This window comes from Xiphophorus maculatus, chromosome 14 (assembly GCF_002775205.1).
Source record: "Xiphophorus maculatus strain JP 163 A chromosome 14, X_maculatus-5.0-male, whole genome shotgun sequence".
NCBI classification, from domain to species: Eukaryota; Metazoa; Chordata; class Actinopteri; order Cyprinodontiformes; family Poeciliidae; genus Xiphophorus; species Xiphophorus maculatus.
Genome location: NC_036456.1, coordinates 6,161,333 through 6,225,055, shown reverse-complemented (window position 1 = coordinate 6,225,055; position 63,723 = coordinate 6,161,333). Strand labels below are relative to the sequence as shown.

The window sequence follows — 63,723 nt, the reverse complement described above, 5'->3', positions numbered from 1 at the left end:
TCTTCAGCCTAAAGAAGAAGGTAAAGGAGCCTCCTGTGTTATTTCCATGGAATCACTTCTGTATTCAGCCTGAAAGAGTTTATGGGAAGGAGAGAGCAGATCAGAGCCAGACAGCCGAGCTACTGATCCGCCTGTACACACCGTTGTAAACACCGTCCTGCTTCACAAGAAGCATGCAAAACTAATAAAGCGAAATAACACGGAGACTTTAAGGAACACGGCCATATTTTTCTAAAAGCAACAACTTTGAACCTGAACAGTCAGCTGAACTAGAACTCCGACACCAGAGCTGCTCTACTGTTAAGCTATGGGCTTGTTGTTCCTCAGGCTTCAGAAGCAAAAAGCCTGAACCGTAAAATCCCCGTTACTTGGTCTCTGACACCAACGACAATAAACCACGTAATATACTTGAAAACAAGGTAAAAAACATTGTCCGTTAGAATGGATGAAAAATGTTTAGACACTTAAATAGCAAATTTTTACAAGAAAAATGTCTAGCACAAGCTAAAGCTAATGTTAGCCACAAAGTTTAAAGAAAGTAAAACTCACCTTCCTATCTGTATAACGAGGCGAACATCTTAAAACCTTTCTCCGGCTTACTTGTTGGGGCTTCAGATCGATGTACATCATTGTTACCTTGGACAAGCCCTGCAAACACCCAGTGTAAAGAGCCATTTTCAATAAATCGGAAACAATCGAGCCGCTTTTCCCCGAACGCGGAAGCTGAGGTGCAAAGAGCCCTGCTGTCATGATGATGCTTGCGTCGTGACGTCTGTGTCTCTGTCTGCCTCCTTCTGCTGCCGCTACAGACTGTCCTGAGGACTGAGGCTCCTGTTGTGGCGGTGGTGACCCCTGGTGGCGGAGTCTTGTTTTGTTTATTTTGCTGGAGCACCTTTTTCTTTGTTTGCTGTGTTTTTGTGGCGTCTACGGTAATTCTTTTGTCTTCACTGGATGTTGCCCCCTTCCCCCATTGGTAAGCCTCAGTCTCCTTTGAGATTTACATATTTTACTTCAACCAATAGTTTTGTTAAACCGCACTCACTGTCTCAACCTGTGTCTCTGTTTTTAGGATATTGCCAATATGATTTTAGGATATGCCAATTGGAAAGTGTTTTTTTATTTCTTTTTAAATACTGAATGTCAATACAATTTGTAGAACTTCTCGAATCTTGTCTCCTTATTCCAGCAAAACTCACCTGTGTCCTCATTATAAAAGAAAAAAAGAGCTGACCCTAGTTTTAATACAAGGTTGAAAAATGATTTGTTCTTCAGATAGGATGGTAAGGCTTGAAGAGACGTAAGCTGTAGTCATCAAGCTGAAGTACAAACTGAACACTTTAAGAAAACTAGAAAACGGCTACCGAGGCTCAGTCCTGTTAAAAGTTGGGCAAAACGATAAAACACTAGTGAGCACAAATCACTTTAATGCAAGAAAGAAGCAAAACCCAATCAACAAATCATAAACTAAACGTTTCATTGGGAGACGTTGGGCTGATCCTACAGGTGCACCTGATAAGGTAGAAGTTGAGTTCACTGCTTTCTGATTTTATTTTGCCCTTTTAAGCCTTTCTTGTTCTGTTGATGATACATTTCTCTTTACAGACCCGAAAGAAAATCACAATGAAAAGATTTTAAATGGTAGGGAATGAACATGCCAAATATTCATCAATGGAGTAAGATGCTTTCTGTTCTTAACTTCTAAACCACCTGACACAATTTTATATTCTTGTTACTATAGACATATATTCATATACTGATAGCAAGAGGAAATGTTGGTCACAAGTTTGTCAAATCCTACGGTAGCATTTTCGTTAGCGTGCTTTGATGGGACCATGTGATTTGTTTTAATTCATTTTATCTCCACACTCTCTATAGTCGTCGCTAACTTATCTTTGGAAGGTGTTTTTAGATCACAGGTGTGATGCTGAAACTGTATTCCCATCTTGCGTGCGCGTTCATATGTGATTGCTTCAGTGTTGGCACATGACATTAAGCTGCACTGATAAAGTTTACATCTAACAGGAAACTTTGGTTTTCACTGCGCTTGTGATACTGCAGCTCCACATGAGCTGGTGGGATTTGGCCTGCACTTTATCTCTGACCAGAAGAAAAAATAAATAAATAAAACCTGCTTAAAAACAGCTTGATGGAAATTTTTTGTGATTTTGAAATTGTAAGTTTTGTTTTTCTTCATATCAGCCTCATGTCAGTGGTCCAGAACCACTGGGCTCTGTGGTTATTCAGAGCCCAGTGAGTTTTCTGCTGCTCCTCTAGAGATGCTTTCAGGTACAGAGTGTCATTGTGGTATTCTAAAATGATGTTGGTTTTGAGGCCACGTTTTTCAAGCCTTGATTTTTACCTCAGCCTAGGCTATATTATTGTTTGGTATTGTCTTGATTTTTTTTCTTCTAAAGACCACAGAAGCAACATCCTTTTTCAATGCAGCTTTGTGAGAAAAGATTGAGAGTTTTTAACTGAAACTACTGAGAGGTTATAGAAACTGGTAGGTTTTTATCTTGTAGCTTCTTCAATCTGAGGCATTTGTGGGATTCTTACCACTACAGCTGAATAGCTGATGCATAATAAGTGACTGAAGCCGAAAATGAAGTCGTGACTCCAGCAAAGCAGCATGTATTATGCTTTGTATTTATTCTCTCTACAACAGATAGTGATCCTGATTAAGGAAAAGATTAACTGGGAGAATGCCTTATTTTACTAACCTGCACAATAACCTGCTAACCGTCACCAACCAGGATGAACAGAGGTGGATCCAGGAGAGAACGAAGGCTCACAATCCCTTCATCTGGTTGGTGCTGCACTAAAAACTTCCAGCCAGTAATCAGAATTGTGTCTCAGAAGAGGTGATGGATGACATGAAGGCAGACGGAGAGCGTCCATGGCTTCATTGAATGGAAAGTAATGCTGCAGATTCAATTTAATGTTTTCTAAGAATTCAAAATAAATGAGTAAAAGCAATAATACTAAACATAGAAATTGTTTCAGATTTAAACGGCTGTTGGTCATGTACCTAAAACATTTTACCGTTTGCTGATTTGTTATTCTTGCTATTTGAAATATTGTGCAAAAACACAGATCACCTGATTTCACTGATCTGTGTTAATGTACAGAACCTTTAATGTCTTGTACTTTTGAAACGTGTCGGATGTGAACGTTTTGAAAATAACCCACAGAGCTTTATGAAAAAAAAAACATTTTAACTTTATTATACATTAGGATAATACTATTTTTTTGTTACAATGAATAGTTAAGCAGGCAATACATGTTTTTACACCACAGATCTCCAGCTGGAGCAGATACTAAGGACCCCCAACAGTGTACAACTGAAAACTACATGGACTATTTTCATAACATGCTATTGAAATATAAATGGAAAACACAATAAAAAGAAACAAATAATGCCTAGCGTAAAAACTCGTACTTAAAATACGTTCAGATGCTCCATTTTTCTAAAGTGGCATTTTGAAATTATAATAATCCGGCACTATCAAGATAAGCATAACATTCATGAATATGTAACAGTTGACTGAAAACGCATGGGTTTGTGCAGCTGGTTCATCGGTGTGCTGTAACAGTAAAACAAAATCACAATGATTTTAATTAACATTGTAATTAGGAAAACTCTTTTTTTTCTTCCTTGAGGTGACAGACTTTATGGATCTGAAACAAAAAAAAGAAACAATAAATGATATAAAGTGTGGTAGGGTTAAGAATAACATTTGAATGCTATGCTGTCGTAAACCTGATGGTTCGTTTGCAAGTGTGCAACTGAGATATGGAGAGAAAACGTGTACAGAATGACAAAGGGCCAAAGTGACCTGAAGGCTAAAATAGTACAACAGAATCCTATAAACTCCACCAGAATATTTGCTAAAAATATACAGGAAAACTTCACTTGCTAAGTCTGAATTCATGTCAGTGGAGTCAGATTCCTTTTCCACATCATTTCCTATTATTATTATTATTATTATTATTATTATTATTATTATTATTATTAAAGAACTTATAGTTTTTTTAGTCAGCTCTGGTTCTAACATCCCAAATCTAGTGAACTCACCTTTCATTTTGAGCCGAATGCTCAAAATGAAAGGTGAGGACAAGAAAAGTTTGACTTTCTTGTCCTTGTTCACTCCTTGATCTGAAAGGAGCAGAAATGATTTAAACTTTTTTTTTTTATATATACACAGTTATCTTTTATGAATCGGTTCATACTCTACCGTTGACTGGATTTCTAGGACTTCTGACTGACTCATAAATGGCAGAATCACCTACAGGGACGAAATGAAGACAGTGACAAACCACAATCTCTCTAATTTCACCTCTGCAAACGGTTTCAGCAGGATTATTATGTTGTATACATGTGCTATGCATATATATACATATATATTTATGTGTGTTTTAGCATTTCTCACATTGTAAGGCCCATTTTTCCAATAAACACTACATTGTGAGGACCCCTGCTAATTATGGGGCTAAAAGCCCCATAATTAGTGCTTTCAGCCCTAAAACCCTGGTTTTAGGTTTTAGGGGTTAGGGTTAGGGGTTTAGGGGTTTAGGGGTTCGGTTCGGAATTGAGTTTAGGGTTAGGCTGTACGAATGAATGGATGCCAATGAAAAGCTTTTGTGAATATATGAAAACATTATATATATATGTATGTGTGTGAGGGGGAGTAGTGAGCAGCAGTGGATCGCTACCATCAGGCTTAATGGAAATAATTATTAAAACTTTAGAGATGACTGACCTTGGAGGAGAGACGAGTATATTTGGTTTGGGGTTTCATCCTGTTTATTAGTAGGAGCTGTTGAGGTCTGATTAGTTCTGTGACACTGAGAAAGCCTAACATAGGAAATACATTAGAAACAATATATATTTTACACATTTATTTTAGGAAAACAGTCATTTTGCTTAAGCAGTTTTCAATTTTAAAGATTTTTCCAGCATTGCTCTGTAGTAAAAAGCAAAAAAAAAAAAACGGTTTGCACTTACCTGTTGCGTAAAGTCACTGCAGAAAAGACCAAAAGTTAATATACTACATAAGAAAATTGTGGATAAAAAAAAAATAAGTTCATACAGAACAAGTAAAATAAAGACTGTGTTAAACTCAAGAACAGGCAGAAAACATTCCAGTTTCTGAGTTTTTAAAAGTACGAACCCAACAGCAGCGCGACGAGGAGGACAGTCAGCAGGGAACCAACAACTAGTCCAACAATGAGTGACACAGGAAGAGAAGGACTTAATGCTGTCAAGTAAAGAATAAAAATAATATGTATTTTTTAGATAGTATGAAGGGGAAAAAAAGAGTTAACAAGCATGGAAAAGTAACTCACATTTAACTGCCACCCAGCTCTGTGGAGACACCTCTCCTGAATGTTCACACCTGTAGAAACCTTCGTCTGAAGCCGACACGGCGGGGATACTCAGCTCTCCTCTGACCGCGTTTTGGATAAGTTTATCATTTTTGAAGAATCCCACAGTGGATGTGAAGTTCTCGCTCCTCAGTTTGCATCCAAGAGTGACAGAATCTCCCTCATTAACAGGATGTACAGGACTCACCAGGATTAAATCACCACCTGCAAAACAGCAGACCTTCATGCAAGACTGATATAGCATTGTACTATAAGCTATTATGAATATTGAATGATTTATAATTTACAGTGGCATCTATGTTTTAATTATCTAAAAACAAACTTCAAGCTGCAAATTTCTTCTATTACTCAATTAAATCCCTTCTAAGTTAGGACTATTAACAAGTGAGGTAATATTACAATTAATATGAAATCAAAACAAGAAATAAGGAAAACAAACCATGTGTTGTGACGTTAACTGCATTGCTGAACTCCCCTGATTCAGACTCACACCAGTACACTGCAGTAGAGGGCGAGTGAGCTCTCATTCTTGTTGTGAATCTATTTACTTCCTCAAAATAGATGTCTGAATACAAGGGACTAATTCTGCTAGGAGTCATCACTCTCCACTCAGTAGAGTTTCCTCCACAGTTCAGAGTCACAGGCTCAGAGGTGAAGTGTTGCTCTCTGTCAGGACTCACTGAGAGAGAAGCTGCTGGATGAGGATCTGAAAAACAAAATTAATTCAAAAATGTGACTGTACCATGCAACACTTACTTTACATATTTTTAAAACATGTTTTACTTGGAGTGAGCGTTCCCTAAACTGAGTGAATATAGGACATGTAGATAGAAAGAAGCAAGACTGACCTGCAGACCAGACAAACTGTATTTCACTGTATTCAGTGAAATACTCTGGGTTTCCTCTTCCAGCTCTACAAAAATATCCTGCTGTGTGTTTCTGTCCATGAATGATGTAAGAGTTCTCTACAGTCCCTTTGATGGTGCCAGGAAGGTGTACAAAGTTGTATCCACTAGAAGAGTAAAGGCTCCTACGTCTGCGGTAATAGATCATGAATACATGTAATAAATCAGGAACAGCTTTATACCAGTAGAACCTCCATCCTGCAGATGAATCTTTAACCTCACAGCTCAGAGTCACTGAGGCTCCAGGACTCAGCCATGATGGAGACACAGTCAGGACTGACTCTGGTGCTGTTGAAGAAAGTTTCTCAGTAACATAAGAATTTAAAAGAGTGATCTAGTCTAACATAACAAAGTTACTTAACTTACATGAAACGTATGTGCTTTCTAAGGGAGCACTCCACCAAGTGACATCCTGTGGATCACTCTTTCTCCTGCCTCTACACCAGTAGTGCCCATTACATGAATAACCTAAACAAAGCGTTTCATTTTGGGTCGATGGTACAGCCCCACAGGGTGATATCCATTCAAAAACCCAATCTTGAGGTTGTCCCTGGATCTCACATCTCAGAGTGACCTTCTCACCGTAGTACACCGTAGGCCAGTTTGGCTGCTGAGTCACAACAGGTCTCGTTCTGTCTGTAGCTTTTCCAAATTAAGGAAGAAAATAGATTAGAATATTTTTCTGCACGAACCTCAAAAACCGACTCTTTGAAACTCTTACCAGGTATGTCGACAGTAACTGAATGACTGGACTCTGTGTAGTAAACTGGGCTTCCTCTTCCTCCTCTGCAGAAATACAATCCATTCTGTGACGCAACGAGTTCTCCATTTGCAGCAGATTTCAGCTCCAGAGGTTTAGAGGCGATCTCATCTCTGTACCAGTGGTAAGTCCAACTAGATGGTGACGATGACGGTGGAACAGAACAGGTCAGCGTCACAGTGCCCCCTGTTGAAAAGTTTCTGTCAGCAATAATTTCAGCCTTTGGTCTTTGCTCTGTTGAAACAATAAGAAAAAAATAATAATAGTTAAAAAAACAAGCTAAAAAAAACACTAAAAAACACTACAGCTACAAATTAAACAGCAGTTTCTTAATGGCATTGAAATAAATGTTTTTTTAAACTTTCAAACTCAATATTTAAACTCATAGGCTAATTAAGTGTTGTAGTAACAAAACTGACATTCACTCTGTATTTAAGGAAATGATCCTGCTACACCACTCCAAACAGTGGTCTAAGCTGATATTTGTTTCCTCAATTTTTGATTTAAAAAAACCTATAAGGTCTTCCTTTGGTCTGAAATGTAAAGCACTCTGAAGCAAATTTTCAGGAGGAATTTCTAAATATTTGTCTACTTGACAGTAGACAAATATTTAGAAATTCCTCCTTTCATTTATGCAGAAAAACATCTCCAAAGTAGATCGGTTCTGCCACCATACTTAACAAAAAGGTCCTTGTTTGTGAGATGAGCAATCCACAAAGGTATTTCTCATGTTCATGGCAATTTCTAAAGTGTGTTCTGGAAAAAAATCAACAATGCAACCATGTTCATCAAGTCACATTTCCACAAAGACCTAATCGATAGAAGGCTTCAGCAATGGTTTGGTTATTTCCACAAGGAAAGACGGTAGAATTGGATTCCAGGTCATCTTTCTCACCAGGATGTGTCTGGTTTAGTTGGACAGGTTTAAGAAGACCATCGTCTCATTTGCAGTCATTCACCAAAAAGCTTCAGAGAAGCAAAAGTTTTGATAACACTACAATGAAAGAACATTAATACTACAATTAAAAGGTTGAATTGTGTTCTTGCGCTGCAGCAAAATAAAATTTCGAGGTCTGTTTATTATTAATGTCTTTTTTTTTTACAATAGTAAGTACAGATGATACAAGAAATGTCTATATTTTACTTGGTTGGGAGACAGAATATTACACTATATTATTACACTATATATATTACACTATAATGAAAATAATGCAATCTGGATCAAGATGAACTTTATTCCCACCAGAAACTGTGACTGTCCTGACGTTGCTCCACTCTGTCGATGAATACAGATCCTGCTTGCGTCGCCCCAAACACCTGTAGTTCCCACTGCTGGACTCGGATGCAGTAACAATTCGGTACTCATTCATTGGTAATGTATCCGATATTGGCTTGCTCCATTCATAAACCCATTCATTGCTTTGACTTCCAGAAATCTCACATCTAACGGTGATCGTCTCTCCAGAGTAGATCACGGGCAAGTCAGGCTCCAGAGAAACAGCAGCCATATTGGAAACTGTTAAAACACAATAAAGGTGAAGAAAAAGTGGTTCATTTCTAAAGACTAGTCATGGATCATCCTAACAGCCCTGAAAGTTACCATGGCTACCTCTTTTCTCAATGGTGATCCGATGACTTTCTTCAGTGAAGAAGACTGGGTTTCCTCTTCCTCCCTGACAGTAGTACATTCCTCCCTGAGAGACACTGATGGCATTTTCTGATTTTCCTTCTTCAATGGTCTTAACGTCAGAAAAGTTGCCAGTGTGTCTGAACCAGTAGTATTTCCACTCAGTCGGATAGTCCACAGAGCAGGTGAGTGTTACGTTGCCCCCTACTGGTATGAGTCTTTTATCGGCCCTCACCACGGGCCTTGGTTTATCTGTGATTAATTTGTGGTGACAATAAAGCATCATTTGCTGAAAGAATTAACATAAAACACCAAAAACTAAACATAAATACCTACCTGACACTCTCAGATGGTATTCTTGGCTCCACTCGGTTGAGGAAAATGGATCTGCTCTCCCCCTACACCAGAAGTTACTAGTGGCGGAAGCAGAGGCTCTAATATGAACCGTACTCTCTCTTGATGGTGGCTTTGAGGTTGTTGTTCTCCACTCGTATTCCCGCATAGAGCTTCCTCCTCCCTTAATCTCACACCTCATGGATATTGCCTCACCACTGTATATCTGGCTCCAGCTATGTTGCAAAGCAACAGTTGCCTGGTTGGACACTGATTATGGTTTGAGTACAGAAAAAATTAAGCTGCGAATGTCAAACAAAACACTTCAGCTCATGTTCTTCTTTTCATGTTGTGAAACTCACGGCTTTTCTCAATGACGAACTTTTCACTGGGCTCAGTGAAGAAAGCTGGGCTTCCTCTTCTTCCTCTGCACCAGTAGATGCCTCCACTGTGGATGTTGATGGTGTTTTTGACAGCGTTGTTCACAATCTGGGCTTCAGAGAAGCTGTGCATGAACCAGTCATACTTCCATCCAGCAGAGTCTTTAACTGAGCAGGTAAGTTCAGTTTGTCTGCCCTCTGAAATGGTTTTCTTGTCTGCAGTCACGGTAGCTGTAGGCCTGTTGGCTGATATATTTAAAAACAGTTTTGATTTACATTATTACTATAGATATTTAAAAAATAACAGCATCAAAAGACAATGGTTAGACTGCATACTTAAATCATTATTTGTACTTGGTTACACAGAAGGTGTTGCTCCAGATAATAAAATAAAATATATAATAAAAAAACATTACATAAAAGTCAGACTTTGTGAATGAATAAGCATTTTACAGAAAAATATGTAGTTGATCCTCAACATGTGAACAACAGGTGGTAAAACCTTTGCCAAATAGATAGGTCAGATAAGTCAGGCAATTTGTTACCAAGTTTTCAGGAATCTCAGGAGGGACTTCAGTCCACTCCTCTTTCCTCTATTCTCTCTCATTTCTGACAGTTTAAAGGTTTCTTTGGATTGGTCTGTGACATTGCGAAAGTAAAATATGTTTGAGATGTGCCTTAGCCCTCCTGCAGTCCTAGTTTGACACTGAGGAAGAGCACGGCAGATGTCACGGTCAGACATCGGAGAAGTGATGGGAATGTCTCGTCGCCCTGTCAGTTCCCCAAAACCACTGGAGAAAAACAACATTTGTGAAGGTGTATCCAAATATAAAGTTGGACCTCCGTTTAGCTGAAATGTACAAAAACTGTGACAATCATGGCAAGGCATATTAGTGTTAGGATAAATAAATTTTTAAATATGAATATAAGAAATTCTCCCATTCTGGCATTTAGCCAATAATGTGTGGTCATGGTAAGCAGGATAGGCACCGCCTACTGGGCTACTCACAAAAAGCACATTTCTGTCTCAGAGCATGTTTACTTATATTTTTAATACATCTTAGAATGATTTATGTTTACATGGAAACCCTAGAGTTGAGAATAGCTTAATAGAAATAACCCGACAATGACGCGTTCCGGTCAGGCAGGAAGTTGGCTTCATATCACCTTAGTAATATTTTGTGACTGTCAAAGAGTCAGAGTTCCCTTTTTTTGTGTTAAGCTCCAGATTTTAACAAACATTCAGGTGGGATCAAATAGGAAAGAGATGTTCACAATAGTTTAAATCAGTTTTATCTCAAACACTCTTCTCTTCCTCTAACAGCATTCTAAGAAGTTGCAGAGGTTATTTAGTGGAGTTACGAAACAATTTGATATTGAATTAATTCATGTTAACTATATAAAAGCAAATGTTATTGCACAAGATGTGTGCAAATAGCACGCAATGTACTCATTACGTGCTCAAGCTTCAAAGCTTGACCATTTCTGCTTTTTTTGGCACTTCTGTAAAAAACCTAGTAGCACAACTCGGTCTGCAAATACCCAAAGTGCCGTCAGTGTGGTCAGTTCAACAGCAGCAGAAAAGCTGATGCTATCCATGAGTGCTGGAACATGACAGCATATGCTCCACCCCCAGACCCGCCTCTAAACGAAGGTCTTGAGTCAACATTACCATTCAAGGAAAAATGCATATAAGATGGGAGAGTTCACATGTTCTCTCCATCCTCCACACTGACGTCATCTTGCTCAAATGAATGTTGGGTCCAACGTACGATTGGTTCCTTCATAATTTCAACATTTCCGTCATGAAATTTACAGATAAAAAGTATGCAGACTTCCCAGTTTAAGGAAACGTCAAGCAAGACCGACCAAACTGCACTCTCTATCCAAACTGTATTTCAGATGCCAAACCTCTGCTGCAAAGACAGTAACGTGAGCATACCTGCCACAGAAAGTGTGATGTTGTTACTCTGCTTGTTGATCCCTGGTGAGTCCTTACGATAAGCGGAGCACTGGTAACGCCCGCTCAGGTCGGTCGCTAGGTGGAGTTGAAGGGAGTTTGAAACATCGGACTTGGCGACAATGTGTTGACCGTTTCGGTGGAATTTGTAGAGCCAGTTAGAGTCGAATCCTCCTGTCATGTTGCATGTGAAGGTAACGGACTCCCCATGAAATAAAGGTGATGAACTGGGTTCAAGGGTCAAATTAACATCTAGATTAAAGAACAAAAAACATAAGATGTACACAATGAATGCAAGGCTTCTTGTGCTATTCCAACACATATTCAATTGAAAAAGGTCTGAGAGGAACATTAGTGTGAAGATCCACAATAACAGAGAAAAAAGATGTTACGTCACCTTGTGCATGTCCAAAATTGAAGACTGTATTCAGCACTAATAAGCAGATTTTAGACGTTAAACATGGTAACTTACTGAGACATATTATACATTTGATACACACACACACACACACACACACACACACACACACACACACACACACACACACACACACACACACACACACACACGCACACACACACACACACACACAAAAGTGTACTCACAAAGTAAAGTCGAGACCCAAGAGAGTGAGGTTTTCCCCATCCTAGCCTACAAGATCTGACTTTTTCTGTATGAGCATGAGTGGAGAATGACGAGCCGAGCTCATGAGAATACAAGATGGGGAACTGAGACAGTGCATATCTTCGTTTAGGTTCCCAGTCCAACCCTCCCTCTACTTCTGTTCTTTAACAGAAGTAGAAGTAGACCACATGAAGTTGTGTTACCACATAAATAGAAAAAAATGTCCCCTTATCTCATGGAACCATCTTCTAACACTTACCGGCTCACTGATGGCGTCTAAAGTTGCACTAAATGTTATCAGCTGTGTCAGAGAGTATGAATACTGTTCTCCGTTCCCTTCTGGGTCTGCAGATCAAGTAAAAATTTAAATGCCTTGCTTTTGTTATGCAAGAATTGCACCTGCACCGGTAAGAATGTGCCACTTTAAAGAAAAGGACAAAAATCCTTTTAGGACATGCGCTTCCTTGATGCATGAGCAACTGACGACCAGACAGAATAGAAAAACTTCATTCAACCTTCTAGTCACTACTTCTGTTAACGTGTCGGTAAAATAAAGCTCAAACACCTGCTATGTTTGTTTGTAGTGATTTTGAAAAGCTACGACTCAAAAGTAAAAAAAAACAAAACAAACTACTGTAGAACATCTACTCCAAACACAATCGCTCGTACAGACACGTTCAGGCATGGACACAAATGAGCCATCCGTATTTTATTAATGCAACTTCACTTTGATTCCAGATCAAACTTTGATTTAATGAGCATTCATCACAACTTCTTCAGATATCATCTAACCACCTCCCTTTTCTTTTTGTTATGTCAAAAATATTGGAAATTTGAATGTTTCGTGGAGTAAATAAACCCCAAATCAGAGAGAAATGTTTCAAATTAATGGAGACTGAATAAGAAAATAAGGCAAACTTTTAAAAACAACTTTAATTTATGGGTTTAAATTCAGAGAATCGAGGACATGTAAAGTAAGATTTTGGACGTTTTAGCACCTGCTGCTTCAAACATTTCTATGCATTGTGCTGCATGTGAGCAACTTATTCATTTACTTATATTTTAAATCAAGAGTGAAATAAATTGCTGCTTGATTCATACAAAAAAAATAAATGAAAAAATTCAAATCAAAGTGGGTGAGAAGCATCAGAGGAGGAAGAATTGCATAAATTTGTGACAAATATGGTTCTGATAAATCCGAGAGACGACCCCCACCGTCTATCATCAGAACCAGGTAGGAGGTACTCTGCCTGGTTTTTATGGAGCGCCTGTGATGTGTGGAGGTAGAAAAGGTTCTATATTTTCAAAATGATTCCGTTTTGTCTCACCATTAGTTAAGGCAGGATTTGCTATCGCTAGGCCTCACTTGAGAAAGGCAGCCACAAACATTGCCTCAGATGTCAAAGGTAAAGCTATGAGTAAAATAACGAGTACATCCAAGAGGGTTGATGGTCAGGCAGGATCAGGGACTTTGGTTCTGTCATGAAGGGCGAGTTCTACTGTAAGTCGATCGATTTGTCTTTCTGAAGTGTGCAGGCAAAGAAAAATGTTTTACAGTATGTCAGAGATTCACGAGTTTTGCACGGAAAAAGTTAACTGTGCAGAATTTCTGTTGCTTTTTGTCTTATTGTTCCACAGGTTCTGTTTTGTACTTTATGTGTGAGATCGATCAGGAGCAGCTTGGTACCAGTAGAACCTCCATTCCGCAGATGGAGGTGAAACATTACAGCTTAGAGTTACTGAAGTCATAGGACTCAGCCATGATGGAGACACTGTTAGGACTGACTCAGGCTCTTTTGAACAAAGAAATATTACTTTTCAGAGCAAAAAAAACAACAAAACAACAAAAAACACGTGCTATAATGTGTTAAGCATAAAAAAGCATCGCTAAAATCTTCAAAAACAACAAGAGCTTAAAATATGATAAATTACAAACACCAGAAAGGCGCAGTCCAACACACAACTCTCACAATATCACAATATATAGTCTAAAACAAATCTGCATGATGTTAAGTTTTATTTAAATGCGTGGAGAAACATGTTTAATAACTCACCGTGTGACGTGAGGTTGACGGCGTTGCTGAACCCTCCTGATCCAGACTCACGCCAGAAAACAGCGTTCTGGGGCCAACGACTGCTAAAGCGACATGAGGACCCAGTCATGGCCCCCCAGCTGGAGCAGTCCGATAAATACGTGGAATATCCAGTTGTTTCAAACTTCCTCACTCTCCACGCGGCACAGGATCCCCGACACTCTAACTGTACATCTTGCAGAGAGAAAAGTTTCTCTCCGTGGGGGCTCGCTGTGAGAGAAGCTTCTGGATGAGAACCTGAATTTAAAAAAAACAGAAGCTAAAGTTGACTGAATCTGAATCTTTAACATGAATGTTCAAAGACTACATGCAGTTTCCATAAAGTGAAAAACAAATGACACTTTGTTTCCATGTGAAGCAAGAAAAGTCAGTTCACATGTGGTTATAATGAGCTGCTCTGTTTCTTATTGACGTAAAAAATGACTTTGACTTCTGTTTCCCACCGAAGCACAAAGTCAGTTTTTCACACTGAAAAGAGAAGTTTAATTGTTCTTTGTCAAAATGATGTTTTCATTTACACGTTTAACTGAATGCATCTGCCTAACACGTGCTGCGTGTGTGACAAGGTGTGTCAGGTGACGTCATCCTGGGTCTGTTCTTCCTGTTGAAAATGACTCAAAAGTTGAGTTTAATTTAAAATAAATTATATATATAAAAAACAGCTGATCATACGGTTCTGCCAGCCGTATGATCAGCTTCGAGTGACCCAGCACGCTTTAGCTTCTTGAACACATTTCTCTCCTCAGGTGATTAAGATTGTTGACAGCAGTTTTCATTTAGGAAGAGCAGGATGTTTGTGTCGCTATGAGCAACTATGAAGGAAGCATCTTTAGAGAAATGGATCCAGGATGCAAATGGAGACTCTTCACAGGCTCTGCTTTGTGTTGGTTTTTATGACAGCTGCTCTGAAAAGTTTCCAAGAGGAAGTAAAAACAGGCAGCCACTGTGCTGAGTTTAGCTTTATGAGGAGACAAGCAAACAGAATGAGGACAGGATCGGTTTTTATTATGATAACATGCAAATGGCTGCAGAGACACGAAGAACAGAAGAAGAGATAACATCACAAAACATTAAAGAAGATGAGAAGTGACATTTACAATTGATTTAAAGAAATCAGTTGATTCATTGATTAATCGCTATGCTTGACTTTGTGAGCTTGAAAGGTAAAAATACACAAGTTTCAAGTGTGTGTGTGTGTGTGTGTGTGTGTGTGTGTGTGTGTGTGTGTGGGTGTTTTTTATGACAGCTGCTCTCTGAAAAGTTTCCAGGCAGAAACATCAGTTTTTATTACTGTAAAATGCAAATGGACATGAAGACCAGAGAAAGACGTCACATCACAACACATTACATTATCAGAGACATTTAGTTATATATTTATGTATAAAAATACGCTTGCTGATCAAGTGACTGGCGAAATGTGAAAACAGTGTTTCCATTGCAGTTTTTGTGGAAAACACTGATTTCGATACAACCAAGAAAATATAGTACAGACTATAGATGTCAGCTTTATTGTTCAAGTGCAGAAGGAACTCTGCATAGTGAACTAGAAACTGATTACATGAACAAAAACATTTTTCTTCAGAGAGTTTATGTAGCTGGACTGTAGTTCTTCATAACCAGGTTGGTGTTTTGGGAAAAAAAATGACAATGATTGACTGAATAAATGATGTTAAACAAAGAGACTTATCCTTAAATCTATCAATACTGACCCATTTTAACGCTACATCTAGCTTAGACATGTGATGTTTATATTTTTGCATGTTTGAATATTCAAATTTTCTCCCCGCACTGAGGGTTACCTGTCAGACGGAACGGAGCAAACAGATCTGTCTGCAACAGAACAAGGACATATTAACTTACTGCAACACAAGAGAACCTAACTGACTGTAAGTTTTTCAGTCTGTTATCAGATGTGTGTCTGTTTGTGTGTAGGTAGAAGGATCCATATTAACGGCTTCTCCTTTCATTAATCGTTGATACGAGTTCTAATATTTGTAATACTGAGTTGTCCATGCTCTTTATGCTAACAGAAGTATGTTTTAATAATGCGATGAATTAAAATGAAATCTTTAAGACGGATTTTCAGTTCTTCATAACATTTGTGGTTGTTTTTTTTTTTTAGATTTTTGTAGAAAACAACTGACCTCTGTTTCCCTAGACCTATAAAATCCTCAGTAAATGTACAAAAGAAAACTAATTCTCACAAATCTTCCAGAACGTTTGATGAAGTGCAGACTTTTATATTATTTATTTTCACACTTAGCTACAAAAAGATTTTTTTATTGGTAGATTTTGTTTTTTGATTTTACATGGATGTTTTTTTTCCCAACAGAAACAAATTAGTCAAAATAAAACATTTCCATCTGACACAGCAAATATGCAGTGGACTCTGTTTCTGCTGATTTGGACGGGTAAGTGGCTCTGCATGAATTATGTTGGCATTTTTATTAAAATATACTATGTTGAATTTGCACCAACAAGACTTTAGATCTAGGGGCGACTGTGGCTCTATGGTACAGTAGTTGTCTTGCGATCGGAAGGTTGTAGGTTCGATTCCAGTTTCCTCCTGCCACATGTCGATGTGCTTCTGGGCAAGGCACTTAACCCCAAATTGCCTATCGATCTGCGCATTGGTGTATAAGTTCAGTCCATTTACCATTTAGATGATAAAATAATGAATACAATACCAATAAAGTATTTGATGTATAATTGCTTTACAGCATTTTAAAGTCTCTTGTGAATAAATCCACTGAGTATTTTCATCTGTTTTAGGTCAATGTTGTCCAGTGGTTTGTCAGCTGTATGAGTTTCACTACATTAATGAGAATAAAAACTGGACTGAAGCTCAGCAGTACTGCAGAGAGAATCACACTGACCTGGCCACAGTGACTAACATGAAGGACATGAAGAGACTCATCAACATTTTACCTGAAGGTTGGAGGGGAGCCTGGATTGGTCTGTATTATCAAACAGATGGTAACAGAAAGTGGCACTGGTCTGTTCCTGGACTGGAGTTCAATGAAAGTGAGACAAACTGGAACCGAGGAGAACCAGATGACAAAACTGGGCAGCAGAACTGTGGAATCATATGGAAGAGCCTGAAGTGGGGAGACCTGTCCTGTAATGATCGTCAATATTTTCTCTGCTATGATGGTGAGAGCTATTAAGGTTGAAAATAAATCCACCATTTTGGATGGAAATTTTTTTATCAGACGTAAAACAAAGTACGACTAAGAATAACCAACATATTATTAGAAAATACTTAACTATGAGATTTGGGTACTTGAACGTGGTATTTTTGTTGCAATGTCTGACTTACGATTGTATTCTGGGAAGAAAATACTTATTTCAGCTGATGCTCATATTTTGTTGATTACACAGACAGAAATTCATCCAAGAAATATCACTTGATTCAAGAAAAGAAAACTTGGACAGAAGCTCAGAGTTACTGCAGAGAGAAACACACAGACCTGATCAGTGGAACGAAGCAACTACAGGATGAAGAAGTGAAGAATGAAACCAGCTCTGTGGGAAATAATACATACATTTTAATTGGTCTGTTCAGAGAGAAATGGAGGTGGTCAGATGGAAGCAGCTTCTCTTTCAGAAACTGGACAAAGGGGTTTGACTATCAGGCAGAATACAAAGGTCAATGTGCCACAACTGTGTTTGGTGATGGAGGCAGATGGAAGAATGAGAACTGTAATGAGAAAAAACCTTTCATCTGTTATGATGGTGAGATGTTCTAATAAATATTCCCACAATAAAATAATTAATACTGTGTGACAAAAAAACTGTCGAATCTATTCCTCTATCCATACGCAGTTTTATATTTGTGTTCAGAAAAAAATATTGAAGTAACTTGAAAATATGAATATGTTTACCTTAAATCATGAACGTACAAGACACTTGAAACTTCACAATGTTCTCCCAAATCACAGATATATTTTAGTTTTTCATGCTATATTTCATTGTTCTTGTTTATAAATAACGTCCTAAGACATAAAGTATGAATTATTTTGTTTGTTTCTGAACTTCTGACAGATAAAGTGATCCTGATCAAAGAAAATAAAACCTGGGAGGACGCCTTGACCTACTGCAGAGATCATTATGATGACCTGGTCACCATCACCATCATGGAGGATCAAATATGGATCCAGGAGAAAGTCAAGAACGCATCGACTCCTTTTGTCTGGATGGGTCTGAGCTACGCCTGCACTCTGGATTTGTGGTTCTGGGTCAGTGATGAGATGGTCAGATATAAGAACTGGGCCAAAGGTGAACCGATGGACGACTGTGACATGTCTGGAGCCATGGAGACGGGAGGAAAACATCAGTGGTTTAAAAGAAATGATACTGAGAAGTTTAATTTCATCTGTTCTAAGTAAAGGTCAGCAGTAGTTGTTTTTAGCCAAGTGTCTTTAGATCTGAACTTCCAGGGCTTAAATCTTTTTTTTTTTTTTGATTGAAGACAACATTTAATGTTAATTAAAACCTTTTATATGCATGTTGAGTATCTACATAATCAAAAGACACAAATGTATCAGCGTATGTCAATAAAGATGTAAAATAAACCATAAAAGACCAAAAAAGAAATGAACATCTTTGTGTTCTTTTCATTTTAATAAGACTCAGGCTGAGTAATTTGCTTTTGGTACATCAGTTCTTCTGCATTTATTCACATTCATCCCAACTTTTAAGTTGTTCCAGAAGCTTCACATAAATTTAAAATATCGATTCATTAAAAACATCTGAAGTCAGATCTCTGAAAGATTGAAGAATATCTGAGAAGCAGGAAACTCTCTTAACCACATTTCTCTTATTAGCTTGAGAAAAGAGTCTGTTAGTCAAACTTCAAGTATGCAGAGAAAAATATCTGAAACAAAAATATCTGGTCTGTAATTTTCATGCCTGTATTTCATAATGAAAAGAAATTCTTTAACCAAGAAACGTTTGTGCATCTAAGGGTCTCAGAATGAACTGTACTCTGTTAAATACATGAGTTTATTCATTCACTTTCCTTTAGCCTAACCTATTTTATCTTTTTAATATCTTGCTTTAAACAAAATAAAAAATATCTCTCTATATATATTTTATTTATCTTTTTGTTAAGAAACTAAAGCTTCTGAAAACCAAATCGATTTTAGTTCATGGAGTTTAAATGTTGTGGATCCTCATAATGTTTTAAAAAGTCTTCTCATGTCATGACAAAAAAAAAAAAAAAATGCCTCCGACTGACTGAGTTTAGTGACAGGTGCAGATGTTTGGGTGGAGTAATTTAATATTCAAATACTGACATTGGTGCTGAATAGAAGGCGTACATGAGAACCAGGAAAAATAATCCAAAGGAAGCAGCTTCACCTGTATAAAAAAAAATAAATGGAAAAAAAGAAGGAGGAGCTTGGAATAAAACGTAAATGAGATGTCTTTTTAGGTTAAAACATAAAAAGAAAAGAAAAATGTTCTGTGGTTTTAGTCAATGTAAAACTGCATCAATATAAAACACAGAGACTTTTCCTTAAAAATCTATCAATACAGACATATGTTATTAAACTGCAAATATGGCAACCTAAATATCTGCCTTATTTAAATATTTGAATATTCAAATTCCTCCCAAAAACAGTCCAGCCTTAGAAAAGTTACAGCAGAACAGAAGGTCCATTGAGACGCCAAGGCAGCAGAAGCAGAACCACAGATGTAAGTTTTTATCCTCAACTCAAACTTAGACATTTATTTTATTATTGGTGTGTATCCATGTGTTTATTTTTTTGAAACAGATGTTTGTGTTGCTCTTGATATTAATGTTATGTAATGTTATATCTCTTAACAAAAGTGTGATTTAATGAGGTGATGGTGAATTCAGACACAGTTGTGTAAACTGTGAAGTAGGATTTATAGTTATTAAAATGTGTTTGTTTTACATGTCATGGTGGGAAGCAGCTGCTCTCTGTGTTTTCCTGAACGGCACATTTGTCAAAATCCTCAGTATTAATACAATATAATTATTGTAAATAATCAATGACATTTGTATGAAGAGTGCTGCCTATTTTAGTAGGATTTATCTTCACACAGCTACAAAAAGATTTGTCGCTGCTAGAATTTATGTTTTTATATTTTACACACATTTTCTCCAGCAGAGACAAATTTGTGGGAAAACGACATCAGACACAACAACTAACATCAAACATGCAGTGGACTCTGCTGCTGCTCATTTGGATGGGTGAGTGTCTCTGCATAAACTATGCTGCTGAACTTTTCTTAACATAATTTTCACCCAACAGACCATGAGATGGTAACAAATATATATTTTGAATAAAATTATCATAAAGTCAGTAGTGTAATAGACATACTGTGCTTTAAATCTCTGCTGTGAATAAATCCACTGAGAATTTTTTTTTCTGTTTTAGGTCAATATTGTGTGATTGTTTGTCAGCTGTAAGAGTTTCACTACATTAATGAGAATAAAAACTGGACTGAAGCTCAGCAGTACTGCAGAGAGAAACACACTGACCTGGCCACAGTGACTAACATGAAGGACATGAAGAGACTCATCAACATTTTACCTAGAGATTGGAGGGGAGCCTGGATTGGTCTGTATTATCAAACAGATGGTACCAGAAAGTGGCACTGGTCTGATCCTGGACTGGAGTTCAATGAAAGTGAGACAAACTGGAACCCAGGAGAACCAAATGATGCAAATGGGTGGCAGAACTGTGGATTCATATGGAAGAGCCTGAAGTGGGGAGACCTGTCCTGTAATGATCCTCGATATTTTCTCTGCTATGATGGTGAGAACATTTGAGTTTTAAGATTGAATTTAAATCCAGTATTTTGGATGGAAAATTTTCATCAGGAATAAAACAAAGTACAACTAAGAATAACCAACATATTATTAGAAAATACTTAACTATGAGATTTGGGTACTTGAACGTGGTATTTTTGTTGCAATGTCTGACTTACGATTGTATTCTGGGAAGAAAATACTTATTTCAGCTGATGCTCACACTTTGATTCTCACACAGACAGAAATTCATCCAAGAAATATCACTTGATTCAAGAAAGGAAAACTTGGACAGAAGCTCAGAGTTACTGCAGAGAGAATCACACAGACCTGATCAGTGGAACGAAGCAACTACAGGATGAAGAAGTGAAGAAAGAAACCAGCTCTGTGGGAAATAATACATACATTTTAATTGGTCTGTTCAGAGAGAAATGGAGGTGGTCAGATGGAAGCAGCTTCTCTTTCAGAAACTGGACAAAAAGGTTTGACAATCAGGCAGAATACAAAGGTCAATGCGTCATGACTGTGTTTGATGATGGAGTCACATGGTGGATTGAGAACTGTAATGAGAAAAAACCTTTCATCTGTTATGATGGTGAGATGTTCTAATAAATATTCCCAAAATAAAATAATGACTAGTGTTGTGTGGAAAAAAAAAAAAAAAAAAAAAAAAAAAAAAAAAAAAATATATATATATATATATATATATATATAAGTTTAATAGTTAACATGTTTTAACATATTATAGTTATTATACTTATCTATAGTATGTATATATTTATATATATTTTTATGTTTCGAAAAAATACTGAGTTTGAACATATAATGATTTTTTTCTTTCATTTTTATATTTCTCAAAAACAGTTGAAATTTCAAAAATGTCCATCAAATATATTTTTGTTTCTCCATGCTTAAACCTAAAACCTAAAGTGTGAATTATTTTGATTGTCCTGTGATCTTTTCTGACAGATAAAGTGATCCTGATCAAAGAAAATAAAACCTGGAAAGACGCCTTGACCTACTGCAGAGGTCATCATGATGACCTGGTCACCATCACCAACATGGATGATCAGAGATGGATCCAGGAGAAAGTCAAGGAGGCATCGACTCCTTTTGTCTGGTTGGGTCTGCGCTTCAACTGCTTCAAGAACATCTGGTTCTGGGTCTGTAAGGAGAAGATCAGCTATCAGAACTCGACCTCAGCAGGATGGATGAACAACTGTAACACATCTGGAGCCATGCAGGCTGGAGGAGAACATAGATGGTTCCAAAGAAACGACACTGAGGAACTGAACTTCATTTGCTCTAAGGTTTAAAGCTCTACGTCGTGGCATTAGGGCCACAGCAGACCAAAGGAACGATGAGGCCAAAGACGAGATAATGTTGATTAGATGCAGACCGTCTCTTAAAACCACTACAGTAAGAAAAATATTGTTGCTTTTTATATTCAAATCACAGAAGCTATTTCAAAGTAAAAGCTTTTGTATCATACATGGTGTATTCTTTAAAAACTCTTGCCTGAATCACAGCTGGACCAAAAGCTTTTACAATACTGATGTTTTGAAAAACTAAGATGATGTGTTTCTCTCTTATTGTTGCTAATATTTGATCTTGTGCCTCCAGAGGTTGTCATGGATGCTGTTTTCCAGACATTTCTTTCTGATTTTATGCATCTTTGTATTGCTTTATCTAAATAAATAAATAAATAATCGAGTGTATGACTACAATAAGCTTGGTTCTTGGTCCCAAACAAAAAGCCCTGGTAAAAGAACTCATGATCACCATCCTTCCCTCCTCTTCTCCTTCGTCTGAATCACAGTGAATAAAAAAAAAAAACAATTCAGAATCATTTCTATACGTCAGTAAGTGGCATACATTGTTTTATCTGTTTATTTCCAACTAAGCAGTTGGAACGTCAGGTCAGTACAGACCACAGTTGTTTTCTCATATAACTCCTGAGTATAACTCTTATTCCAATAAACAGCAGAATCACTTCAACTCTTCACCAACATGGATGATCAGAGACGGATCCAGGAGAAAATCGACTGATTATGTCCGGACGGGTCTGCGCTCTGGATTTGTGGTTCTGGGTCAGTGACGAGGTGGTCAGCTATAAGAACTGGGCCTCACCTGGACAGATGGACGACTGTGACACGTCTGTAGCCATGGAGACGGGAGGAAAACATCAGTGGAGAATAAAAAAGGGATACTGAGAAGTTTAATTTCATCTGTCCTAAGTAAATGAAGTAGAAAAGGTGCCGTGTATAAATACTTCTCAGCAGTTATCATTAAACTTGGGTTTCCATGTTTTAGGTCCAGGATGGTTTTTGATAACCCTGGACAAATTATAAAGTACCTTAAAAAAATGTACATTATGTCAGTAAAGTATTACAAAAGTTCCAGCCTTATTCAAAAAAAGCAGAATGCGTCATTGCATCTAAACCCTTCAAACAAATTAATCAACAGGTCATATAAAAAATACATACAACTTGTATTAAATAGTCATGTGACAAGTCAAAGCTCACCTAAAAAAATCTGGTTTTAGTTTACAACTTTTGTGCTAGTTAGTTTTTACCTGTACAATTAACTGATAACATACAAATTAATATAATAATAATTGAAACTGTACTAAAGCTCCACATCTTCAGCTACTTTACCATTTCAGATTAACGTTTAACTTCCAATAAACCAGTCAGGAAGCAGGGCTGCTGACTCACAACATGAAGGCACATAAATACGTAGAAAACAAAAATTCTAAATTGAGAAATTGAAGCTGTGTATCCTACTTCTTAAGGTTTTAGTCATTAAATATTCTCCCATTAGGGGGAAATAATGGGATGACCTAATCTGAGGCGGTTTAGTTTATTCACTGTCTAATCCTCATGGTTGAAAATATTTGCATTAAACTGAAAAAATAAAATCCCAATGATGTTTTTTTTTTTTTCCTTTCTTCAAATGCTTGCCAGGCATATCACTGCATCCTGAAAATATTTTTAAAAGTGGTTTCATTTCACCACAGCTAAACAAGTCCCTGGATTTCGTGACGGATAAAAATCTTTAGTATTTTAATATTCAAATACTGACATCAGTGCTGAACAGAAAGTTCACACCAGATCCAGGATACATAACCTAAAGCAAGTAGCTTCACTGTGATGGCCGGACTCACGGCCACAAGTCGGTTACTCTTGTAAAGCACAATTTATTTTTTTATACAGACATAATAACACTTTAGCTTCAATAAAAAACATTTATTAGTTGATTTGGAAACATTTGTTCTATTTGTTAGCGCGCACATTTAGTTAATATATGTATTTATACCAACTTAAAGTTAATTTTGTTTTAAGACTTAACTCTTATTGTTTCTTGCCGGTTCTTAGCTGCCTTGGAGTTGCCAGACAGAAAATGATGCCCAGGGCCCAGCAGGCTGATTGGACTGAACCACTAGTTCCTGCTGGCAGGGGGAATTTGGATTTTCTTTGTTTAGAAAAGCTGGTAACACTTTATTTGACGGGTTGCGAACAAGACCGTCATGAACTTGAGTGAGTCTTCATAAATATTTATGACTGTTGTCATAAAGTGTCATTCGGTAAATCGTGACACTTTTAATGCAAAGTGGACATTATTCAAAATGTCCTCGTTATGACAACTTGACATTAACCTAGAAATCATGATCTGACATAAATTAAACCTTAAAAATTATGTAGCTTTATGCTATTAAAGCTAAAGTTTAGCAGTGCTTTATTAACCCTTCATCCTTATTGGACAGATGAGTAGGAGATGCCGGCACAGATGGAGACAAATGGTGTCAGAGTTTTTGTCTGATGAAGTCACATGACTTGCCTGCATGATGTGGATGTTTCATACCCAAGAGTGTCTAAACTTGTTTGACCTCCTCAGATTTTTACAAGCTAACACCTTAAGACTGACATGATGGTTACTCATTTAAAAAAACTGTCGCTTGTTTATCAATCATAATCAGTTTAGCAGCACAATACATTACAGATCTGCTATTGCTGAATTAACCCTCCTGTTATGTTCGTTTCTGAGGTGCAGCAAAAATGTTCGTGGGTCAATTTGACCCGGGGAGTGTTTGATCATGTAGTAGTGCCAGAAATCCAAAAGTTCCTCCAAAACATTTTTGTATCTGATTATTAATTCCAGTGCTAACCATTTCAATCAATATTTGTGCAATGATGTTTTTATATTTCTCAGACATTAAGGATCAACGACGACAACCTGCTCATTTACTCATTTGGACATAAAAAGTTTAATTTTTGTAAAATTTTGTAAAAAAATATGAAAAACCTACAAACAATAAAACAGTAATTTCCTTTAAATTGATCTTTTGTAAATTGTTTGATATTACATTTTGATTAGTTTTTTCAATGGGTGATCTTTATAATTGAATTTGAGACACACATACTGTTCAGGGTCAAATTGACCCGCTGATTAAAATCAATTCAGATGAGTCATGCAGAGAATATTTATGTTTTCCTCCACATCTGCTGATTGTCCACTCAGTGTGGGTGGAGTTTGTCCACGGGAACAGAAAAGATTCCCGTCAAAAGTTGTGTGAACACCTGCTTTCTCGCTGTTTCCTAGTGAAGTAAAGAGAATAGTGAGAAAGAGGGCTTGTGTGTCACACGTACAGGCTTGTGTGTGTGTTGGTGTGTGTGTTGGCATGTGTGTGTGTGTGTGTGTGTGTGTGTGTCGTGAAATATGGTTCATAGTTGCAAAGAAACATATAGAATTGGACATTTTTTAAAATCTTTTTTTTGCACTTCAACTTGACTGCCGGGTCAAATTGACCCGAACAGTATCTATGTAAAAAGTAGATGCAGGGTGAATTACAAATGTGTAAAATGAATAAATTTTAAATTTATGTGCAGAGTGCACCTATTAAGACAAACAGAAAAAGTAAAACAACAAAAAATACTTCCAACTGTTTTAAGAATATTTTAAAACTTTAAAACGGGTCAATTTGACCCGCAACATGACAGGAGAGTTAACCTTCCTCTCAGGTCGTCTGGTTCTGGTTCTGCTCTGCATCCCCAGAACCAGAAAAACATATATATGGAGAAGCAGCATCCAGCTTCTATGCACCACAAATCTGCAACAAACTTCCAGAAAAGCGGAAGTCTGCTCCATGTCCAATTTGGACAACCATCGTCCATTTCCGCCTCTCAAAACGTTAGCCTTGCTAACAGCGGCTAATCCAGCTGATTTATCCTCCATCCATCTGTTTAGATTTGCATGTCCTATTTTTAACGACGCTAAAAGTCAGCTACATCCAGTCGTCACTGAATAAAAGTTTTGACCGGGTTTGGTCAGAGAGTAAATATTCACCCTGACTATCTGAGCTTGGTAAGGAAATAAACCTGATAATTAGAGAGAAAGATACAATTGATAAAAATTTAAAGAGGGAAAAAGATAGATATGAAGGATAAATACATACAGTACATAGAGGATGAATAGAGAACGCTGTCAAGTTTTTCTTCCTCAGGAATGTTCTGTCAAATATGTAGAAAAATTCAAGATGTGCAAGCATATCTTTAATAACTGCTAAATATATTTCTTTGGTAATTTACGGTTAATGTGATTCCAGCAATCAACCGTTCTACAGACAGATGGCAATTTTAAAAATAGAGCAACGCTTCGCCGATAGCAATTTTCTGGCTGATCACCGATCTTTAAAAAACCTGACTTGCTGATTTTTGTGTGCGTGAGAGAGAGAGCAAAACGTAGCAAAAAAGTCACTAAGTTCACTGCCATGGAGTGACTGCTGTAAAACTTGCATGGGGAGATGAGCAAGTGGTTTTGACTGTCCATCAGCCTCTCATGGAGGTCAGTGTCTGAGTTTTGTGACCTTGTATTTAGATAAGGTTTGTGGATACGATCAGTTCCACAAGTAAGTCACGGCCAACCGCCGACCACCCAAAGGGTTGTGCATGTTAATGTGCAACTGTATAACCATGATTAAGTAGGGGCCCGCGCCTTGGCTCAAGACCAGGGGCCCACACCCTCTTAAGTCTGGCCCTGGGCCCTAGTGGTATTTTCTCTCTATAATTTCTTCATAAACTGTGAAAATGTGAGTCAAGTGTTTCATCGCTGTCATCTGAGGTCTAAAACAGTTAAGCTCAGAAAACTTTCTCAAAATTGCAATGAGAACATGTCACTAAACCAGGGTCAGTGTGTTCAGGGAGTTTTTTCTCTTTTTAATCAGGAAGTGATGTGAATTTCTTTTAATGCACATCTGTAATCTAAAAGGCAAAGGACAGATTCATCACTGAGTAGCATGAAACTCAAAAACATCACTGAATGTTTTACATCTACAAATGGTCAATTTTGGGCAATTTTAAAAAAACTATGGAACATGATGGGAAAAATAGTTGATCAGATTGTTGCAAAACTGATATATGTTTCTAATTTCAGTAGGTAAGATTACAGTTTTGGTATCTTTTTTATGTTTTTGTAATAAGAGCTGAGGCCTACATGGTTGTATCGTCATGCAGATTTCTTCTTACTTTTCAGAATAAGCAACGTCGGCTGCTGCAGGACTCGGCTCCACTGTGAAGGAAGAAGAGAGGATTTATGTAAACCAAACATGGTGCAAATGTGAGTTTAACCCCAAATGCTGTTGGAGATTCTGTCTCTATTTGTACCAATAAACATGTTAATTCAACGTTTGAGAAAATACTGGATTGAACCAGTTTACAGACAACATGTAGGCCTCATTCCCGTATTATCGCAAAAAGTTTCAATTTAGTTCAAGATCTACAGCAGAGGCGTGTGAAAATGTTCTGTGGGAAAAAGGAAAAACTGTAACTAAACTTTAATATTGTTCAGAAATATCTGACCTGAGGAGAGATTTCAGTACAAACACACTGTACCTGGACAGGTTCTGTTAACCTCAGAGTAAACAGCGCCCTCTTCTGGTTCAGGATGAGATTATGACATAAAAAAAACAAACAAATTCAGATTTATAAGGGTGAAGCTCTGAGCAGATTTCTTATCCTGCATAATGCATGTAGTAGAGGAACTCACTCCTGTGTCGAGAGTTTTTAAATTCAATCAGAGAGTAGGTGACATTTTGGGCGTCATCTGCGTCTGAAACATCAAGGTTTTAATTTTATTCACTAGGAAGCAAAGTCAGAAATCAGCATCATATTTAATATCAAACTGTTTGAGCAGGTAAACGTTACCATTTCCAGGGTCTGCAGAGGATCTCACTGAATCATAAAAGTTATCACTTCCTACAGTTAGAAACATAAAAATGAAGATAGTTTAATTTATTTTTAAAGTCAACCCCATAAAGTAAAAGTAGGAAACAGCAAGTTAGTTTAATCTTATTTTTTTAAAACTCAAGTAAAATCATTTTAGAAGATCTGAGACACTGAAGCTACTCATTTATTTATTTATTCCTCTGATTTACATTTTAGCTAATTATTTATTCCAGCTGATGCTGTCTAATCCTCTATATCAATGGTCCCCAACAGTGGTCGTTTTATTACCACGGACCGGTCAAGACTTGGCAATTTTGCTGCGGCCTGGGGGGGTGGGGGGTGAGGGGGCCGTCAGATAATGCTTCTTCATCTTGCTGTTCCCGCTAAAGTCTTTTGTTGTTTTTTGTTTTTGCCCCGATTTTTCCTTTACGACAATCTTCCAACGTCCTGCAGTGTGAGCTGTGTTACGTGGTGGTGTGTTGAATATGTCAGATCTAAAATTGGGCATATTCAACATTGTCTTGGTATGGAAGCCCGTTTCCTCCACTCTGTAAAAAAAAAAATAAAAATATCTCATTATAATGAGATACTATCTCATTATTTTGAGTGATCTCCCCCCTGAAGTCCCGAAAGAGGGTCAAAAGGCCCTGAGTCCAGGGTCCTTTGACCCTGGCCTTATTTACATAGGCCAGGGCCAAACCAAAGCGCCTGTTCACACCTGCTTATAGGATGCTAGCTAAAATCCTTCAGGTCAGTCGACCCGTCTCTGGGCTCCAAAGGTAGAAATGTTAAATGACCTTTCTCTGGTAATGCTAACAATACAGTTTTAGCAAGTTGCTCAAAGTCTAAACTGGTATTGTTGTGCATATAAGGTGTAAAGTTTCGACCAAACGCCACCAAAAGGAATCTCAGCGCCTCACTTTTGTTAAAAATCCCGCCAGCGCCCCCTGCCGTCCTCTGAACGCCCCCATTGAGAAACGCTAGCCTAGGAAAAGCCTAGTTGTTGGAAACATTCAGACTCTTTAGACATTTACAGACATTCAACAAAATCTAATTGTTAAAATATTTATTTTATTTTATTTAGTTCCTTTATTTATCCAGGTAAAAACCCCATTGAGATCCAGATTTCATTTTCAACAGGAACCTGGGCAGAAATCTGCAACACACAACAAGCTGGTTACAGAAAAGTAAAAGAAATGCAAACATATGCACAAGTTTTAAAACAAAATACAAAACAGTTAAAAGCAATGACACAAACCGGAGCTGATTCCTTTCTGTAGGAGCCGTCACACTAAATGTTTGATTCCCTTTTTATGCTCAAACACAGGAGCAAGAAAAACGTTGGAGTGTAAAGTGTAGGCAGAACTAGATCGTTGTAGGAGAGAATTTAAGTAGTAAATAGTTTGCACAAAAGAAGATTATACACAGAATATACATACTGTGTGTTACACTTTGACCACAGTTTACAATTAGCCCTTATTTACTATTGCTGTATTACATGGACTATCGGCCATATTACTACTGTCCTCTGGATGGCGCTATCACTCCATTACAGTCAGGCTCTAAAAAGGCTTCGGTAGTTCAGGCACCAGCTGTGGACGATTCGTTTGATTGTATATAAGATAAAATAAAAAAATGCCAGTAAAGCTACAGAAAACTCTGATTCCCTATATTGACAACAAGTGCAAAACATAATATACATGACTAAGAAAAATCAAAAAGCAAATATAAAAAACATGTATATATATATCCTCTTTTTTTGCATGACAGAGAGATGTTACAGGAAAACATCTGATGGTGAGTAAATTTAGATTTTCCTGTTATGGTTCTGATGAACTTCATTCCATGGACCTGAAAGACAAGAGAGAGTCAAAGGTAATGATGGTATATATTAAAGGTTCATTCTGCTACATTATTAGCAAGTAAGTAAAGCAATTCAATACACTGATAAAAATAATAAAAATACTTAAAAAGGGTTCATTCAGAACCTGCTATAAACTGATTTAGCTCTGAATAAATTTCACTGCATTTAATCAAGTCTATGTTTGCCAATGTTTATCGACTGGCATCGTAGTCATGGAGCAGGACTTCAACTTAGGAAAACAATATTAACTTTGACCTTGTGCTGGATTTTCACTCTTTAAAAAATGAGGAAAATATCAGAACAGAAACAATTGAGAGAATTTAATAAATCCTTACAGCTGAGATTTTTTTTCTACCTACTTTTCTTTTTCATTCTGAAGTTGCATCAACTTTGTCAGAGATCTTCTCTGATTCATCAAGTTGCCCTGTCCACATGATTAGAGGAAACACAAATGTTGTTGTTACCAGATTGTTGCTCTGAATCAAGAAACAAACCAACAGAAACACCTTCATTCTGAACTAAACACAATGAAACTGACTATATTGTTGATGAGTTCTGGTATATTTACAAAGCCTCCAACATTATTTGACACTCAGACTTTATACTGTACCATTTCCAGAGTTTTCAGGGCCTCTGGCTGTTTCATAGACACGAAGGTCACCTAAAGGTCGATGAAAGTCCAACACAGATTAATTAGAAACTTTATGTCTGTGACACAGAAGGAAACTTAACAAATGAACAGATTTAAAGCTGCAGCAGAAGAAATGAGTTTTCTAATAAAGTTGAACTGGATGGATGGAAATATTTTCTGATTAAAATCTGTTTTAAAGATTAGTTGATATTCAGGACAAAGTGAAAGACTGACCATGTAGGAGAGAGGAGTAAACTTGATGCAGATGTTCATCCTGACCGACTGGCTGCTCTGAACCACAACCTTGTCCACAAAAAGAAGATTTATGGTGAAAGTGTGTATTTAAAAATGCATAAGTGTTCATGATGCTGATGTGCTCTAGTTGAAATATGACCGAGTCAGAAGACGGTGCCTCACATTTTGGCTTTTGGACGTAACAAATCAGCAGCAGGAGAATCAGAACGATGATTCCAATCACTGATCCGACGAACAACAGAACAGGGAAAGAAGAGCTTCCAGGTCTGGAGGCAGCTGTGTTTAGAGATCAATGAGGAATATTATTTGTGACAATGATAGCACACAAAACAAAAACACTAAAACAACCATTCAATAAGATGAGTGTATTAAGGTCTTCACCTTTAACTGCCATCCAGCTCTGAGGTGAAACTTTTCCTGAATGTTCACACTTGTAGAAACCTTCATCTGACTGAGACACTGCAGAGATATTCAGCTCTCCTCTGCTGTCATTTTGGATCAGTTTGTCATTATGATAGAAAAACACATTAGAAAGTTGGTTTAGTCCTGTGATTCTGCAGCTCAGAGTAACAGAAGCTCCTTCAGTCACAGGATGGACGGGGCTCACCAGGAGAAGATCTTCATCTGTAAACCAGTCAGAGAAAATTAAGCTTCAGTCACAAATCAGCTGCTGGAGACAATTAGAGAAAAACCTGAACAAACGATTTTCATCATTGAAGTTTTACATTTTATCTTGAGCATTTTTTATTTGAATTGTAAAAATTGCCAAATAAATATTTACATTTCACAGTTATTAGTGAACTATGTAGCAACTGTGTGCATCAACATTTCTAACAGCAGCTGAAATAATAACAAAAACCTTATAATATATTTTATAAGAACAAGATTGAATGAAAAGATGTCATTTTAGATTAAAAACTAAGAGTAAAAAAATCATGCTTCATAGTCACGGGTCCTGCTGCTAAATTTCACTCATTCATCAGATCCACCAATCAAAAGTGCAACAAAGCACATATAAAGCGAAATGCGGCCAAATTGATCACATATTTCCAACTGGTGACATTTCATGTCTGCTTCATCATCATTGTTGCATTCAATGCCGACGGCATTCAGTCTCTAATTTCTGGCGAGCTGTAAAAGTCCTCTGGTGAATAAAATAATATGTGTATTAACATACCATGTATGCTGATGTTGACTGCATTGCTGATCTGTCCTGATCCAAACTCACACCAGTACACTGCTTTATGGGACTGGAGACTATTAATGGTACATGAGGAACCAGTCATTTTCCACGATTTGGAGCAATCTGACAACTGGTGTTCAGAGGTTATTTCTCTAAACCCCATCACTCTCCACTCAGTAGAGTTTCCTCCACAGTTCAGAGTCACAGACTCAGAGGTGAAGTGTTGCTCTCTGTCAGGACTCACTGAGAGAGAAGCTGCTGGATGAGAATCTGAAAAACAACATGGAGAAAATAATCAACTAAAATAATTTTAAAATAATTCTTTGCTAAAATAATTTTAAAAGGGGAAAATTACTCCTCCAGTTTTAATCTTGAAATATACTTTTTGCAGTTTTCATATATATATATACACATACTGTATATATGTGTATATAAACACACACACAGACACACATACATATATATGCATGCATATATATGTATGTGCAAACATATCACTATTATTTATTATTTATCTGTACGTATATTTATTTTTGAAATATATTAAGCAGGGTCTGAAGCATTGCTAGTGATTCCACATCTAAAAGGTGGTCAACTAAAGAGTGTAGTGCAACCTCTAAAATGCGCATATATATATATATATATATATAAGTTGTTTATATATATATATTCGTGGCCAGACAGAAACATTTGTCCTGTACATCAAAGTGAATATTTGACCTACATTGGACCTGAATCCAGCATCCAACAACTGCACTCAAATTTGCACTCAGTGATTTCTGCGTTTGTTGGTCCTTTACTTTTGTTTAATTGGGTTAAGTTGTATTGTGTTTTGGTTCTGTGAAAACCTTCATTTTGTAATAAATCACTCTTTCATTCCACTTTTATCTCTGGACACATTTTTATGTTACCGCCCCTGGACCCCTAGACCATGGGGGCGTAACATAAGTGGGGGCTCGTCCGGGATACTCGTTAAGAGGATCCCTCGGTTCAGAGTTAAAAGAGGAACACTTTTGGTTGTCTGTATCCAGCAACTATGTCAGTTACATTCAGTCTGGAGCACTTTTTAGCCAGTCCCTCTCTTGAGCTTATTGATAGCTGCCGCAAGAATGAACTGCTGCAAATTGTGGAGCGCTTTCAGCTGCAGGTCCCAAAACAGGTCCTTAAAGGTGACCTACAGGCTCTGATAGTGGATAAGTTGGTGGAAATTGGGGTGATCAAAATTCCTGATCTGCCTGAGGCTGCTGTGGTGCCGAGCCGAGAGACCCTGTCTGTGGAGGACCTCAAAGATGGTCCTAGTGTGGAGGCAGCAGTGAGTGACCGGGGAAAGACACCTCGCACACTCCCTCGCTATGATCCACTGTCTTCTGTGAGTTCAGAAGGACGAGATGGAGCTCGTTTGAAGGTGCGGTTGGCACGTCTCCAAATGGAGGCTGAGGAAAAAGCCCAGGACAGAAGAGCTCAGCTGGAGCTTGAGGTCAGGAGACTGAAAATAGAGGCTGATAAAGCTATAAAGCTGCGCAAACTTGAGCTGGAGGCCCAGACTCGAGCGCCCTCTGCCTCTGTCACACCCGGTTCCACCTCCATGTCTGCTATGCCTTTCGACATCAGTAAGTGTATTTCTTTAGTACCTGCTTTTAGAGAATCTGAGGTGGACACATACTTTGCAGCATTCGAACGCATTGCTGGTGCTTTGCTATGGCCTAGGGAAACCTGGCCACTCTTGTTACAATGTAAGTTTTCTGGTAAAGCTCAAGAGGTGTTGGCAGCGCTCCCTTTAAAAGATAGTTTAGACTATGATCTGGTTAAACTGCTGTCTTACAAGCCTATGAGTTGGTCCCAGAAGCTTATAGACAGAAGTTTCGACAGGAGAAGAAAACTACTGGACAAACACATGTTGAGTTTGCCAGAGAGAAATCCATTCTGTTTGATAAGTGGTGTATTGCATCTAAGGTAAATAACTATGAGACATTACGTGAGCTAATATTGGTAGAAGACTTTAAGAAGTGCATTCCAGATCGGGTGGTGGTGTACCTAAATTAACAGAAGGTGACTACTTTGGCATCTGCTGCTGTTCTGGCTGATGAGTATGCTCTTACCCATAAGTCATCCTTCACTTTTAATGAAAAGTCACCTATTAGCTCTGTACCACAGTCTCAGATGGTTAAGACCACGGTTCCAAAAGAAAGCCGTGAATGTTTTTATTGTCACAAACCTGGACATGTCATCGCTGATTGTTTAGCTTTAAAGCGCAAAACACAGTCAAATTCTGCACAAACTAAAGGTGTTGGTTTTGTGAAAAAAGAACCTCGTAATAAGAGCGTTGGTTGTGGTGACAAATTACCTGATCCCTGTTTTGTACCATTCATTTTCGATGGCTTAATCTCACTGACGGCTGATCCCTCTGATTTAAAGCCAGTACGTATCCTGAGAGACACTGGAGGTTCCCAGTCAGTCATTCTTGCAAATGTCTTACCTTTCTCACATGAGAGTGCCCGTGGTTACAACTCTGTTCTGAGGGGGATAGAGATGGGCTACGCTCCAAAACCAGTCCACAGAGTTTACATAAAATCCAAACTTGTCACCGGATTTTTCCCTGTTGCTGTCTGCCCAGAGTTACCCATAGATGGGGTGGCTATGCTAATGGGAAATGACATCGCTGGAGGTTTAGTACTTCCCAGTCTGGAGGTTTTAGACAATCCTTTAGATCAGATAACCCCAGACTCTTCAGACCCTGGGTTGTACCCAGCCTGTGCGGTCACCCGTGCACAAGCACGCAAGGATCGGGATATTTCCATTTCTGATTCTGTTCTGATGTCTCCATTTTCCAGTGAGGGTGATGCGCAAACCAAAAGTAACATTATGTTACTTCCAGATTTGGTGGAGCTGGAGGAGCCTTGTCCACTCTTGGAGAAAGCATCCATCCCCCTGACCAGACAACACTTGTCATCTGCTCAACAAGCTGATAAAACATTACAAAGATGTTTCAAGAATGTGGTGAGTGCTGAACAAGCCAATAAAAAGAAACTAGGTGTCTTAAAGCGTCGATGGTCTTCATCATTTGTAGGAAGCTCAGACAGGTGTAAGGTTAAGCAGTCATACCACCCCCGACCTGCACTCAAACCTAATGGTGTTTGTGCTCGAGTTGCAGTCAGAACTCCACTAGAAGTGGATGGGCTGAACAATACTGGTGGCCTAGGAACAAATTATCCCATCTGTTCTAGTCCTTGTCTTACTCCTGTCAATGCCAACACTGTGGAAATAAAGGGTTATCCTACACCAAAAACAAAACATGAGCGGCATATTCTTTGTCACACACCAGTACTAGCTGCACCTGATCTGACCCGACCTTTCAAGCTGGAGGTGGATGCCAGCGCTGTTGGGGCTGGTGCAGTGCTAATTCAGGAAGATTTGCAGGGTTTAGATCATCCTGTTTGCTATTTCTCTCGCAAGTTCAACAAACATCAACTGAACTATTCCACCATTGAAAAAGAAACCTTGGCTCTGTTGTTGGCTCTTCAGCACTTTCATGTCTACCTTGGTTCCAGTAGTTTACCGATTGATGTATTCACAGATCATAATCCGCTAGTATTTCTTTCTCGCATGTATAACCACAACCAGCGCCTTATGCGGTGGGCATTACTGTTGCAAGAATACCACCTAAATATTCGGCATACGAAAGGGGCAGAAAATGTTCTTGCAGATGGCCTGTCCAGGATGTGAGTATTCTTTTGTTTTGTGTAACATTCAGCATTTACAAAACTTGATTTTGTAATTTAAGGGGGAGAGTGTTACGGCCCCTGGCCTCTTGAGGCTGTGCAGGCTCTTTGTTTTTTTCTATTATGCAGGATCAGCTGTGCGGGCACAGCTTTCTGATTGGCTGCCTAGAAGCTGCAGGAGAGCAGCAAAGCCAATCAGATGTTGATGAGACCCACCTGCAGCATATAAAAGACGTCCGAGTTCATTCCTCCAGTGGGGCAGATAGCAGGAAGAGGTTGTGTACAGCTGACCCCCACCTTCTGTGTTTGGTGACTGTTTGAACAATTTTGTTCTTGCTTCTTTTGTTAAGTAGTGAATCTGCTTTAGATAAACCTTGAACAAGCTAGAGGCTTGTGTTTGGGAGGTTTTTGGTGCTCCCTTTTGTCCTTTCCTTTTGGTTGTTTTGAGTTACTTTAGACTGACGTGTTTGCACATCTTGTTATTTAATTTGCACTCAGTGATTTCTGCGTTTGTTGGTCCTTTACTTTTGTTTAATTGGGTTAAGTTGTATTGTGTTTTGGTTCTGTGAAAACCTTCATTTTGTAATAAATCACTCTTTCATTCCACTTTTATCTCTGGACACATTTTATGTTACTGCCCCTGGACCCCTAGACCTAAGGGGGCATAACAATAATGCTAAATGGAGCTTGTTAAAAGAATAATTGGTTTAAAGCAGTGTTTCAAAATTTTTTGGGCCAGAGTCAACCTATCCATTATCCAGGTCTCTTATTGCCCCTCTTCAAAGAAGATGTCGGATACTTGCACTGAATATTAAGAGAGAATTAGAAAGGATGTCTAGTGAGGAGAGAATTTTTATTTTATTTTTGTATTGTGGTTTCTCCTTTTTTACCTGAAAAAAAGATTTATTTTCCTAATATTAAGGGAAACTTTGTTTTATTACTGTTCCATTGTTTCTAAACAAAAATGTTGGTAGTGATAAAAGTATCTCGTTGTCATGTAGATGATTGGTGAAATTCTATCGTAAGTCTTTTGGATCCTATGAAGGTTAAATATGACAAAGTATTATTATCGATATTGATATTGGCTGTACTGGCCCTGCATTTACTTGGTATCGGATTGATATCAAAATTCCTGGTATCGCCCACATCTACCCTCCTGCAGGGCGATGGGGGGCCGGGATCTTGTGCATGTGACGTCACGCTGCATTTACCATTGCAGTTTGCACATGAAACTAGGATGGATAAAGATGATGACTTTTCACTTGTGGTGAAAAAAACAACAACTTTGGCTTATTCACTGGAAGCTGATAAGAGACGTTTTCTGAGAAGTTGTTATTGTCTTTTTCAACTCGTGAACCGTTGTCCAAGGTCACACAGCTGCTGGTGTGAAAAGACCGTCATCTTCGTTAAGCTGATGGGAAATCCCATGCTTACATAAATGGTGCATATTAAAGAGTGATGAAGCCTAGGCGCAAATTCAAACTGGAAGACTCCTTTTATCCCCACAGTGACCTGTTAATGGACCTTACCAAGCTCCGCCCACAACCGACCCATGTGACAGCAAGTCACAAACAAAGCCTCGCAGCGCGTTGTTTCTATGTAAACATGACTGCATTAGTGCATCATTTCTACCAGATTTTCACAATATATCAGCTACTACATGGACAGAGGAACTAACAAGTTCATGTCATCATCTGGGAGGAGGTTACTGGTTTCTCAGTCACAAGCTGGTTGCAAACCTGAGGCCAGCAGGTGTCAGTCAGTTATGGTAGATCTGACATTTGGTTTGATGACGTCAATACGAGAAGCTACAGACTGATAGGAGGAACCAAAGAGCTCTGTAAAGGTAAAGGCAAATCTTCTGAAGTTGGGATATAATTCATTTAATTTCACATAATTATCGCGGTAGAAGCCATTTGTTTGTTAAAATTTTATGAAATATATTTGCTGTTTGTTGTGAATGACGTCAACTCACAAACGATCGAGGTAATTAGTCCAACGTTGAGAAACTACAGCGGCTGTAATGAGCCACAGCAAAGGTAAACAAAGGTAAAATAACCCGAACAGGTGATCAACTCAAAACCACTCCTACCTTTTTACTCTCTCTCTCTTTGTAGTTTAAGCACATCTGTTACCGTGGCAACCGCCTGCGCCCCGCAAGACGAGCAAAGATTAAGTTGAAAACATAACATTCAGTCCGTTACGATATCAAGTTTCCAGGCTTGATATTTATTTCCGGATTATTAATCAGCGCTTCCCTGAACACAGCGATGGTTGATTGACTAGCTGTACTTGGTGCTAACGTAGCTAACATGAGTAACAGTTTAGTCCAAAGCCTTTTCTGCTAAAATAAAATCGTTAGTGTATGTCAGATACAGACACATTGCATATTGATCTGTTTAGCTAACGTAAGACTGTGTAGCAGACAGGCTTCAAGGTGTAGAAGTTGTATCAGTGCTGCCTTTATGCTGTACTTAGCTAACGGGAAGCTAAGTGTGTTTGTGAGACGGCCACGCACGTGACCACGTAGAATGGGCATCAGCCAATGAAAAGCGGCTCCTCTGGTAAGGCCCATTGAAGGGACCCGCCTACAGACGTCGACCTATCAACACTGGGCCAAGCCACGTCACGTCCAATCACCGTCCAAGTCCCAGCTGATAATGACCTCCATCCATGGCGTCCTTTGCTCTCCAGCCGAGCTCAACCCACCACCACCCCTTCTCCTCCATTTGCCCGGTCCTAAAATGTACAATGTACAATATTGCCTGGTCATAAAAGAAGCTATCGTTACTCACTCAGCTACAGTGGAGCCTTTTACAGGTCGCCATGGTTACCGCATTAATTTCCCTGCTTCTACATCTCCTTGTCAGTTAGCGCAGTGGTCCCCAAACCCCGGACCGGTACCGGACCGTGGACCAATTGGTACCGGCCACACAAGAAAGAATTAAATATTTCCGTTTAATATATTATCTGAGTCTGAAGGATCTTTTATTTTGAAAATCCTTTAACCGGATTCTCTCGGTTAGGTCTTGCGCGCCAACATGGAGGCAACAAGCAGCAAAATGAGTCAGAAACAGATCAGATTCTTTGGAAAGTTTCTTTGTGAAGGGAAAAGGCCCAGAGAAGAGACAGGAGAATGGATTTATCCCGGCAGGTGATTCCCACATTCCAAGCTCTGCATGATATGGTGACCGGATGTTAATGAGGCAATGAAGCTTCAAACTGCTTCTCCACTAGAGACCACGAGATAACCCTTATACCCAGCCGGGGCCCGAGCGCCAAAGACTTTAATTCCTGTATGACAATAAACTCTTCTAATTGTCGTCTTTTCTCCATCTGAGTCTCTCCAGATTGAAATGAAGCCTAGGCGCAAATTCAAACTGGAAGACTCTTTTATCCCCACCGGGACCCGTTAATTGAAGCGACCTGCCCACAATCGTCGACCTATCAACGCCGGACCAAGCCACGTCACGTCCAATCACCGTCCAAGTCCCAGCTGATAATGACCTCCATCCACGGCGTCCTTTGCTCTCCAGCCGAGCTCAACCCACCACCACCCCTTCTCCTCCATTTGCCCGGTACCACACCCTTTTTCAACTTCCACCACCAGTGCCGGGCCCCTGGGGGACTGATGTTTCTATCACAGGGGCACTCCTGGTCCTCGAGGGCCGGTGTCCTGTAACTCTTAGATGTCTCCCTGGTCCAACACACCTGAATCCAACAGCTGAATCTCCTCCTAAGTGCAGTCAAGTTCTCCAGAGTCCTGTTAACGACCTCATTATTTGACTCAGGTGTGTTGAAGTAGAGATGCATCTAAAAGTTGCAGGACACCGGCCCTCGAGGACCAGGAGTGCCCACCCCTGTTCTATCAGCATCGGCAATGCTTATCTGAAGCTTATTGCTAACGTTGCGATAACCATTATTCCCAGCTGTGTGTCAGGGTTCCTGTGCGTGTGTGCGAGTGCGAGTAACGCATCTCTTCCAGCGAGGATCTTGGTGGAGAGCCTGGGCAGCCTTCACAGGTGGAGCTCATCGGCCTCATCAGAGCCTTCACTCAGCGCTGGATGATTAACGTCTACTGGTAGTCACTCTGGCCACCTCTTGTTGTCGGCTATTTTTAGCTTTTGATCAGTCTCTTGAGAACCAACCTGAAGTTCATAGCTCTTGTTTTTGCTTCCTTTAGGTTTTTGTCACTGGACCTCTCTCGAAGATTCAGTTCAACCGTTTTCCCTCCTGTGAGACTCCCCCAGCAAGTACCAACCTACCTGCCTGCTCCACCATTCCCCCTCATCTCCACACAGGACCCCTGGGCACCTTTCTTCCACGCTTCACCAAGTCCATTCCAAAGTAAGCTTTTTACATTGCATCGGATCAACTAATTACTGGCCACCAATAACCCAACACTCATTCCAGACGCCACGGATTGCATGACACTGCCACTCCCTGATACTTCGAGGAAACCTGTAAATTGTTGCCAGTTGTTTGAAGAAAATAAAACCTAAACCCTATTGAACTTGTTGATTTCTGCATGTGGGTCAGAAGATTAAATCCGAACATGTCACCGGGGCCCGAGCGCCAAAGACTTTAATTCCTGTATGACAATAAACTCTTCTAATTGTCGTCTTTTCTCCATCTGAGTCTTTCCAGATGGAAATGCAGTTATTTCTTTCTTCACTCGTGGATTTAACAAGAGTCTCAACAGTCATTCTTTTCTTTAACCCTTGAATAAAATAATGTCAGAGTCCATTCTGTTATTCTTGATTTAATTGTTAATTGGAACAATGTCTCATATGAAAATAAGATTAATTAATTTATCTCCTTATCACACTTTAGCACTGAGAAGAAATCAACATAACTGACCTGTGGTCCAGACAAATGTTGGTTCACTGTATTTAGTCAAATATTCTGGGTTTCCTCTTCCAGCTCTACATGCAAATCCTGCTGTGTGTTTCTGTCCAGTAATGATGAAGGAGTTCTCTACAGTCCCATTGAAGCTACCAGGTAGCAGCTCAGGTCTGTACCTGACACGTGACAGATCAGGAACAACTTTAAACCAGTAGAACCTCCATTTTGCAGATGAATTTTTAACCTCACAGCTCAGAGTCACTGAGGCTCCAGCACTCGGCCATGATGGAGACACAGTCAGGACAGAATCTGGTGCCTCTGTTGGACCAAGAATTTAAATTAAAATAAATCAAATGCTCTGTAATAAGTTAATTATGTCAAAATCTCTGCAAGAAATTATAACTCCATATTTTTTGCTGTTTTCCACACCACAGTCTAACTATTCTGCTAGAAACATTCACTGATGGTTCTTATTTGAAGCAGAGAAACATTGAAGAGTTGAACCAATTCTGTTAGCTTCATTTTAAATAGCTCTGAAATAGAACATACCATTTATGCTGATGTTGACTGCATTGCTGAACTCTCCTGATACAGATTCACACCAGTACACTGCTTCATGGGACCGGTGACTGTTAATGGTACATGAGGAACCAGTCATCATCCACAAGTTGGAGCAATCTGACAACTGGTGTTCAGAGGTTATTTCATCATCTTCATCCCAAAAACCTATCAGCCCATAAGAGTTTTTTATAAACACCTTCACTCTCCACTCAGTAGAGTTTCCTCCACAGTTCAGAGTCACAGACTCAGAGGTGAAGTGTTGCTCTCTGTCAGGACTCACTGAGAGAGACGCTGCTGGATGAGAATCTGAAAAACAACATGGAGAAAAGAATCAACACAGACAGACAAAACTCTGGCTAAAGCCTAACACTTTCTTCATTCGTTGTTTAAGACTTGCTATAATCATGATAAAGAGAGCCATTTTTTTGTCTTTGCGTTTTCATCACTGAATAACAATTTTTGGTTCGGTTGTTTAGTAGTCAGCTGATTGCCAGAAAACTACTAAGTTTGTTCTAAAGGTTCTGAGTACAACCCCTCACATTCTACCATGACCCGTGTAAAGATAACAAATAATAAGACAATCCTAGAGGAGGATCTCCAGGAGGGAAATCAGGTGCAACCTGCAGGTGAAGGATGGTTATGGTTTAATGAGTCCATTAATCGCTCGCAGACAATGACTTGTGTAATTTTTTAGGAGCTTTAGCAAATTCCTCAAGTTAGCTTTGCTTACAATAAACACAGGAACATAATAGTTAAAATATAAAAATATTTAGTGCTATTTCAGGGAGTTGATGTTTCACAGATGGCTTTGTTAAACTACATTGCACTTTTATTTTCAGACCGGAAACATAATTAGAATAAGACTTCTAAATAACACTGCTTATGTTTGTAATTTCATTTTGTTGTAGGCTTCTTGGAATGCCAACTTTTTAAAAATCTTGTTGCTGTCCAATTGCAGTCGACAGTGTAAAGGACTTAAAAGAAGACAAAAAAGTTTGTTGACAAAGCTGGACAAAATGGAGGAAGAGAAGACGAGAACTGAAGAAGAAAGAATTTGACAAAGGTGATGTCACCAAATTAGCATGAGAATGTGTTCAGTACTGGTCTATTATGTCAAACATAACATGTCATCCAGCTGTGGGATCGTGAGCAATTTATTCCAACTAGGTGTTTTATGGTGAATGGTCAGAAATTGAGGTTTGGCTTTGTCTGCATGTTTTGACGCAGCAAAACAATTTTGATAACTTTTCATCGTCAATGCCTTGAGACTCTGCTAAGTGATTTTTGAAGTCTGTATGTCAAAAGCTGTTTTGAGGAGTTTGCTCAGATGAATGTTTAAAAAAGACAAAATGGTTGCTTTGATCCTAAAATGGCCGACATCCTGTTGAATTTGGACCATGGGCTCAAAAGGCTTTTTAAAAGATCCTGTGAAGTCCCATGTGTGGGCTGAATTTCACGATTGTCTGTCAAAGCTTGGTTTGGGGCAGATTTTTAAAACATTTCTAGGGGGAGCTGTGGAGGCATTCAGCCACATGTAACAGAGAGACATCAGGACGACGTTGGAGATGAAAAGCTAAGATGGAGACTGAGACAAGCAGAGGTGCTGTTGTCATCTGTAGCTAAACGATGAAGAAGAGCTGGCAGGACGGGCTGCATCCAGGATGAGAGAAAAAGCTTTTATACCCAAAGAGTCATATTTATGTTTTAATATTAATAATGAATCATTTCAATTTGGACAGTCTTGCCTTTCACTTTGTCTATTAAATACAGACTTATTTTTGCCTGTATGACTTAAATGTGGATAGTCTACTTAAAGGAATAGTAACTTTTGGTCTGTGTGTCGTTCCAATTCATCTTTTAACTATTTAGTCATTATTTTTAAAACTTGTCTCTTTTCCACAGCTGTTTGTTTGCATTTTTTTTACAAATGTGAATTTAAATTATATGAGGCAATGTATTTTTTGTATTCTTTTGGTTTAGACTGTGAAAAAAATTAAACTGCCATGTTGAGGTGTGAAGTGGATCCAAAAGCAGCAGGCTGAAGGCATTGTTGAGTTAATTTAATAAATGAAAAAGGGAACAAGAATCCAAATAATCCAACTGGTGACACGAGGAGAAAGACAAAGTAAGATGAAGAGGATAACAGGACAAACTGGCAACTAGTGGCTGGAACAGACGGGGTTAAATACTCAGAGGTAGAGAGAGAAAACAATAGATCAGGGCTGATGAACAGATTGATAACAGTGGTGGGTAGTTGGAGAGAGTTAAGGTAGATTGAGGGAGAGACACTGGCACAGGGAAGAAACACACACACAGAGAGAAAAAGAAAACAGAGGAACAGGAAATAACTAAGACACTAAAGAATCACTAGATCTAGAGTAACAAAATAAGCATAACTAGAAATTACAAGGGACTGATATAAAGGAAGACAAGAACGAGACAGATCTAACCAAAATAAATAACATCAATGATAAAACTAGAGCGATCAAAAAGGGTTAAACAAAAGTGAGCTAGAACACGACTGAACAAACTAAAAGAGGAACAGAAAAACACAGAAATAAACAAAACCCAACCCAAGAACTCGGAGTCCTGAGAGAAACATAAAATCACCAAAATCTACCGTGTTACAGCAGATATCATCAAATCATATACAATTTTGATTATGCATGGAGTTAATTTAAATTTTTGTTTTAAACAAATTTGAAATACCTCTGAGGAGAACATTGTGAGCATTTGATCTTTGAGAGCCGACTTTAAAGATTGGCAGTAATCATGGATGGATAAAGTAGATGAACACATGAGCATCGATGGGACAAAACCAGAACTGACCTGCAGACCAGATGAACTTTGGTTCACTGTAATGAGTCAAATCCTCTGGGTTTCCTCTTCCAGCTCTACATGCAAATCCTGCTGTGTGTTTCTGTCCAGTAATGATGAAGGAGTTCTCTACAGTCCCACTGATGCTACCAGGCAGCAGCTCATATCTGTAGTTGTTCTGTGACAGATCAGGAACAATTTTATACCAGTAGAACCTCCATCCTGCAGATGAATCTTTAACCTCACAGCTCAGAGTCACTGAGGCTCCAGGACTCAGCCATGATGGAGACACAGTCAGGACTGACTCTGTTGCCTCTGGATAGGGATTAATAACAAAACCAGGGGGAAACAAAATGATACAGGAAATGTTATAAGTCAATGGGCTTGTTGACATGAACATTCAGAAACAAGGAGTTTCCATTTACCTTGAGAGTTTCCACAGCAGAGAAAACTGAGAACTGCACAAAACAAAGATCGATACTTTATTACATCTATTAGAAAATGGAAAATAGCTGTGTTTTCTTTCTGTATTTGTTTTAAGCCAGTATGAAGCTGAACAGTGTAAAAACGGATGTTTGCTCAGTTTGGAGAGCAAATGAATCCATCTCACCCCCCATTTTCTCATTTCACACATTTTCCTCGATCTGCTCGATTAAAAGTCATGTACTCACTCAGGAAATCCAGCACACAGAGCAAAACGTGGTCCATCTTCACGTCCTACACTGGTGACGCGTCGTTCTGGTTTGGCAAGAGACAAACTGAAGTCCGAGCAACTGAAGAGGATCTGAGCATAAAACTCAATGCTCGCTATTTACAGCTGTCATGTTTCCGTTTCACACTCTGATCAACTGCTGTGTTTTTTTTCCACTACAGCATACGTTGACACTTGTTCCTCCAGCGCTTCATGTCCAACAGTCACAAATAAAATGTAATCATTGTTACACATTGGTGGAAAAAACACATAATTCAACAAAACACTAAAAATATATTTAGTGACTCATTTGTTGTTCAAGGACAATAAGAAAACTTGATTGTTTTGCATGAAATCAACATTAATTTCATGTTGTGTGTCCATGTTATATCATTTAGCTACCACATCACATCATTAGGAGATGATATGTTTTCATGTGTATTTAAGCTGTGACACCTACTTAACAGTTTAGCTGAACTGATTTAAAATCTAAATCTAATGTTTGTCTATTAGAGAAGGAACTTAAATATTCTTTACGTCTGCGTTCTCTGCAATGTGAGCTACTAACTAATGACAGAGTAGAAACAACATTTAGCTTGAATTGTTCACGTTTAAATGTTGTTGAGTTCTGAATAATAATAAAACATGTGACAAACTGAGTAAAATGGTGTCGGCTTAGAGCAGGGTGTTTTGAGGAAGTGTTTCAGTTAAAAAACTTCCTCAAACAAGCTTTTTTTCTCACTCTTTTTTTTTAAACCTTGCAACATATTTGTTATCTTTACTTAAAGTTGATCATTTTTCAGCTTTAGTTTGATTTTATTGAACATAGTGTATTAAAAGAATAAACAGAGATATGTACAAACAAAAATAAATTTAAAACAAAAGCAATCAAAACACTTTAAATCACTGAACGGCTTAGCGTTCTGGTTCTGGTTCTGCTCTGCATCCCCAGAACCAGAACCAAACACGGAGAAGCAGCATTCAGCTTCTATGCACCACAAATCTGGAACGAACTTCCATGAAAACTGCAAAACAGCCGAAACACTGAGTGCCTGTAAATCCAGACCATCCATGTGATACAACTAGTGAACTTCAAGTTACACCAAATACTGTAAAAGAAAACTTTTTTTTTTTACATTACTACTTTGTCTTTATAACTGGTGGAAAGCGACATTGCAAAGATGCCAGCACACCAGCATTAGTCATGCTTTATGCTTCCTGCTTCATGCTTCTGCAAGAGGGCCAATCAAGTGAACACAAACTTCTCTTTGCTTTGACGCCTCTGTGTGCTGCTTCTGTAAATTAAGCACATTCTTGATTCTAAGAAGTGAACATAAACTAAGCTTAGTGTGAACATGAGGTGTCAGATTGCGCTTCTTTTTTATGTCAGCCAGCATCTCCCACATCGGTTCCAGTAAAAAAATAAAAAAAAATTATGTGCAAGCTTGTTCTCACATACATAGTAGTAGTTGCTGGGTTTATAGTAAATTATTTCACTTCCTCCCCCATTACTACGGTGGCCGACAGGTGCAAATGCGCAGCAAAAGAGAAACATGCAAACAAAACAAAAAAAACACGCGCACAAATTAAATGCGGCAAGCAAAAAGAGAGACGCAAACACCCCCGAATGAAATGCAGCAAGCAAAAAGAGAGACGCAAACACCCCCGAATGAAATGCAGCAAGCAAAAAGAGAGACGCAAACACCCCCGAATGAAATGCAGCAAACAAAAAGAGAGACGCAAACAAAAAAGAAGACACCCCCGAATGAAATGCAGCAAACAAAAAGAGAGACGCAAACACCCCCGAATGAAATGCAGCAAACAAAAAGTGTTGAAAACGGAAGTGCTCCAGACCACTAGGGGGAGTCAAAGAAAATAGTATTCATTTCTATGGGACCAGATGCAAGATTCAGAGAAAGAAATTTGAAAGAAAGTAAAGGTATCTCTCTGAATCTTGCATCTGGAAAGTGTGATTATTGTGAGAAGTCTGAAACAATAGAGCATGTTATTTTAGAGTGTTGTAAGCATGAAGAAGAGAGAAGATGCATGCTGAGAGAGTGTGTAGGTATTAAAGAAAGGTTTAATTTAATAGAATTTTTGAGGAGAGATTTCGGGAGTAGACATATTCAAATAATTATTCGGTATCTTAAAAAAACAAAGCTATTTCATAGGATATGAGTAGAGCAAGTTGGGTGTGAGTGTGTAAAGAATATCAAAGAGGGGTATATAAAGCTATAAGCAAGTTGGATAATATAAGCAGGTGTGTATGTGTGGGGGTATGTTTAATCAGGAGTTAATGGAGGGAAAAGGTAGAAAGTGAAAGTTTATAGACCATCTCGAACCACACTCCATACTGGTAAGTGGCGGTAATGCTACTGTAAGTTTGTTGCCAACCGCCAATAAATACCAAGAAGAAGAAGAAGAAGAATCTTGCATCTGGTCCCATAGAAATGAATACTATTTTCTTTGACTCCCCCTAGTGGTCTGGAGCACTTCCGTTTTCAACACTTTTTGTTTGCTGCATTTCATTCGGGGGTGTTTGCGTCTCTCTTTTTGTTTGCTGCATTTCATTCGGGGGTGTTTGCGTCTCTCTTTTTGCTTGCCGCATTTAATTTGTGCGCGTGTTTTTTTTTTTTGTTTGCATGTTTCTCTGTTGCTGCGCATTTGCACCTGTCGGCCACCGTACATTACTGTTGAATTGTGGTTCAACAGAACCATCTTAAAAAGCAAACCAATGAAACCGGCATGAACAAAAATTACGCCACCTCCAGCAAATATAAAAAGTGGTTTGACCAAAGGGACGTGTTGAAACAAGGTGTGGCCTCTAATTAGCATTACAGGTGAGTCCAAGAGATTTCTAACTAGGAGAGGAAATTAAATACGAAAAAAGAAAAAAAACTAAAATGCCAAATATTGTGACACTTTACACATTTTTCCCTCTTCCTGAAAACAGACACTGTTGATACATGTGAATTAGGCACACAAATATGTTGGATAAAGCGTATATAATTTGTCAAAACACTATAGGCTTAATGGAAATTAATAACACTATTGATAACTGTCATAAGCTGTGGTGGTGGGTGGTGAGGCAGACGTGGTGGAACCAGGTTGTATTCAAAAATGATGATATTTAATCATGAAAATCCAACAAAAAGTCCAAAAACCAGGCAGCACTGCAGACTGGAAAACAGGGCTCAACACAGGTAGCACTAGCTACACGAATGGACATGAATGAATAACACACATGACTGACTGTTGGGAGACAAGGACCCGATGAGGAACAAGGAACACAGGTGGAGTTAAATACACAGAGGGTAATCAAGGAAACAAGACACACCAGGGAACAATCAAGGGGAGGACAGGACAGCAAGGAGACTCAGAGACACAGAAAACTCTAAATACACAGAAAAACTCAGAACATGACAGTACCCTCCCCTTAAAGGGCAGCTCCAAGATGCCCAAAACAAAAAACACACAACCAGGGTGGGCGGAGGGGCGCTGGACGGGGGGGCCAGAGTCCATAAACAATGAAAAACAAACCCACAGGTTTCCTTGTGTTTCCTTGTGTTCAGGAAACACAAGGAAGGCCAGGAGTCCAAAACAACAAAAAACAACCCACCAGGGTGGGTGGAAACACAGGAGGCATACTCCTGGGGAAGGTCCAGGGGGCCGTCCCCGGCACTAAGGGCTAAGCCCACGGGGAAGTCCGGCGGCTGTCCGCGGCGCTGGAGGTGGCGACGAAGAGTCTCGGGGGGCCGCCTGAAAGCGGCGACGAGGAGTCTCGGGAGGAGCACTAAGAGGCGGGGTCTCGGGAGGAGGGACGGAACTAGGGAGCTCTGGAGGAGGGACAGAACTAAGAAGCTCTGAGGGAACACGGGTAAGATCTGATGGAACACTGGGAAACAACAAGGGAACAAAAGACCCACTAACTGGGGCTGATAACCCACTAACTGTGGCAGGAAAACCCGCTAACCGCGCCTCCTGTCGGCCTGGAGCCAGGCAGGCCGCCTGGAACCCCATCACCATGGGGACAGTGGCTAGAGCAGTCTCTGGAGTGGGGGCATGAGGCTCGGAAACGCCGGCTGGAACGGGCTCCGGTGCCCCGGCTGGAACGGGCTCTGGTGCGCAGGCTTGAGGTGCTGGTCTGGCGGAGAGATAGTCCGGCTTGGGAGGCAGAGGGTTGCCTTTCAGCACCGCTATGGCTGTCAGGCGTTGCCACTCTACCTCCTGTTGGAAACCCACCAGCCCCAAATGCGGAAATCGCGGGATCCACTCATCCAACACGAGGACCATTCGTGTGCCTAAATTCAGTCGCTGATGGGCAGAGTACAGGCTTGCCACAACCGCTACATAGTCCTCAATGGTTCTCCACAACATTTCTGGGTCCATGATGTAAGCAATACCTCACCTCGGTCTGGTCGGGTCCTTCTGTCATAAGCTGTGGTGGTGGGTGGTGATGCGATGGAACCAGGTTGTAGTGAAAAATGATGATATTTAATCATGAGAATCCAACAAAAAGTCCAAAAACCAGGCAGCACTGCTGGGCGGAAAACAGGGCTCAACACAGGTAGCACTAGCTACACAACTGGACATGAATGAATAACACACACGACTGACTGTTGGTAGACAAGGACACGACGAGGAACAAGGAACACAGGTGGAGTTAAATACACAGAAGGTAATCAAGGAAACAAGACACACCAGGGAACAATCAAGGGGAGGACAGGACAGCACGGAGACTCAGAGACACAGAAAACTCCAAATAAATACACAGAAAAACTCGGAATATGACAGTAACAGGCATATTAATAGTAAAGCTATTTTTTTTATTATTTCATTGATGCCACGATGGCTGAAACAATCCTCTAAATTGTATTTACAAAATAATTTCTGTACAGTTCTGGTCCATTGTTACAGCAAATCACATGTGAACACTGAAAAATAACAACTGAGTTGTTCACAGTCTGACGGCCAGATGGGAGCAAATTGCTTCCAAGATGATTCTTGGTGTTTGTAGTTTATTCACTCAGGTATCTGGGCTGCAGCAACAGCAGAAGCAGAAACATATAAAATAAGTTCAGTGTGATCATCTATGTAAAATGATAGATAGATGGTTAGATAGAAAGACAGAGACCAGTCACTGGGCCTCTAGTGGTATTTTATCTCTAAAATTTCTTCATAAACTGTGAAAATGTGAGTCAAGTGTTTCATCGCTGTCATCTGAGGTCTAAAACAGTTAAGCTCAGAAAATGTTCTCAAAATTGCAATGAGAACATGTCACTAAACCAGGGTCAGTGTGTTCAGGGTGTTTTTTCTCTTTTTAATCAGGAAGTGGTGTGAATTTCTTTTAATGCACATCTGTAATCTAAAAGGCAACGGACAGATTCATCACTGAGTAGCATTAAACTCAAAAACATCACTGAATGTTTTACATCTACAAATGAGAAATTTTGGGCAATTTCAAAAAACTATGGAACATGATGGGAAAAATAGTTGATCAGATTGTTGCAAAACTGATATACGTTTCTAATTTCAGTAGGTAAGATTACAGTTTTGGTATCTTTTTTATGTTTTTGTAATAAGAGCTGAGGCCTACATGGTTGTGTCTTCATGCAGATTTCTTCTTACTTCAGAATAAACAACGTCGGCTGCTGCAGGACTCGGCTCCACTGTGAAGGAAGAAGAGAGGATTTATGTCAGGCATGTCCAAAGTCCGGCCCGGGGGCCAATCACGGCCCGCGGCCAGATTTCTTACGGCCCGCAGCTTCGGTTTTATAATGTATTATTTATGGCCCGCCTGCACTGTGAAACAGAATAAATAAATCATAAAACTTGAAACTGTAATTCCTCCTTTCACCAAATGGTGGCAGCACCACTTTAATACTATCAGTCTCTGCCTCCATGCAGCGAACCGCTCTCCACTCATTTCTGCCACTGCAAAGAAAACGAGGAAAGTTTACAGTGAGGGCCGCTGCTTTCAAGAGAGATGGGAATTATAATACTTCTTTTCTGAAAATCAAGGCGATTGTGCTTGTCTAATTTGTAATGAGACGGTTGCCTTGTTTAAGGATTTTGACGTAAAGAGACACTACTAAACATGCTAACACATACAACAAGCTAACAGGAAGTGACCGTGCTGAAAAACTAAAGCAGCTCCAAGCTGCACTGGCATCACAACAGCGATTTCTTTGGGCCTGAGTCAAAAGAAAACACCACCAAAGCAAGCTACGAAGTTAATGTTAATAGCTAAACATGGCAAACCTTTTACTGAAGGTACATTTATCAAAGACTGTGTTATGAAAATGGTGGAGAACATTTTGCCCTGAGAAGAAGCAAGAATTTGCGAATGTTTGCCTGGCAGTAACAGTGTGGCACTGAGAGTTGAGGACATGAAACTGAGAGTTTTGAACGGCAACGTCTGTCACTATCAGCAGTGAAAAGCCAAAAGAACATTTATGCACTTGGATTTATGGCACTTATTTTTATTAAACTCTTGAGTAAGATTTGGTTATGAACCTGTAGATGTGATACAAACTATTACTTTCTGAAAGATATTGTAAATGACAAGAGCAAAATTCACTTGTTTTAAAATTTAATAATAACAGACAACTTTGCATTACTTATAACTCCTGTTTAAAATGTTCTTGAGGCAAAGATATTTTTAAACTCATGTAAATTTAAGGTATTTTATACAGTTTGTTCAATGTTATCTGACTCTTCAGATATGAAAGAAAAGCAGAATTTCTGCTTTTAGAGTTGCCTGAGTGGCTTATATTTGGTTATTTTGTCATTTGAAAAATAAAGATAATTGTGACAATGAAAATTGTTTTATAACGGTGTGTATTTGCATGAAACTTTTGTAGTTAAAAAATGTCCGAACAAACTATTGGCCCCCAGGCATCTTGACTTTATCAAATCTGGCCCTCTTTGCAAAAAGTTTGGACACCCCTGATTTATGTAAACCAAACATGGTGCAAATGTGAGTTTAACCCCAAATGCTGTTGGAGATTCTGTCTCCATTTGTACCAATAAACATGTTAATTCAACGTTTGAGAAAATACTGGTTTGAACCAGTTTACAGACAACATGTAGGCTTCATTCCCGTATTATCGCAAAAAAGTTTCAATTTAGTTCAAAATCTACAGCAGAGGCGTGTGAAAATGTTCTGTGGGAAAAAGGAAAAACTGTAACTAAACTTTAATATTGTTCAGAAATATCTGACCTGAGGAGAGATTTCAGTACAAACACACTGTACCTGGACAGGTTCTGTTAACCTCAGAGTAAACAGCGCCCTCTTCTGGTTCAGGATGAGATTATGACATAAAAAAACCAAACAAACTCAGATTTATAAGGGTGAAGCTCTGAGCAGATTTCTTATCCTGCATAATGCATGTAGTAGAGGAACTCACTCCTGTGTCCAGAGTTTTTAAATTCAATCAGAGAGTAGGTGACATTTTGGGCGTCATCTGCGTCTGAAACATCAAGGTTTTAATTTTATTCACTAGGAAGCAAAGTCAGAAATCAGCATCATATTTAATATCAAACTGTTTGAGCAGGTAAATGTTACCATTTCCAGGGTCTGCAGAGGATCTCACTGAATCATAAAAGTTATCACTTCCTACAGTTAAAAACATAAAAATGAAGATAGTTTAATTTATTTTCAAAGTCAACCCCATAAAGTAAAAGTAGGAAACAGCAAGTTAGTTTAATCTTATTTTTTTTAAACTCAAGTAAAATCATTTTATAAGATCTGAGACACTGAAGCTACTCATGTATTTATTTCTTCCTCTGATTTACATTTTAGCTAATTATTTATTCCAGCTGATGCAACTTAAGAGAACATGCTCCAAAAACAGAAAAATGTTGGAGTTCAACATTTCTCAGAAATGTCTCATTAACTTAAAGAAAGCCCCCAGTATATTGATATTGTAATAATCCTAATATAATAATAATCAGTGTGAGTTCTGACCGCGGTCAGAAGACCTGAACTCTTCAGCTCCAGTCTGGTTGTAGTTTGTGTTTGAGTCCTGAGCTCTTCTCTCTGATTGGATCAACCTGAAATGAATACAGTGAATTTATCTTACTGTACAGAACCGACTGATTCTGTTTGAGATGAGAACAAGATGAAGTTGTCGCACCAACCTGAAACAGCAACGATCTGAAAAAAAAAAAACATTGATGGTCACATTATCATAAAGTTATGTTGCAAATGTTTCACTGCAGCTTCATGACAGAAATATCAACAGTGTGTCTATATAAATAAAATAATTCAAGAAGAAGAAGAAGAAGGTCTCACCTTTTGACTGTTTGAAGCAACATATCAGGAGAATAATCAGACTGACTCCACTCACTGATCCAATGAGCAACAGAACAGGAAATGATGCGTTTTCAGGTCTGGGAGAAGCTGTTGAAAGACAAATCCTGATGTTGAAGATATTGTTATGAAAATACAAAACATATTTGACACTTTGTACAGTGTAGAAGTTGCTAACACTAGAAAGACAGTAAGAGTTTCATGAGTTGGGTCATTTCTATGTAGCTTGTTCTGACTCTGTAAACATGAGTTTTATCCTGGTACTGCAGCTTCCTCCCAACATCCAATCAGATTAATGGAAGCTCCACTTGTCACCCTCAGGTATGAGTGTGTGTGATTTACTCAGGATGTATTAGGTGGATACAGAACAGGGATGAATACATATTTAATCTCTGCTCACCTTTAACTGTCATCCAGCTCTGAGGTGAAACTTTTCCTGAATGTTCACACTTGTAGAAACCTTCATCTGACTGAGACACTGCAGAGATATTCAGCTCTCCTCTGCTGTCACTTTGGATCAGTTTGTCATCATGATAGAAAAACACATTAGAAAGTTGGTTTTCTCCTCTCAGTCTGCAGCTCAGAGTAACAGAAGCTCCTTCAGTCACAGGATGGACGGGGCTCACCAGGAGAAGATCTTCATCTGTAAACCAGTCAGAGAAAATTAAGCTTCAGTCACAAATCAGCTGCTGGAGACAATTAGAGAAAAACCTGAACAAACGATTTTCATCATTGAAGTTTTACATTTTATCTTGAGCATTTTTTATTTGAATTGTAAAATTTGCCAAATAAATATGTAAATTTCACTATTATTAGTGAACTATGTAGCAACTATGTGCATCAACATTTCTAACAGCAGCTGAAACAACAACAAAGACGTTATAATATATTTTATAAGAACAAGATTGAATGAAAAGTAATTATTTTAGATCATAAACTAGGCCTTCCTGACTTTGATGGAAGAATCACGGTTTTTAAATAAAAAGTAATTTACATTAAATCTGCAAAACAAGAGGAAAAAATAACTGATCTATTGCATTCAGCCTAAAATTCCTCTGGCAAATAAAATAATTTTCATATTAACATACCATTTATGCTGATGTTGACTGCATTGCTGAACTCTCCTGATTCAGACTCACACCAGTACACTGATTTATGGGACTGGAGACTGTTAATGGTACATGAGGAACCAGTCATTTTCCCCCAGTCGGAGCAATATGATACAAATGACAGTTTGTTTATTTCTCTAATCCTTTTTACTCTCCACTCAGTAGAGTTTCCTCCACAGTTCAGAGTCACAGACTCAGAGGTGAAGTGTTGCTCTCTGTCAGGACTCACTGAGAGAGAAGCTGCTGGATGAGGATCTGAAAAACATCATGGAGAAAAGAATCAACAATCAGACAGTAAAACACTTTCATTCAGAGATGCCATTCTTCATCTTTTATTGTTAAAGGCTTTAATGAATCGCCTCACATAGGAGAGTTTTCTCACTTGTATTTTCTTTTTGCATAATTTTATGGATTTTGTGATGTATTATATTTAATTATCATTCGATTCACATAACATGATGTCTTTAAGTGAAGTCTGATGTTCTGTTTGTCATTGTTTCTCTGTTTCACCTCCTCAGAATTTTTTTCTTAGACATTTTGCAGCTCTTTGGTTTAATTATTAGTTATTTGTAAAATATGAGGCGCTTGTAACAATTTATTCAATTTCCCACATCACCATCTGTGTTGATTGTCGCCTTTTCCTCCAGGTTTCCTAAACAAGTGTGTACGGTACGAGAGTGTCAGAGTTAATGTGAGGGAAAGCAAGTGATGACACAGAAGCTGAGTGGGGAAGCAGCAGAGTAGTGATGCTATGTGAGGCTGAAACCTAACTGGAGACTGAAGCACTGAGAATTAGCTTTGGGGAAATAAGCAGCGCCTTGTGAGAGCAGTAATGAGAAAACACTGAATTACCAGAGTGGAGCATTGATGGTAAATACATTTGCAGCTCATATGAAACTAGGAGAGATAAAGATGATGACTGAACACTGTAGTACTGAGAAGAAAAGAACAGAACTGACCTGCAGACCAGATGAACTTTGGTTCACTGTATTTAGTGAAATATTCTGGGTTTCCTCTTCCAGCTCTACATGCAAATCCTGCTGTGTGTTTCTGTCCATGAATGATGAAGGAGTTCTCTACTGTCCCACTGAAGCTACCAGGCAGCAGCTCATATCTGTAGATGTTCTGTGGTAGATCAGGAACGATTGTATACCAGTAGAACCTCCATCCTGCAGATGAATCTTTAACCTCACAGCTCAGAGTCACTGAGGCTCCAGGACTCGGCCATGATGGAGACACAGTCAGCCCTGGTTTAACTGTTGGAAAGAAATTGAAAACAATAAGAAATCATGAAATGTTTTTTTGTCAATGCTTTATTATGATAAACATGCAGATAAATATACACAGCAAAGAATTCACTGTAAAGTATTTAAATGCTTTTTAAATCTTTCAGTAAAATTACTTTTTTAACTGAACAGATGGCAGAAAGAAAAGGAAGTTGAAACTCAGTGAGATAAAACTGATCAGAACTAAATGAGGAAATAAAAAAATAAAAGATTTGATTTACCTTGAGTGTTTCCATAGCAGAAGAGAACTAAAACACAAATTGTTTCAATATTAAAAATATTAGAGAAAGTCAAATATATGTTCTCTCTGAAATTATGTTTATAGTTCACAGTTTGAAGCTTAACAACAATCAGTATATTTATTTCTGCTCAGTTCATATTTCCAGTTAAAATGTCACATTATGGTTAATGTTAGAGCCAAATACAGAAACGGAGGAAACGAATGAATTTGGAGATTTATTGAAAAGAATATTAAGAACAACTTACAAAAATGAATGACAGAAAAAGTCAAAAACACAAACCAAGACAAAACAGTAGAATGAGAACAGCAGGTGGACCTTCATCTTCCGGTGAGCTTAAGCTCGTCTGTGGTTCACCTCTGGGTGGAACTGGTGTTTGAACTACTGTTGGCAGTGCTGCATGCACTGTAGATGATGCATCTGATTGAGCTTCCGGCTCTTTAGTTTGAGGTGATGCAACATTACTTTGTCTGGAATTCATTAGTTGGTCATCAGTCCTGTCTCCAAAATCACCTGTAATGTTCAGGACTCCTTTCAGGGCTGGATACAATCCTGCAGGATTCATTTCATCATCCTTTGGCTTTTCATAATTATTTTTGAGCTCAATGAGCTGCTGCTTTAAGTTCTTCCTGTATTTTTCACCTTCCTCCTTGAATAGTTGTAAAATGTTCAATTCTAAATCTCTTTTAGCTTGTCTTTTCTTACTTTTATTTTTTGCTTTGTAGTCAGTGATTCTCGCTTCCATTTGTTCGCAAAGAGACGGGTCAAAGCTCCCATTTTCCAGCCACGGTGATGGAAGTCCTTTTGTTCGCTTCTGCCATTTCTTGGACATTTTAGGAACTTGAGCAGCATATTCTGGGTTTTCTGAGCCAACGATCACAGTCGGTATGTTACTCATCTTGTGTGTTTAAGCAGTTGTTTCACTTTTTGAAATTCAGTTTAAGTTTTTCTGTCAGTTGCAGTTTCCTTATTATTCAACTTTTTATTTTGAAGTTAGTTAAAAATAAATTGATTATTTTAGTTATTTGTGCTTGCCGTATTTCTTCCTTTGCTGTATTTCTTGTTTGTTTATTGTTGCTAAATATGTTATGTATTCTTCAATAGATATAGCACTTTAGCAAGTTCCATGCAGTTATTCAACTCTATTTACAGTAAAATATACATTTAAAGAATGTTCAACATAGTTCAGGGTCAGAGAAACAATGATTATTTGTATTAAGGTCTGTATTATTTGAGTTAATTTAAAGCTTATGCTTTAAACTTCTTCTGTTTTAGAACAAATAGAAGAGAGAAGAAAAAATAAAAAAAACTCACTGCTCAGCTGCAGTCTGAGATGCCCCAAAGGTGGGGCTGGTTGTTGATGTAATAGGAAGTGGGCTGTCCTACTGCTATGAACTACAACTGGGCGAACGGGTCTCAGATCACGAAATATCCGGACCCGTGACGTGTTGAAACAAGAGAGGGAGGGACAGAAAGACAGAAAGGGTGGGAGGGGGCGAGAAAGTGAAGGGTAGGCGGGGAGAGAGAGAAAGAGCGGGTAGAAAGGGTGGGTATCAATGTTTGTGTGCCTATTCCTGGCAAGCCGCCAAAAATGCCTTTCTTTCTCCCAGTGCACTTTATGTTTCTGAATCAAGGCTGTAGATATGGCTATATATTCCTCTCCTTATTACACAATTTACAAACAGTATAGAACAATTGCAGACAAAATTAAAGACCAACTTTTAACTCTTAAGCAGAGAACAGCTTCAACGCTTCAACGCCACTTTGAAAGCAATCAGTCATTTAATAAGCCAAAACATGCACATTTCAAAGTTTACAGTATATACAGAGCATGCCGTTGAATACTTACACAGCAGACACATACACATTCATTCCCAATTATTCAGCATTCGTCTCAGCACATTCATTCAATTTATTTTCTTCTTAATATTGCTCTTTTCTCCACTTTCTGTGAAATTTTCTCTCCCTGGGGATTCTAGTATATATATAACTTATTGACTATTATATTTATAAAAATATAAATTTAGTTGGCTACTGATTTAACTAGCCATTGGTCAATTTTAATGTGTGCACACAATAGAATATTCTTATGTTGGGACCACAATTATTCAGCCAAGACCACAAATTAACTCCAACTCCTCTTCCAGAGATCTCAGACAAAGAAATTAAGGAAACACATACTGCAGTTTAATTCACATAAATGTTCTTTAAAAAAAACTCAATTTCCTAAACTTCGAGACTTCTCAGTATTTGTCTCAGACTCGATTCAGGCCCCTTATTTCTAACTGAAAGATTTCTTCTCTAATCAGCAGAAATTAAGGTTTTTTTCTGCCCAGTCAATTTACAAAGACCTTTGACCTTTAAACTTTATTCTTAGCGCTGTACATCAACTATATAGAGATCTCAATCTCTGCTTTTTCCTTTATCTCAGGCCACACCAAGAAATCTGATATTTCGTTTGTTTGGAGATGTTCCTCGCTTTCTCTCGCCGTCACATTTAACAAATTGTGTTATATATTTATAGTCAGTTCAATGAAGGTGTTTGTTCAGAACTACCCAGATTGAATGATATAAAGTAACTTATAGATAGAAAAAAATTCTTGTGTTACCATCGCCAACAGGGCAAAACCAACTGATAAGTGCTTATTTGCCGAGCTGAGAGTTCAAATTTAGATGATAACTATGAGTCATCAGAAGTTTTAGCAGCTCGATCTTTGCGTAAAGATAACAACTCGTCTATGACACGCAGCAAAGAACTTCATCTCATTTTTAGCACTTCAGATCGCAGCAGACAAGCAACCGTTCTGTATTTATCAAGCAAAAGAGTTGAAAACCATACCTCTTCTGAGATTTTTGGGCCCAGATGGCTACTGTTGGCGTTGGCCTGAAGTGAGACCCTTCTGTCCTCCTGTGGCGTGTTCAAATCAACCGTCGGGGTTCACCATTTTGTGGGATCAGGAAAGGTCTTAATTATATTTATAGATGAGAAATAATACTCAGACGAGTTCTTCAACTGCAGGCCACGGCGGGTGGAGATTTATTACACTGTTCCACAGATCAACTTACAGTACAAAGTCAATTCTCAAAAATCTCCCCCAAATCTCTCCGTATTCTTAGAGTCAGTCAGTTTTATAGAATCTCATTTTCATTGGTGTAAGTTGGTAAGTTTTGACAAATAGCATTACTGCCCGTGTTTGACGTGTGTCCTTACGTAAGAACTCTATCAGCTTTCAAATGAGTGTGTATTGGAGTTTCTTTGGGAATATTAATACCTATTGACCTCCAACATCTGCTCCATATCAAAGGTGCAAAACAAGCCAATTATTATTCTTATCTATCCAAACAGATTGTTTCCCAAACATTCTTCCCGTCTTACTTCGGCTTCGCACACCAGGGGAAGCAATTCAACCTTCTATGGCGCCAGATTTCCTCATTGAAAAACAACTCCATAAAGAGTATTTCCGCTCTTACAGGAGACACAGGGAAGGGACAGGAGTGGACGAGAGGATCCGGCAAGTAATGACAGAGAATGAGAGGCTTAAATACTGAGGAGGTTGAACGCTGAACAAAAGACCAGGGCTGATGAGCAAACAGGTTGCAGCTGTGAATGGAGGGAGCAGGAGGCAGACCGAGGAGAGGGAGAGAGAAAGTGGCACAGGGGGCGAGAGAGAGCACACAACTGAACAGGAAATGAATCTAACACCAAAGAATAACTAAAGAAACATAATTAAACTAAAGTGACAAACGATAACTAAAAACAAGAAACAAACAATTAGACAAACTGACCTAAAGGAAAACAGGAACAAGATCTGACAAAAAATTATAACAAAATAATGACACTAGAATCAAATCAAACTCAAAACAACTCAACAACCCAGGATCCAGACATGAACTCAAGGAATAATCTGCACTTATACTATAAGAATAATGCGCTTACATTATAGTTTTCTTATTCCAAACATTTTTCTTCAGCAGCACGATAAATAGAAACTGAGGTACTTACTCAATAAATGCAGCACAAAGAGTAAAGTGTCGCCCATCTTCATATCCAGTTTTGCTGATGTGTTGCTTTGTTTCAGAGAAACATTTCTACTTCGTAACAGTAGAAAGTTCTGGTAGGTCAGACTGAAAACGCAGCAACTGAGACACTGAGCATCAAACTGAACAAGAGGCCGTCTGATCACTATTTAAAGTTCTTCCGTTTCCTTTCACACCGTTAAAAATACTGCTGTGAGTTTTTACAGTGTTTCAGCGCTTAACGTCAAACAGCGACAAATGAAAAATTGGGAATGATTCGCTGAACCATTTGAAGCAATGAAACGGTGGAAATAGTTTTTGTTTTAAGACTAGAAAGTTTGATCATCGTTTTCTTTATGAAATAATCTTTTATTTGAAACTCTGTTCATGTCAGTTACAGTTGATGCCAGGAGGAAAGTTACACGAAGAGAAGTTTTTATGAGTTTAAAGTTGTGATCAATAAGAGAAACAAAACTCTGTCATACTATTTGTCTTCAGGACTGGTGGAAATGGACACTGCAGAGATGTCAGCACACCTGTAGTAGTGATATTCTGAGCTTCTGCAGGAACGTTCATCAACAGAACATTGACTATTAATGCTTTCACACCTCCTCCGATAGCTGCTCACAAAAATACATTCTTGTTTCCAGGAAGTAGAAATACACAAAGCTATTGGTGTTAACAGGAAGTATCATAACACTTTTCTTAATGTTCGTCTATGACAGGATCTCTCACAGTGGTTACAGTCAAAATTAATACAAGTTCATTCTTGCATGTACTAAAACAGTTGAACAGTAAAATGCAACAAAATCTGATGGTTAAAATATTTATTTTATCTTATTTCCTTTATTTATCCAGGTAAAAACCCCATTGAGATCCAGATCACATTTTCAACAGGAACCTGAGCAGAAATCTGCAACACAACAAGCTGGTTACAGAAAAGTAAAAGAGATGCAAACATATGCACAAGTTTTAAAACAAAATAGAGAATTTGAGAAATCCGCCCCTCAAAACGGAGATGCATTTAGTATTCAGACTACATCACAGCTTTTTTTAAAAAAATACCTTATACTTTTTTGAGCAGCGGAGCAAAAAAACTGCAATGAATTTAAAATATGGGACATTTATTTTGAGGAATTATAATGGGACCTTTGGGAGGATTTAATATTATATTATATCATATTATATAATTTCCCATATTATAGCAAAATAACAGGAGGGTTAAATAAATACACAAGAAGTTTTTGCAATTCAGTCTGTGGTGTGAAACTATGAAGAGGTTTGACTGTGGAATTAAAACAAAGTCCAAACATTAAACAATTCAAACTTTTTTTTAAAAGAAAATGGTTTACACTAAATATGAGAAACTGTATTCATGTATTATGTTGCTATTGTTAATTTATTGTTGGAAATCAACATTAACAATATTCTGTAGTTAATACTATTATTAGAGCTATTATTCATATATCAATGAGTGTACTGCATTAATCAAGAATCAGGAAGTAAAATGAAGGTGTTCTTATAAAATACATATAAACAAGATGAGATCATTTTGTGATGTTGCTGAAGAAGGGCTGGGGCTTAATACGTTTACACTTCTGCCCACTCCTTTGAACGTTTGTGTTATTGCATTGTTGTAATTTTATTGTAACGTGGCACGTTCAACAAAGTAAAAATTATATATATATATATATATATATATATATATATATATATATATATATATATATATATATATATATATATATATATATGTATAACTGAACAAGCTGCACCTCTGTGGGATTAGAGGAATGGCATATAATTGGTTTAAAAGTTACCTTTTAGGTAGACATTATCATGTAGCTGTTAATCACCAGAAATTGGGGACATCAAACATGGAGTTCCCCAGGATTCAATTTTGGGACCGTTACTCTTCATCATTATTAATGGCTTTGTAAACTCTTCTAAAATCTAATCAAGTTCTCTCTTAACATCAGCAAAGCCAATTTTATTTTTAGACCAAATAATTGTTTACCATTAACTGATCATATAAATCTTAACATTGAAAATGAAGAAATAATGAACTACAGAGTTCCTGGAGGTCTTCATGGATGAGTCTTTAAATTTTAAACTTCACATAGAATATCTACTAACAAAGTTGTCCAAGTATGTTGGCCTGTTTTTGATATTAAGGTTTTATTTGCCTTTAGCCATACTTTGAAAAATCTTTCATACCCAAATAGCCATATTTATCTGCTTTAATATTAATGAATCATTTCAATTTAGATAGTTTTTCCTTGTATTTTCATCTCTTAAATATGGAATTATTTTAGCATTTATGACTTAATGTGCATAGTCTATTGCCTTTAAAGGAATAGTGATAGAATTAAAATAATAACCTATATAAATACTAATCATTATATTTAAGGAGGCCACTGAAAGGAGAAGTGGAGATGAGTTCATTGCAGTGGGTGGATGTTCCGGCCTGGTGCAACAGATAAACACTTGGCTGGAACCTCCAGTCCTCCTCCTTAGATGCAAGGCCGAAGAAGTGTCAAGTGAAGACTGTATAGCTAGTTGTTCTGTTTCCGTTTCACAGCGTTAACCACACTGCTGTGGTTTTTCACTGCAGCATAATATGTAGGTTCTTTCTCTAATAGGAAAACATCAGGTTTAGATTTTAAATCAGTTCATTTTTTCCGAAATAATCACGTTTATTTCTTTGTCCTTGAACAACAAATGGGTAACTAAATTTATTTTATTTGTTTCATCAAATTATTCGTTTTCCCACCAATGTGAATCCATGGCCACGTTGTTTGTGTTTGCGACTGTTAACGACACAGAATAGAAACATTTTTGATTAAATGTTGTTCACGTTTCCATGTTAGGTTCAAAGTGAGGAGATGGTTAAAAAACACGTGGCTGAGTAAAATGGCGTCGGCTTAGAGCAGGGCGTTTTGAGGAAGTGCTCCCGTTAAATACGTAGAGCTTTCTTTATTCTTTTTTCCCATTATCTTTAAACGTTAACGATAACATGTTTGTTAACTTTAATTAAGGTCAATCATCTTTCAGCTTAGCTCAGTTTGTCGATGTTGGCTGCTCGCTGTGGAAATGGTGAGACTGTAGGTGTGACGTCGCCTCTCATTCACATGGAGGGAGCTGTCGATTATTGTGTGAATTGCTCTCTTACTCTGGAAGTATCAATCAATCAATCAATCAATGAAATTTATTTGTACAGCACATAATGAGGCAGTTCAAAGCCTTTACGTCATAAAAATGCAAAGTCGTAGAACACACAGTGGGTAACTGTAAAGATTGGTGTTTCATTTATGTTTCAGCAGCAGCAGGTGGGCATTTAGTCTAGATCTAAAAGGAACTCAGTGTTTTGGCTGTTTTGCTGTTTTTGCGTTCAGTGATTTATGAACAGTATTTTGAAGCTTATATTCTGAGCCAGTGCAGCGGCACCCAGGATCCTGAGTCTAAATTCTGCAATTTATTTTCTTGTTTTATGCTTAACTACGTCTTAATGACGATGAGACTCTCTTCCAGCTTCATGTGTTTCGTCAGTAGCAAATAATACTCAGTACGATAAATTTAGACAAGTGTGGTTTAACACAGACATTGAACTTGGACCCATTTCTGGGCCGGCGATGGATCTCTGAGCCTTTCCTGTTGTTTGGGGATTCCGTCGTAATGATTGGCCTCAAACGACCCTGGAGGATTTCCACGCTCACTGCTTCATATTGGGGGATTTTGTTTTTCCTTATTGAGCTGGGAGGTTCTTTCTTGTCCTGGTTTTTATGTGTCAATTGATCAGATTTGTCAGTTGTCTGCTGCTTTGGGTTGGTGAGATTCCGGCACATTGTCCAGCCCAAGGCCCAGCTCTTGTCCAGTCACGATGCTTTGGGGGCGAAAACTTTCTTCCCTCTGGCCTAGTTGCAGTTTGCTTCTCTGTCCCCTACAGCTGATCTCAGGCCGCCTTGCCTGCTCCCTTATCTGACTGTTCTCATACCAAGGTCAAGCTCAACTTGCCTTAGTTAGTGCACACTAGGGGTTGAACCAATTAGTCGACTAGTCGACTAGTCGACTCTAGGACGTCTCGCGAGTTTTTACATTTCATGTCGACTAGTCGCAGTCA

The 63,723-nt window shown here is 38.5% G+C and overlaps 4 protein-coding genes across 8 annotated transcripts; 2 read left to right on the top strand and 2 right to left on the bottom strand.

Annotated features, from left to right (window-relative positions):
- Nucleotides 1-3,270: 3,270 nt before the first annotated feature.
- Nucleotides 3,271-14,245, bottom strand: LOC111610980 (Fc receptor-like protein 5). Of its 4 annotated transcripts, none has more exons than XM_023346376.1 (16): nucleotides 14,030-14,245; nucleotides 11,333-11,602; nucleotides 9,373-9,636; nucleotides 9,014-9,280; nucleotides 8,660-8,929; nucleotides 8,294-8,566; nucleotides 7,012-7,284; nucleotides 6,657-6,932; nucleotides 6,234-6,578; nucleotides 5,825-6,091; nucleotides 5,347-5,589; nucleotides 5,172-5,258; nucleotides 5,006-5,021; nucleotides 4,761-4,855; nucleotides 4,236-4,286; nucleotides 3,271-3,678 (listed from the first exon to the last, which is right to left on the bottom strand). In XM_023346376.1, exons 1-16 carry the CDS (start codon nucleotides 14,136-14,138, stop codon nucleotides 3,671-3,673), a joined length of 3,114 nt encoding a protein of 1,037 aa, XP_023202144.1. In that variant the 5' UTR covers nucleotides 14,139-14,245; the 3' UTR covers nucleotides 3,271-3,670. The 4 variants fall into 4 exon arrangements, with proteins under 4 accessions (XP_023202144.1, XP_023202146.1, XP_023202143.1 ...); XM_023346378.1 differs by lacking the exon at nucleotides 14,030-14,245 and adding exons at nucleotides 11,748-11,783; nucleotides 11,957-12,532 and having other exon boundaries at nucleotides 3,271-4,286; XM_023346375.1 differs by having other exon boundaries at nucleotides 3,271-4,286.
- Nucleotides 14,246-15,883: 1,638 nt separating this feature from the next.
- On the top strand, nucleotides 15,884-18,622 carry LOC102228491 (macrophage mannose receptor 1-like). The gene is made up of 5 exons (XM_023346401.1): nucleotides 15,884-15,954; nucleotides 16,401-16,479; nucleotides 16,841-17,221; nucleotides 17,450-17,803; nucleotides 18,113-18,622. The coding sequence occupies exons 2-5, from the start codon at nucleotides 16,446-16,448 to the stop codon at nucleotides 18,454-18,456; spliced, it is 1,113 nt and encodes a 370-aa protein (XP_023202169.1). The 5' UTR covers nucleotides 15,884-15,954; nucleotides 16,401-16,445; the 3' UTR covers nucleotides 18,457-18,622.
- Nucleotides 18,623-19,727: 1,105 nt separating this feature from the next.
- On the top strand, nucleotides 19,728-22,368 carry LOC111610990 (macrophage mannose receptor 1-like). Of its 2 annotated transcripts, none has more exons than XM_023346405.1 (5): nucleotides 19,728-19,765; nucleotides 20,203-20,288; nucleotides 20,476-20,856; nucleotides 21,091-21,444; nucleotides 21,819-22,368. In XM_023346405.1, exons 3-5 carry the CDS (start codon nucleotides 20,598-20,600, stop codon nucleotides 22,163-22,165), a joined length of 960 nt encoding a protein of 319 aa, XP_023202173.1. In that variant the 5' UTR covers nucleotides 19,728-19,765; nucleotides 20,203-20,288; nucleotides 20,476-20,597; the 3' UTR covers nucleotides 22,166-22,368. The 2 variants fall into 2 exon arrangements, with proteins under 2 accessions (XP_023202173.1, XP_023202174.1); XM_023346406.1 differs by having other exon boundaries at nucleotides 19,733-19,765; nucleotides 20,206-20,288.
- A 6,797-nt stretch (nucleotides 22,369-29,165) lies between these two features.
- LOC111610985 (obscurin-like) lies at nucleotides 29,166-44,690 on the bottom strand. Its single transcript, XM_023346392.1, has 12 exons — nucleotides 44,619-44,690; nucleotides 44,373-44,405; nucleotides 43,960-44,262; nucleotides 41,119-41,436; nucleotides 40,585-40,887; nucleotides 32,000-32,275; nucleotides 31,204-31,446; nucleotides 30,985-31,098; nucleotides 30,802-30,870; nucleotides 30,547-30,597; nucleotides 30,296-30,360; nucleotides 29,166-29,923 (listed from the first exon to the last, which is right to left on the bottom strand). The coding sequence occupies exons 1-11, from the start codon at nucleotides 44,653-44,655 to the stop codon at nucleotides 30,305-30,307; spliced, it is 1,803 nt and encodes a 600-aa protein (XP_023202160.1). The 5' UTR covers nucleotides 44,656-44,690; the 3' UTR covers nucleotides 29,166-29,923; nucleotides 30,296-30,304.
- Nucleotides 44,691-63,723: the final 19,033 nt, after the last annotated feature.

What these genes read in the sequence shown, in the direction of transcription:
- LOC111610990 (XM_023346405.1), top strand. Translation starts at nt 20,598, where the DNA reads ATGAAGGACATGAAGAGACTCATCAACATTTTACCTAGAGATTGGAGG. An exon ending in ATATTTTCTCTGCTATGATG is followed by an intron (nt 20,857 to 21,090) that starts GTGAGAACATTT and finishes ATTCTCACACAG; the next exon opens with ACAGAAATTCATCCAAGAAA. An exon ending in ACCTTTCATCTGTTATGATG is followed by an intron (nt 21,445 to 21,818) that starts GTGAGATGTTCT and finishes CTTTTCTGACAG; the next exon opens with ATAAAGTGATCCTGATCAAA.
- LOC111610985 (XM_023346392.1), bottom strand. Translation starts at nt 44,655, where the DNA reads ATGGACCACGTTTTGCTCTGTGTGCTGGATTTCCTGA. An exon ending in CTGTGTGCTGGATTTCCTGA is followed by an intron (nt 44,406 to 44,618) that starts GTGAGTACATGA and finishes TGTTTTGTGCAG; the next exon opens with TTCTCAGTTTTCTCTGCTGT. An exon ending in AAAGTTCATCTGGTCTGCAG is followed by an intron (nt 41,437 to 43,959) that starts GTCAGTTCTGGT and finishes GTTGTTTTTCAG; the next exon opens with ATTCTCATCCAGCAGCGTCT.
- LOC111610980 (XM_023346375.1), bottom strand. Translation starts at nt 14,138, where the DNA reads ATGACTGGGTCCTCATGTCGCTTTAGCAGTCGTTGGCCCCAGAACGCT. An exon ending in GATCACCATTGAGAAAAGAG is followed by an intron (nt 8,567 to 8,659) that starts GTAGCCATGGTA and finishes GTGTTTTAACAG; the next exon opens with TTTCCAATATGGCTGCTGTT. An exon ending in AGTTAACGTCACAACACATG is followed by an intron (nt 5,590 to 5,824) that starts GTTTGTTTTCCT and finishes GCTGTTTTGCAG; the next exon opens with GTGGTGATTTAATCCTGGTG.
- LOC102228491 (XM_023346401.1), top strand. Translation starts at nt 16,446, where the DNA reads ATGCAGTGGACTCTGTTTCTGCTGATTTGGACGG. An exon ending in GTTTCTGCTGATTTGGACGG is followed by an intron (nt 16,480 to 16,840) that starts GTAAGTGGCTCT and finishes CATCTGTTTTAG; the next exon opens with GTCAATGTTGTCCAGTGGTT. An exon ending in ATATTTTCTCTGCTATGATG is followed by an intron (nt 17,222 to 17,449) that starts GTGAGAGCTATT and finishes TTGATTACACAG; the next exon opens with ACAGAAATTCATCCAAGAAA.